This window comes from Eubalaena glacialis, chromosome 5 (genome assembly GCF_028564815.1).
Source record: "Eubalaena glacialis isolate mEubGla1 chromosome 5, mEubGla1.1.hap2.+ XY, whole genome shotgun sequence".
In the NCBI taxonomy this organism is placed as follows: domain Eukaryota; kingdom Metazoa; phylum Chordata; class Mammalia; order Artiodactyla; family Balaenidae; genus Eubalaena; species Eubalaena glacialis.
In genome coordinates, this window is record NC_083720.1 from 54,518,036 (window position 1) to 54,590,124 (window position 72,089).

A 72,089-nucleotide genomic window follows, 5' to 3' on the forward strand; every position below is an offset into this window, starting at 1 on the left:
TTAGCACCATGAATAGACTAAATCTTACATGGTATATGACTGTTAATCAACAGCAAGGAAATTTGGAAAAGAGCTAAAGAGTAAAAGATTCAATTTATTTTGACTCTAATATATGCATACCCAGAGTCAGAGAATAGAATAGTTTGTTATAAAAGAAAAACACAGTCAAAAGCCTTCAATCCTGCTCTACTGAACTCCTCACAAACTACAAATCCATTTGCTTCTGGAGATCCCATCTAAAATATTTGTCATTTTCTTTCTTGTATGCCTTAGGTTTGCAAGCTAATACCTTACATGAGGAATAGGTAGAATTAAAGCAAGCTATTACACTCGTGACTGTTGCTTTACTTTTTATCATCCTGGAATATAATTAGTTAGGAAAAAAGCAAAATGGTTTCACTCTCAAATTAATTTTTTTTGTCTCTTAAGTCTGTGGAATAGAATTAGACTTCAAACTTACTTATATTTTTAGGGCTACAACTGTAAATTGTACATATCTGAAAATGTACATATCACCAAGAGTACAGTGAGAAAGTTCAAAGAGATGATTTGATTATTACCTTTCCCCCTGAGTGGATTACTTGTTTTGACATAACATATAAAATGTTACTCTTTTAAAGTGCAAGCATCAGTTTGACTACTGTCAGGAAACATAGACTGGAAAATACAATGAAATAATTACCTTTCAAGAATTTATATACCATAATAATGTTATTTGAGCAATCCAACATATATTTTTAGATCTCTTATGGTTCAGGCTCTCTGTTAATTCCTAGGATTATAAAATACTAATAAGAGTGACTATAGCTTAAAAAGACCTTATGATATAATACCACTTTATCTTTTGCATTCATTGTTTACAGGTTCCCAAAGACTGCATGGTCAGGCTTGCCCTTAATATTTGAGGAGTAGGAGTAGGGCAAATATAAATAAAATAAAATATTTAAAATTATGTCATGTTTAAAAAGTGTTTGGACATATTTACTTCTTTCCTCTTATCTTAAAAAAAATCTTTATAATAACCTACAGTTTAAGTGTGAATTTAGACTTCTCTGACTTTATGGAGTTTTGTGTTAAGAAATATGGCCTAGAGAGAGCTGGCCCTTGGGTTCTGGGGCATACTCACCAACTTCCCATCTCTGAATTCAATCTCTACTACAAGAGTGGATACCCAAGACCTTATGTCCAACTTAATAACAGCTGCCCCTCAGCTACTCTAGGTCCTACAACTTCAGACATTGACAAAAGAGCTACCCATGAGCCTTGGGAAATAGTGTGTGTGTGTGTGTCTGTGTGTGATGTTAAATTAACATAAAAAAGATAAAGAAGAACAGAAACCAAGTTCTTAATTTTGGTTTACTATCCAATAAGAAAGTTGAGGTAATAAAGAATGTCACTACAAATGAGTGATTAAATATAAGGTGCCTGTGACAGAAAATCAAAAAGCATGATATAATTGATTTATTTAAAACTATTTAGAGGAAATTCCCAAGACGGAGTAGAAAGACCCTGAGCTCATCTCCTCTCACGGGCACACCAAAATTACAACTATTTACAGAACAGCTATCAGTGAAAAAGACAGGAGCCTACCAGAAAAGATCTTCTACAACTAAAGGTATAAAGAAGGAACCACTACGAGATGGGTAGGAGGGGAAGAGTAGCAGTATAGTCAAGACCCATACCCTCAAGTGGGTGATCCACAAATGGGGGAATAATTATAATTGCAGAGATTCTCCCCAAGGAGCAAGGGGTCTGGGTCCCATATCAAGCTCTCCAACCTGGACATCCTGCACCAGGAAGACAAGCCCCCAGAATGTTTGGCTTTGAGGGCCAGTGGGTATTACTTTGGGGAGACCCAGAAGGCTGTGGGAAATGCACTCTTCAAGGATGCACAAAAAATTTCACAAACTTCAGGATCCAGGGCAGAAGCAGTAATTTGCAAGGAGCCTGGGTGAGACCTACCTGCTGATCTTGGAATCTCCCAGAGAGGCAGAAGGCAACTAGAGCAACTAGAGCTCACCCAGGGGATATAGACAGCGGCAGCAGCCATTTTGGGGAGCTCACTCTACCACCTGGACACTGGTGCTGACAAGTGCCATTTTTGAATCTTCCATCTAGCTTATGAGCCTCAGGACCCAGCCCCACCCCTGCCTACCAGCCTGTAGGCAAAAGTACCAGGACACCTCAAACTAAGGAGGTGAAACTGAGGAGAAACACAGCTTCACCCACGAACAGACAGGCTGCCTTATGACTCCCTGAACCCACAGCCACCTCTGGACACAGCCCTGCCCCCCAGAGGGCCTAAGATCTGTCCCGTACACTGGGCACAGGCACTAGGCCCAGGACCCCCAGAGTCCTGCAGCCTGAGACCCTGGGCCCAATTCCACCCACCAGTGGGCAGGCACCAGCCCCAGAATCACCTGGGCCCAGGATCTGCCCACCAACAAGCCTGATCTAGCCTTGAGACCAGCTTCTCCACCAGAAGGCAGACACCACCCCCAGGACAACTACATCCCTGGAGTCTGCTGTGGCAGGACCCGGCCCACCCACCAGTAGGCCAGCACCAGCGCTGGGACCAGCTGGGTCTTAGCCCCTTCCACCAGCAGGCCAACAAACTTTGGGAAACCCTGAACCCCACAGCCAGCTGTGTCAGGAATAGGCTCCACCCACCAGTGGTCTGACAGCAGTTCTAGGACCTCTGGGCCCTGTAGCCAGACCCCAAAATCTGGCTTTGCCCACCAGTGAGCTAGCACTAGCCCTAGGACCTGGCTTTACCCACCATGAAGTTGCAGGATACAAAATTCATATACAGAAATCTGTTGTATTTCTATACACTAACAATGAACTAGCAGAAAGAGAAATTAAGGAAACCCATCTGCAACTGCATCAAAAAGAATAAAATACCTAGGAATAAACCTTTCTAAGGAGGTAAAAGACCTGTACTCTGAAAACTATAAGACACTGATGAAAGAAATTGAAGACCGCACAAACAGATAGAAAGATATGTTTTCTGTGCTTGCGGATTAGAAGAATTAATATTTTTAAAATTATCATAGTATCCAAGGCAATCTGCAGAATCAGTGAAATCCCTATCAAAATACCAATGGCATTTTTCACAGAACTAGAACAAATAATTTTAAAATTTGTATGGAAACACAAAAGACCTGGAATAGCCAAAGCAATTTTGAGAAAGAAGAATAGAGCTGGAGATACTGTGTTCCCTGACTTCAGAGTATACTACAAAGCTACAATATTCAAACCAGTATGGTACTAGCTCAAAACCACACATAGATCCATGGAACAGAATGGGGAGCCTAGAAATAAACCCATGCACTTATGGTCAATTAATCTATGATGAAGGAGGCAAGAACATAAAATGGAGAAAAAATAGTGTCTTTAATAAGTGGTTCTTGGAAAATTGGACAGCTACATGTGAAATAATGAAACTAGAACATTTTTTAACACCACATACAAAAATAAACTCAAAATGGATGAAATAAATAAATGTAAGATTGGATACCATAAAACTCCTAGAAGAAAACAGAATGTTCTTTTACATAAATTATAAAAATACATTTTTTTGGATCTGTCTCCTAAGGCAAAAGGAGTAGAAGCAAAAATACACAAGTGAGACCTAATTAAACTTAAAAGCTTTGGCACAGCAAAGGAAATCTTAGACAAAATGAAAAGACAACCTATTGAATGGGAGAAAATATTTGCAAATGATGTGACTGATAAGGGTTTAATATCCAAAATATATAAACAGCTCATACAATTCAATATAAAAAAAAAAAACCTGATTAAAAACTGGGCAGAAGACCTGAGAATACATTTTTCCAAAGAAGATATACAGATGGTCAACAGGCACATGAAAAGATTCTCAACATTGCTAATCATTAGAAAAATGCAAATCAAAATTACAATGAGATATCACTTCACACCTGTCAGAACTGCTATCATCAAAAAGACCACAAATAACAAATATTGGTGAGGATGTGAAGAAAAGGGAAACCTTGTACACTGTTGGTGGGAATGTAAATTGGTACAGCCACTGTGGAAAACATTATGGAGGTTCCTCAAAAAACTAAAAATAGAGCTACCAATTATCCAACAATTCCACTCCTGGGTATATATCTGAGGAAAAAGAAAACATTAATTCAAAAAAATACATGAACTGCAATGTTCATAGCAGCATTATTTACAATAGCCAAGATATGGAAGCAACATGGGTGTTCATCAATAGATTAACGGGTAAAGAAGATGTGGTATATATATGTATATATACAAAATGTAATATTACTCAGCCATAAAAAAAGAATGTAATGCTGCCATTTGCAACAACGTGCATAGACCTGGAGGGTATTATACTTAGTGAAATAAGTCAGACAGAGAAAGACAAATACTGTATGATATCACTTATATGTGGAACCTAAAAAATAAACCAAATGAATGAATATAACAAAACAGAAACAGGATCTCAGACATAGAAAATGAACTAGTGATTACCAGTGGGGAGTGGGAAGGAGGGAAGGACATGATAAGGGTAGGGGATTAAGAGATAAATCTACTGTGTATAAAATAAGCTACAAGGATATATTGTACAGCATAGGGAATATAGCCAATATTTTATAATAACTACAAATGGAGTATAATCTATACAAACTTTGAATCACTATGTTTACACCTGAAAATAATATGATTGTAAATCAACTATACTTCAATAAAATAATAATCTAAAAAACTATTTAAATTCATTTAAATACATAAGGAAAAGCATAAAAGGAAGTTATCAAAATATTTTGGGGGACTCGGGTTAAGATTTTTAGTTGATTTTTCTTAACTTCCTTCCATATACAAATATATTTTTGATTTTTTAATGTTATGGGCATAAGTAATATATTTTCATTGTTGGAAACCAGAGTATATTCTTTAGAATATATATGGGTCCTATGCTTACTAATGCTAGACTTAGGTCAATTATTAAACCTCTCTTAGCCTTTCTTATCTCTTGTGTAGCATGGGTGTACTATTTCTATCTTTCTCACAGAATTGTTGTGTAAGTTACCTAAGCAAGCACCTATCGTAGAATCTGGCATATGATAACCAACAATTAAAAGTGTGCTGTTATCATCATCAATATCATTGTCAGCATCATCATCATCATCATCATCACATCAATTAAATGATGATAATTTTAATTCTACCTCTTATGTCAATATATCTTAGAAATATTAGTGATTGCAGACCAGCCAGTTTTCCTGTTTGAATCTATTTTCCTGAAGTTAAGCCTGAACCGGCAATCTGCTGAGCAGAGCCATAGTTCTGCCATGAACTTGCTTTGTGATCTTGGCCATGACGTCCCCTCTCTAGGCTTCCATTTCCACATAGATAAAATGCAAGAATTTGAATATTAATCCCAGGCCTTTATCAATTACGATGCCAATTTAAGTTGTTCTATGTATGTTCTAAATGTGACATCTATAGCCACACCCTGATCAACACATCCAGGTCAGTATCATTCCTTCCCTGAAGTCTTACAGACGCTTCCTGCCTCATGTCCCTGCTTCCCTCTTGGTCTCTTATTAATTCACCATCTATACAGCAGCCCAACTGGTAATTTGAAAGTGGGAATCTTAATATGCTATTCTACTGCTTACACCCACCCATGCAGTTGTAATAAAATTTAAATGTCTTATCACTTCCTACATGTTCTGACAAACCTAACCTCTAAATTTCACTACCATCTTGTCCAGAATCACTGTCCCATTGTTATCCATGGTCCAATTACATGGGTGTTCTCCCCCTTACCCAAATAGTCCAGGTTATTTTCCAGCTTAAGATCTTTGAATAACCAAATTCTTTTAACAAAAAGGCACTTTTACTGATTCATGTTTGACTGGTTCTTTTTCACTCATCCAGATCTCATCTTAAATGCTATCTCCTTAAAGGGGCATCTCCAACTACTTTATCTAAAGAACTGCCCTCTGCTGTTGCTGGCTGCACAGTTTGAATTTTAGTCCCCTAATAGGTAGAGTAAAACTAATTTTAAAACTTTGAAAAAAAAACTTTAACCAATTTTAGATATTTTATTGGTTTGTTTGTTGATTTTAATTTCTCTGAACCCAGAATTTTAGTATCAAGAGAGGAGGGATCATTTTAGTCCAGATATCTTTTCTGTTCCTAGTATCTAGAATGGTGACTGGTGATAGAAGATGTTGAGTAAATACTTGCTGATTATGTGACTGCAAATAAAATATGGATGAATGCATGGGTAAACAAGTGAGCAGTGAATAAATTAGTGCATGTGTGTGTATACATGCATACTTTGAAATTTAATAATGCCCATCACTATCATTTAATTTGGTTCTGGCAGGCTTTTTCCTTCAACATAAACACAAATTTCTAAGGTACCCAAAGGCTGGGGATAGGAAAGAGGCTACAACTGCACTGCGTTTTCCAGAGAGTGGATGTCAATAGTGTCATAATTGTTTATTACTCAAACGGGAATTTTCAAATAAATACCACCATCATAGGGGAAGAAAAGACTGGTGACCTTACCAGTTTTTGGATTCATCAAGCATATCAAACAATCTCAGAAGTCTGGGATTTGATGTAACACCAGATGTATTTTGCCAGCTATTGTCAACTTTCATTTAAAAATCCATCTCAGGTCAGAAACTTTATTGTGTCCTTTCCTTTCGGGTCAACTGGACACACAGGCCCAATTTTATGTGTGTAATTGTAGCTGGCATTCCCTGACTGCCCTGTTGCCCACTGCTGCCTCTGTTGTTTATAGTTTTACTGGTAGAGTTAAATCTTTACTTAATTGTGTAGATGAGACAGAAGTTCCAAACTATGATTGATCTCATGTACCTTTTGCTCATGAAGAGAGCATTATTTTTGCTCTTCAAAAAAAATGTCCTGTCAGGTGGTAAAGGACTGTTGGCTGTATTAAGACTTCATAATGTCCTGTTTCCTAACAATGTCTTTCATGTTACTAAAGAGAAGAATGTATATCCATTTATTCCTCTTAAATTTTAAAACTGAAAATGAAAGCATGCCTTAATTACTGAATCACTTGTTAACTGTGAAATCACCTACCAGTTTTGCTTAAAAGAAACAGTATTTAGAGAAAATGGTGACTAATATCTCATCTGGCCTCTGTCTCTGCCTCTCTCTCCCTCTCTCTCTCATATATATTTATGCGTATATAGATATGTATATCTGTATACGCATAAATATGCAAAGTATGTAAAGTTTTTTCTCCTTGCCAGTTGGAGCTGTGATACACTATTTTTATTTTGAGGGATAGAAACTTTGCTTTTTTTTAATTGTCACCATACAAATTTCAGTAAAAATTAAATTAATTATACAGATGCTGGGAACTAAAATATCTTAAAGTTTTGGATTAATTACGTTAAGATTCTCTATAAACATGTTAGACATAAAAAAAAGAAAAGGAAAGGAGAATTGGGAGTTCCATGAGGATAGAGACACTATATAATTTAGTTCTATACTTGTAAAGAACAGTATGTCTGACACATCCCAAGGGCTAATAACTAATCAGTGAATTATTGACATATAAGAAACAAGATTGTGATATTTCTGCATAAAATTATCAGCTGTAGATACTACTCAGGATGGTTTTACAGGCTACCTAATGTCTAGTCAGCAGTGATTTTTATTTTACATTCCATAAATATTCTCAAACAAAAAGATCTTCCAGGTTTTGCCATCAGGTTACGTAATGAAAGAAGAGTGAACTTCTGATTCAACCAGACCCACATTCCAGGATCTTGACCTTGAGCACATTATTAAACTTGTAAAACTCAGTTTTCCCATCAGTAAAATGACATTAACACATCCACACTCCATAATTTTTTCAGACACCTTATCAGGTACTAGAAATATACTTCACTCATAGATATATGGGACTCAAAGTCTAATAAGATTTAATATTACCATTTAGTAGACAGATGGCCCACGTAGTACTTCTTTGTCCTTAACCCAAAGCATATATAAGTCTTACTTGTTTACACCCCTATTACATCACTTACTAGCTATGTCATCTTGGGTTGTTCAGTCAACATCTCTGAGCATACGTTTCTTGTGTGTTCTGATTATTATCTGCCGTAATAACCTCAGAGGGTTACTTTGAGAACTGAAGGAGATTATTCTTGTAAAAGTGTTTTATAAGTGCTAACATTACATATAAATAAGAGACTATTGATTTGCCTGTAACTCTGAGAAGAAAGCATGATGTACTATGAAGATCACAAGTCTAGGAGGCTTCTTATTTACTATGAAACCATCAACAAGTTATTAAACTCTTGATCTTTACTTCCCATGCTCTGGGTACTTCAGTCATAGCCTGTGCCATTCTACCTCATGGAGATTTAGCTGCTCTGTCCTTGGTTCAGTTCTTCCAAGCTACTGAGCTACTACTTGCCTTTGCACATACTTTTCATTGACCCGGAAGGCTCTTTTCCTACTATTCTCATCTTTGGGTCTTAGCTTAAATGTCATTTCAACAAAGTGATGTTCATTGGCCATCCAATCCAAAGTGGATTCCCCCAGTTGCTCACGACTGTTTACTCTTCCTACCTTGCTCTAGGGCTTATCATTCCAAAGTACCTACATCTTCAAAATAATGAAAAAAAGTTTAAGCATAATAATAACTGCCAATTATTTAGCTCTTATTATGTGACAGCCACTGGAATAATCTCTTTTGAGCAATATCTTGCCTGACCCTCAAGACATTCCAAAGAAGCAACAATGATTATCTCCATTTCATAGTTGAGAAACCTGAAACTTGGGGATGATTTGTAATTGATCAAGATCTTACAGTCTGTGTATGGTAGAGCTAGAGGTCAAACCCAGTGTGTTTTACTCTTATAGCAAAACAATTAGTTCCCGAAATAACCCAGAATTTCCCTACATTTCCCAATCTTCTTTATTCTCATGACTAAGTTATGGCAAATTAGAATATGAGAGAGTGTTATCACTTCCAACCAGGCACATTTATTAGATAGAGGAGAGTTCCCACTAGACTGTGTGGAATTTTCATGATTGAGAAATAAAATTGTATGTGTCAATCCACTGAGATCTTTTCTGTTGTGGTCACTAGTACTTACTCACCCTGACTAATACAACTACTGAAGTCATGTTTATAACTACTCAGTTATACTGCCTCCTCCAAGAAATGAGATGGTGGGAAGTGGTCTTCAGTTCATTGGAGGTGCTTTCTACTGTAGAAATATTGGGCTGGCCAAAAAGTTTGTTTGGGTTTTTCCATAAGATGTGACGGAAAAACCTGAATGAACTTTTTGGCCAACCCAATATTTGTGATGCCATCTTATTTTTGAACATTTTATTAGGTCTCAAAAAATATTTGCTTTTGTGAACAGGCAAATTTTGTTTGGGTAAAATGGTACACTTTATAATTCCAGGTTTTTCAACAGTGCTTAAAAGTCTTATGACATTAGGTTTGTCCCTTTATTCAAGAATATTGGAGGAAAAAACACGTACAAATTACACTTTAGTAATCTAGATGAAAGTAATGAAAGAAAAAGACATCTTTACATGTTACATATTTTTCTTCGGCTTCTGCCTTGATCAATGGCTATCTATACATGGGCCATATTCCATTTCCATTCTTCTCCTTTTTTTGAATAAGGAGGGAGATCATTGCCTAACGAAAAAAGATTCTAGCTCACACATTTGCTGTTTCACAGTGCATCTTTGTGCCTTAAGAGACCAGATCAAATTCCTTCTGCAAATATATCGCTACTTATAAAGGGACAGGAAAATAGGAAACACAAATTCATGCTTAGGTTTTTGTTATACATTAAGTAAAATCAGAAGGGTATCTAACTTATTCAGAATTAACTCTGCACCATATACTAGCACACATGCTACTTTTAATTCTACAATTCTTGTAGAATATAATTTGTATCATTTTTACCCAAAAGAAAGACCAGAGAGGTTGACTCACTTTCTAAGGAGAGAAGAGCCAGTTAGTGACAGAAGTGTGATGTAAGCTCGAGGAAATGAGAAATGATGCTGGAAAATTCCAAGACTTCTGCTGTCTTATAGACTGACCCCCAAGTGATCCATGTGCCTGTAAAGTAAAATGTGCTGTTCAGAATTTTGTTAGTGCTATACTTCAATAAATGTTCATTTCTTCCCTTTCTTCTTTTTTGAAAAATGTGGGAATTAAATAACACACACTGTCTAGCACAGTGTCTGGCTCTATGAGATAGACAAACAATGATAGTCCTTCCTCATCACACTCCCTCACCTTTTTTATTTCTTTTTTAGAAAGAACTGTAATTCTCTTCTATCTTGATTTTCCAGTAACAGCAAGCCCAATTTCTTCTATACTTTAGGTATTCAGGACTACTTAATCCTTTATACAGAGCAGTTAGAATATATATTTTCCCCTTTCACCTACATTGTTTTATTTTCTCCTCACAACCAACTTATGACTAGGTATTTTACCAATCCATTTAGAGGAAAGGAAAAAGATCTCAAGAGGTAAAATTACTTGTTCCAGGTCATAAAATAAGTGGCTAATCTGGGAATAGAATCAGACATTAAGATTTTAATTCTTCTGAATTCTAATGAACTAACTATATTAAAAAGTTCCTCAGCTTACATTGTCCCCCAAAAACACACAAAGGTACCTTCTACACTCAAACACACAAGTACACAAGTGGAGTCTTGAAATGTGCTTGTGTGATTAGTCTTGCTCTCTTTTAGTTCTTCACTGCCAGACTTTGTTTTGGGAAACTATTGCCCCTTCAGCTTGGGACCTAGAAAGACGTGCATGGAACAGACCTGAGCCCCACCCTTAGCGAGAAACCAAGCCCAGCTCAAGTGTCCCCATCTTGAAGACCTGCCCAGCTGAGCACAGGCCAGATCACCCAACCTGCTGAGTCACATGTAGGTGAACAAGAATACATGATTATTGTTTTAAGCCACTGAGTTTTGGGTCATTTATAACCAAACTCTTGAACACACACACACACACACACACACACACACACACACCAGTCTCTGTCCTGGCAAGTCTTAACCGTGACTAAGCTTTGACTAATTAGAGGGAAAGGCTGCAATGCTACTGGACCAGAAATGCTAGATTCAGGACCTTCAATGCGATCTAAAATACAAAAGATTTTAAGGGCCACTTTATTTCAGGATTATTTCAGTTTTAAGATACGGAAAGCCTAAAACTATCTGGTTTAGCAAATAGTGGTACACAGGACAGAACAGCTCAAAGGGGTCTCTAGTTCTTAAGAGAACTTGATCAATGTCTCAAAGATGCCAACCAATATCATTTTGCATTTATCGTTCCTCTGATAACACCTAATCCTCAGGCTGCACATAATGATCCCTTGGGATTTCCAAGCTCTTGCTACTGGAATGCAGCAGTTTTAAGTCTCACAAACTTGAATCACCAACTCCAGTGGAGTTCTGACAGTCTTATCCCAGTGTTCTCAGTAAAAGTTCAAAGATTCAGTCTGATTACATAGACCTGCATCACATGCTCACATCTCTAAAACTTTAAACTGTGCTAATTGGCTTTATCCTGAAGCTTCCCATTAATCCTGTTAATCCTATTCATATCACTTGGGCAGAAAACAGAAGGTGACCACAATGTGCTTGTTATCCCTATCACTTAAACTCTCTATAACATGAAGAGAAAAACGATCCATCAAAACTGGAGATATGGGGATATATGTATATGTATAGCTGATTCACTTTGTTATAAAGCAGAAACTAACACACCATTGTAAAGCAATTATACTCCAATAAAGATGTTAAAAAACAAACAAACAAACAAACAAAAACTATGACTGTCTTCTGCCGAGGAGTGGCTTGGAGAGGAATCGATTGAGATCACCATTGGCTTGCACAGCATTGAGTGTTTCCCACTTTGGATAAGTTCCACAGCACTCTGCGAACACTCAGATATAATTGAAGACCATAAGGCAGATTTTCAAGGGGTCCAGAATATTGTTTTGACCATCATTCTCATTTGAAAAGATAAAATATCTATGACACCCAGGGGCCTCCAAGCTAAAGCTCAATTGTTTTCTGGGATGATTTACACAGGGAAAAAAAAAATCCATCAGCCTAACACTATGATATACTATTCACTGAAGGCATGCCAAAAACTGTGGCTCTTCCTATGGGTGCTGTGGGAGTTAAAGAAACATGAAAATCAATAATAAATCACATAAGATAAACTGCATTGGGAATAATTATTTTTAAAAAGAAAAACAGGCCCAGATTTATATATTATTCTTCAAAGATTGTATATATAAATTTAAAAACACTAATATTCATTTTAAAACTGAAACTTAGTGACCCCATGCTGTAGTCTAGACTATGTACTAAGTTTTCTACACACTGAATCCTCATAGCAATGTATCATTGTCTTCATTTTCCATGAGCAACTAGTCAATCCATGAGGCTAGTAGGTGGTAAAACCAAGATTGAACCCCTATTGTCACAAATCAGTCCAAATGTCCTCGTGATACTATATTGTCAAGGAAACACAGAACGTTACCACAGAATAAAGTAGTAAACAATATGGAGCGAATTTAATTTCTAAAAGCTTGCAAATAATATATTTTGATCTGAGTTCTGAAAACAGAAATTGATACAGGTTTAGGTGGGGAGGAGAGGGGCCGTCTTAATTACCTGAAAGTATTGATTTCTCTAAATTCTCTAATATCTTTATTAAAAAACCATCCACTTGGGTGTATGTTTACCACAGCAAGACCTTATGCACTAGTGCTTAATACATATTTGTTGAATAATAGTAATATTTAAAATGGGACTAGCCATTCACTAGAAATTCATTTTTATTGTAGTTCACCTGGTACGGGATTAGCTAAACATTTAGAATTAATTTAAAGTAACTCTCTGGATTCTTTGGTAAACTTTAAAGTTTGTTGAGTTCATAAGTTACTTGAAATAATTAGGAAACTAAAAATAACTTCACAAACTTTTGTTGAATCTATTTTATTGTTGAAATCCCAAAACCATATATTTATAATTTTTCATACAAAAATGACCTTTATTAATGATAGGATTACAATATAAATATAATTTTAGTTGGAAAATAATTTTAAAAGAATCATTTTACATACTTGTACATTTAAACTAGAAAAAAATTTAATATTGTTTTTCAACGATATTGTATTGTATTTTCTCTTTCTACTGATCAAAACGTCCAAAGCACATTAAGACCACTCTATGAAAATCAGTGGGTATGTGTATTTTTATTGGTCATTTTTGCTATTGTAGGCTTTTTGCTGTTGCTCTTATTTTGTATTTTACATATTATTGATTAACAGACAAATCTATTGTGTGTTTGCAGCATCTGACTTTTCAGTAAAGATAATTTCTTAATGTTTTGCCACCTCCTCTTTCTCTCTTTTACTTCTATCAGAATAATTTGGGAACCCTAATTTTCCTCCTGGCTTCAAGTTCAATCTCTTTGTTGTTGTTCATAATCCCAGCATTTTATACATCACTTCCAGAGGAAGATCTCTGATACCAATGCATGACAGGTTTCTTAAAGTAATTCTGATGGACAGACTTAGTGCTATTTTTTTTCTCGCAAACTCAGTTCTTGTCTTACCCATGAAATTGCTTTGCTATGCATTTTATTAGGCTCAAAGTCTTAATACTCTTTCTCCTGCTATGAAACGAAGAGGATATAGGTGCCTGGATAAACTTATCTGCTGGGAAAGGAACATAGAAATGTAATCTCCTAACTGACCTCATATTTTGGCCATGCTCTGCACAAATGCATCTGAAAACATTTATCTGACTCTAAAGCTGAGACCTTCATGAAAGCAGGTTAGCTCTCCTAGATTCAAATAACAGTTTATATCCTGTGGCCTAAGGGTGACTTTTGAGTATTAAACCAGACCTGTGGGTGAAAAGAGAAGTGGCCTAAAAATAATTTAGATTTACTGTGAATGGCAAAGAAGTAAGCAGTGCAGAGGAAGAGAAATGGCTATACAACATTTCCTGCTGTAAAAGAGCCTGCCTTGAACTTGCTGATTGAGAAGAAATAATACAGTGCCTTGCAAATAAACCATGCTGATGGATGTCTTCTGCTAGAACGGAGCTCACAGTATTTACTCTCTTTCTGTTTGATGTCAGCAGCTTAGCACTCAGCGTGAACTCTACTACAGCTAACTGTTGGAATAAGTTATTTCTAGTTGATAATGAATGCTTCCCTAACATGTTATTATTGAAAATAACAGGTTCCAAATGTGTGACCGTATGGTATACAATTCAATTTCTTCCTCTGAAAGAATTGGATTTTCTTGTCATTAGAACTGAATCATGTGTCGACACTACACTAAGTTAGAACATCCAGAATCCAGACCAAAGGCAAAAATTTACGATGAAAGATTATAATAACAATTGCACTTGAACAGTGGCTTACAGTCTGCAAAGAGCTTTGAGAGTATTTTCTTTGGAATGTCTTGTCACTCTCTAAGGAAGATAATACATGTATTTTTACTCCCATTTTAGTAAAATTTAGATTTAAGCATGGGGAATTTAATTGACTTACCCAACATCATTGCAAAACTAGTAATTGAGAGCACTGAGGCTCAAACTCTGAGTATCTGCTTCCAAATCTAATGTTCTTTCTCTTTCTTTCCTCTAAAAGTAAATACAATTATCTGAATGTACTTGGCTATTTTTAACAACAGAAAAAGAGAAGCACAAAGGCCCATGATGTGAGAGTAACTGAAAGCAGCTGAGAGAATGTCGTCTACTATTGGGTGGGCCAAAAGGTTTGGTCAGGTTTTTTTGTAGGATGGCTCTAGTAGCACTTAGTTGTCTTTAACTTCATTCGAAACAATTTTGTTAGATTGTATGTGACAGCTGTCACATCAGCGTGCATTTTAAAAAAAGACATCAGTATTGGTGAATTTTTTTGTAGCCACTTTAATATTGAAGATGGAAGAAAAAAGCAACATTTTTGTCATACTATGCTTTATTATTTCAAGAAAGGTAACAACGCAACTGAAATGCACAGAAAGATTTGTGCAGTGTATGGAGAAGGTGCTGTGACTGATCGAACGTGTCAAAAGAGGTTTGCGAAGTTTCATATTGGAGATTTCTTGCTGGACAATGCTCCACGGTTGGGTAGACCAGTTGAAGTTGATAGAGATCAAATCGAAACAATAATTGAGAACAATCAACGTTATACCACACGAGAGATAGCCGACATCTCAAAATATCCAAATCAAGCATTAAAAATCCTTTGCACCAGCTAGGTTATGTTCATTGCTTTGATATTTGGGTTCCACATAAGTTAAGCAAAGAAAACCTTCTTGACCATATTTTTTGCATGTGATTCTCTACTGAAACGTAATGAAAACATTCCGATTTTAAAACAAATTGTGACGGGGTATGAAAAGTGGATACTGTACAATAATGTGGGACAGAAGACATCGTGGGGCAAGCGAAATGAACCACCACCAACCACACCAAAGGCCGGTCTTCATCCAAAGAAGGTGATGTTGTGTACATGGTGGGATTGGAAGGGAGTCCTCTATTATGAGCTCCTTCCAGAAAACCAAATGATTAATTCCAACAAGAACTGTTCCCAATTAGATCAACTGAAGGCAGCACTCAACGAAAAGCACCCAGAATTAGTCAACAGAAAATGCATAATCTTCCATCAAGATATATTTCAAGACTGCATGTTTCTCGGATGACCAGGCAAAAACTGTTACAGCTTGGCTGGGAAGTTCTGATTCATCCGCCGTATTCACCAGACATTGCACCTTCAGATTTCCATTTATTTTGGTCTTTACGAAATTCTCTTAATGGAAAAAATGTCAATTCCCTATAAGACTGTAAAAGGCACCTGGAATAGTTCTTTGCTCAAAAAGATTAAAAGTTTTGGGAAGATGGAATTATGAAGTTGCCTGGAAAATGGCAGAAGGTAGTGGAACAAAAGGGTAAATACGTTGTTCAATAAAGTTCTTGGTGAAAATGAAAAATGTAGCTTTTATTTTTACTTAAAAAACCGAAGGCACTTTTTAGCACACCCAATACATGCTGATTGTTACATTAGGTCACACAGATAGTTATGGAGTGACACAGATAGGGTTTAAACAAATTTCTGACATGTTCAAAATCACATTTCAAGGTATATACATTTAAGAATCAAACAATTTTTAAGACCTCTTTTTCATCTTTCCTTGTTTTCTTCTTTATCCTTAAATATATTAAATGATTATTAGAACTAAGCATGCTTAGTAGAATCTTGTAGGCACACACACAAGGTTTATTGTTTTAGGAACTCAGATGCATATTAAGAAATGTATAATTCTTCCCTCCCTCCCTCCCTCTTTTCCTTCCTTCCTTCCTTCTTTCCTTCCATCATTATTTATTGAGTACCTGATATGCACCTAGGTATGATAAACAGTAGTCACTGTTTTGACTCTTAGTTGCCTATTTGAGATTATTCCACCATATCACCTAAGGAATTCCTTCGTCTGCTTCAGTTTAATAGGATATTGAAGAAACTGTTTTTCCTGAACTGTTGTTATGCCTGCAATCCAGCTAGGAATGAGTGATAGCAATAACCACTCATTCTTACATACAGCAGACTCACCTTCTATAAGAGTGTCTGAATTTGGCATAACACTGGGTTTCAGTTAGACTCTGAATATCAAAATAGCATCACACGATGGGTAAGGTATGGTGATGAAAAATGACAGGATCATTACAGTGAATCTGCAGTTCCATCCCACTAACTGGTTGCACTCAATTTAGCAAGGAAATTATAGGTTAACTTTTGCAGAATAGATGCTCTTGGAATAGAAAGATGTTTGTAAATAGAATACTCTTATCTCCAAAGTAAGGGAGTTTGCTCTTTTAGGCAATGCTTTGCTTCAAAAAAATCTAGAAAGTGTAGAACTATCTCTAATAATTAATATTTTATAAAAATACCTTTATTTTAAACACCTTGATATTTTATGGAAGAAAGTAAGTTACATTTATCCAGTATCATCTCATTTAATCTTCACCATGCAGCAGGAATCGCGTCTATTATCATTGCCATGTATTCATGGTGCCCTTTTAGGATATTCTCATCCCTAAAGAATTCTGTACCTTCTGGCTTTGGCGATTCCATCACTGGCACTTAGTGTTAGACAAGATCATTGTTCACTAGTCTTCCCTCTCTATTATAGAAACAATGCATCTGTTCACTTTACTATGTGACTCAACTGTGCCTCCCTATGTGGTAAGCTGAGTACCTTTTCCTACCCCAGTGATATTGGGTTTGGCCAGTGATTTGATTTGGACACAAAATGTTAGCAAATATAATTCCAGCAGAAGCTTTAAATATGTTTGAGTGTTTCAACTTGGCCTCTCATCCTCCTGGCATCCATGGTGAGAAGAGCACACTCTGCATTGCTATTGGTCTCAGGATGGAAAGACATGTGGGAAGACTTGAATTAAATCTGTGACCAAAAGCAAAGCCTAGCTGAGGCCAGTCAAGCCCAGCAGAGCCAACATTTAACTTAGATTTGAGAGTGAGGGGAAAAAAATGATATTTACTCCTTTAAGCCATTAAGGCATCGTGGTATCTTGTTATGCAGCATTACTATAGCAAATCTAATTAATAAATTCTCTGATGAGTTTCCTTCCATGTTCTATTGGAAATATCATTTTATTTTATTTTCGTAGGTCTTTCTATGCCATTTAAAATTAAAACAGCTCCACATACCATGTGTTCATTACCAAGGACAGTCTGCCCATCCTCTATCTAAGTTAGACTCCCCTACAGGTATTTTCAGCCATTGTTGTACTGGTGAGTATTCAGAAACCATATAACTATTTGGAAAATAGACATAAAAATAAATGTTTATTTTGAAGAAAAGATGAGCAGTGACTAGGTTGAAGCTGGCTATAGGGACCTTCCACAGATCACTGATCAATGCTTGGGCAGAAGTGCTGGAATTGAAGATTTATCTGTAGAAATATTTATAAAGAAATAAATCTCATATATTCTTTTTCCCAATACCAGTAAATGTTAGTTTAGCCTCTGAGAGTATTCACATCTTTTCTACCTACTTACCCTCAAATATATGACACAGTGTCTTATTCATTTTACTTCCTAGTAAAACAGTTTTATCTTCTGAATAAAATATATTGAATATCAATTATTTCCCTGTAATGATCCCACATGTCTTAAAAATGCAAGGAACACTTTGCTTTCTGTCTGTCAGCACCAATGCCTTGTAGGCTATTTTCTGGATGCTCTGGAATTCTCTGCCTTTTTGGTTTACTGGCCGTCCTATTGAATGTAGGGTTAGCACATTGACTTTTACAGAAGAATTAATATTCATGTAATCAATTCTGGTGAATTTTGTTTTCTTAGTTTCTATCTCTTATGAAATGTTTTAAAACCACCTAAGTTAATAATAACACTTTAAACATTTTTATTTTTTACAAGTTCCTTTGATCTCCAAGTAAGATAGTAAATTGGTTTTACTTCTTCTTTTTTACTAAAATGTGTAAATAGTACTCAAACAGTTTTCAGTTGTGTATCCAAGAGAGAAGGGAAATAGAAATGGAACAGAGACACCTTATATTTTATGACTGTACTATTCTATGGCCAACACAATTTGCCATTTAAGTACATGAAGAAAATGTCAAAGAAGTAAATCAGATTACTCTTTCATGTGTATATTCCTTTTTAAAATCTCTGGAAGTCTGCAGACTTCTGAAGTAAGTTGCATATCACACAAATAATAAATGGATATCATAAAGGCATAATGTGCCAAAATTTTGGACATTTGACTCTGTGTGATATTGTTGTAGGAAAATGACTGAACAATATCGGAGTTAAAAGCTGCTGGAGAGGTTTACCCGTTTAAGTACAAATTCAGAATACTATTTGGTTTGGCCTCTTTTAGCTCCAAATGAAAACCTTAAGGGTGGATGTTGAAATCACAAGCCTTGGTGCTTCTTCCTGATAAACAGATCCACTTGAAAGATTTATCCAGCTAAAGTTTAATTACAGGGGAAACCTTTTATACATGACGGAGATGACACAGACATTAACACCAAACGGCTCTATTATGATTACAAATAGATAGATAATGAATAGTTTGGGGAGCTATGATTTTAGTTGCATCAATTATATTACTTTTTACTGGGCTTTTAAAGACTAGTGTCACATAAGAATAGTAATAAAATATTCACAATCTAAGTATTTAAACTTCTCTATAGTTGTCAGTCATTTTCATAGCAAACTTATTGTTGAACGAATTGGAACTGAAAAGGCAGAATTTGCTTTTAATGAGACATCTAGATTTTCCTTTTTGCTATTGTTTTATATTTATTTCAGAAGATAGAAATCATTATTTGAATTTGTAGTTATTTATTGATTACTACTATTTTTTTCAAATATATTACATCAGTCTTGCTTACAAAATAGGTTATTCAAAATAAAAACAAAACTAGAATCATCAATGCAGCTTTTTTTTTTTTTAACATCTTTATTGGAGTATAATTGCTTTACAATGGTGTGTTAGTTTCTGCTTTATAACAAAGTGAATCAGTTATACATATACATATGTTCCCATATCTCTTCCCTCTTGCATCTTCCTCCCTCCCACCCTCCCTATCCCACCCCTCTAGGTGGTCACAAAGCACTGAGCTGATCTCCCTGTGCTATGCGGCTGCTTCCCACTAGCTATCTATTTTACATTTGGTAGTGTATATATGTCCATCAATGCAGCATTTTTTGAGAATCATTTTTTAGGTTAATTCATCATAACAATGCTTTTCAGATCCCTTCCTGAGTAGAATAAGGTTTTCTTACACCTTACCTCTTCCAGTCTCATACGGTAGGTTTGGCACTCTGACGACACTATTAATGTGTCAGTTATAATTAGGTTGAAAATCCTTTGAGGACAAATGGCTTCCACAAAGCAGGTGGGGAGCCCTTATTGTAATATTTCTTGAGGCAGACTTCATGGTAGTCCCTATTTAGGTGCATTGGAAAATTCCATTATCTATGCCTAGGCAAACAGGCAGATCCTTTAGTACCCTCTGGGGTAGTTCTATTTTAAATTGGCAAAAATCAAAAATGTGTAGTAAATGTCTTCCTTTTAGAGTTATATATGTGTATGTGACAATGTGCATGCTCGTTTGTATATGTGACATATGTCAAACAGGAAGAATATATTTACCATATGTGTACCACTTGGAAATAATAATATAAATACCCAAGCCAGTTTAACAAACGGATGAGTACAAATATCACGGCAACCCTCTCTTAATCCCTTCATTCTATAGACTCCTGGAGAACATAATAGGGGTAGCATTTGAATCCAGATTTTAAGGAACAAAACTGCCACTATAACCCAGCCGATTCTTGTAGCTTCTACTTAGAAAAAAAGAGACATAAGATATGTACTGAAAAGACAAGAGGCAGCCACATGAAGAGATTGATAGTCAAGTATCAAAGCTTATAATAAAGAACATTTTCTTCAAATCGGTGTGTATGAGAGAGTAAAATAAAATATTTGAGATATTCTTTTGCTCTAAATGTTAGAAATTTCTCCAAATTTTCATCACTATTAATTCCAAACACTGGCTTATTAAGTTTTCCTTCTGTTATGCAGTTGTCCTTTTTCTTAACCTTCTAAATGTATACTAATCAGTGAAAGAGATAGTATTTTACCATAGCATATTGTTAACCTCCCTACATGCCTTTATTTATTGTGTTGTACCACCTTATTTATTCCTTTTATTGCACTAATGTGCTTTGATGATAAAAGCAAAGAAATACACGCAAAGATAATGAGCTTCTGGCCAAAGGTGAAAAATACACATTGTGTTCTTCTGCCTACCTGACATAGTAATTGTCAGCATTGTAGTAATTAGATCTTATTATAAGATCAGACTGCCTTGTTTACATCAAAACAAGATTATATAAGACATCTAAAAATTTGACACATCTTTGAACTTATTCTGTGCCATAGGGCAATTTTGCTTTAGAAATCCAATTCCTAATACAGTCTGCAAATGCGCAGTTTACTGATTTCAAGGGAGGCTGCAGGTAACTACTTGTTAACTTAAAAGATGACCATTCACTTGGATACGTTCAAAGATATTTTCTTCCTATGCCATGGAGCTTTTAGCGCCAACATTTTATCAATGTGTTTTCAATGGGAAACTTATTTTACACTTTCTCATAACAACACCTCAATAGCCCACACATCTCCAATTTGATAGGTCAGAATGTGCTGCCTGTGTGCTGCTATAAGGGGAAAATTCCAAAATGCCAGTTTGGATTTTTTCATTCTGGTGTACCGAAGATAGCATTTTTCCCTATCATCATTTATTGGATGTTATAAGTTGAATTGTAGAATAAAGGTGAGCAAGGGGATATTTATGTCAATCAGATCCTCAGAGCTATCCTACCCTGGCCATAGCAGTGTTTAATTAACTAAATAATAAAAATTAAGATTATCAAATCCTACAGCAAAAGGCCTTTGGTTTTCAGAAAATATTGAGATTAAAATTAATATGGTTCATTGCTGCTGGGTTAGTGATAAGGAAGCTTGGGCTCTGGTCCAGGGTGCTGCTACTCATTAGCTGTTTGATTTTCATCAAGTCATTTAACTTCCCTAAGCTTCATTTCCTTCATGCAAAATAGTGCTACTAACCCCTGCTTTAGGTAATTCTAGACTTTTGTGATTCAAAGAGGTGATATTTACTTGAAAGTCAGGTAGCATATATTGTTTAACTTCACCACATCCAAAAATCAGGTAAGTCATGTGTTTTATCTCATTTAATCCTTAAACTGGAGCCATAGCTGGTAAATGACAAAGTAAGGATTCAAGTTTGATTGCCTATACTCTTTCCTGTCTTTGTGACTGGAGTTAGAATTTAATGCCAAACACTGAAATGAAGAAAAAGCGTCTCTAAGATCATCAGGAAGAAGAGAATTCTGGGAAAATGTCAACTGACTCTCTTTCATTCTCAATTCCAATTCATCTTTCTCTTCTGAGCCAAAGGGCTAAACAAACATCTAAATCTATCTATCTATCTATCTATCTATCTATCTATCTATCTATCTATCTATCTACAAATGCATATATTTTATAAATAATATATGCATATATAAGTTATTTATGCATATATTTATTATAAAACAAATCCAAAAGTTCATACTGATGCCTACAATTCCAACTCAAAGCCTCAGGTTTCTTTCTAGTCTTCTCCCTTTTCATGCTTCTATAATGCTTCTCTAACATTGAAAAACCTGACTCACATTATAATCAATACTTTTACTTAATATTTGATCTTATTTGTTCCATGTTCCCAGTCTCCCAGTGAAGCCAGCCACCTCGTTCCATGGCCTCTGCACTCATTGTAAGCTGCTTCCTAGGCTGTCAGAGGCCTCCTTCATGGGTACTTCTCTGTATTCACCTCCCACTTGCCTCCTTGGTCACTGGCCACACTGACGAATCCTCATGGCCCACTCTCACTGTCCCAGTCCTTTCCTGCTAGGCACACTGTTGCCTCTTCACCAACTCCTGCCCTTACCACCCTGCTTTCTTGGTCACCAAGGACACTGATGCCTCAGGACGACATCTCCTTCCCCATCTCCTCTTCCTCACCTGTCTGCCACCCTGATCTCCTGCCCTGCCACTCTGCTTTGTAGTCTCTGGCACACAGATCCCTCCAGGAAGGGGAGGACAGCAAAGGATGAAGGAAAGGAAGAGAGAGAGAGCATGCAAGTAAAGAGAGAAGAATAAAGAGGGAAGGAGAGGGAAGAGGGAAGGGAAGAAGAATGGAAGAGAAACTCAGTAAGGAAAGAATTCAAAAGTGGGGAAAACTGTAGGGAAGGGAAAGGAATGGAGAAGAGAAGAAGAAAAAGAAGGTAACAGACTCTTAAAAAAACAACAAATAAAGCCAGAAGAGAAAATTCTAGATGAGGAACATAAATATTCAAGCAAAGGCCCTGCTATAAATGTAGAAATATCTGTTTATTCATGTAAACTTTCCCATGGCTTCTCATCACATTTAGACTGTGAACTAAAGCCCTTATTTGGGCTTATGACAAACTCCAGAGAACTTATAAACTCTAATGTCACTTTAAAGTAATACTTCAATAGCACTTTAAAACTCTAATATCATTTGATTCAACTTTCAAAGAAGAAAATACTTCCAGTGATTACACTTGGAATTGCTTTAAATACACACACCACTTTTTGGAAAATGGACATTTTTCGAAGTATTTAATTTTAAAATAGAAAATAACTATTGATTTTGAATACTTATTATAATTCCAGTCATTTAATAATTAATTAATTAATTTTAGCAGTAGTATTTTAGGACTGTTACCTTTTACTCATCTAATTATACAAACATATCTTCATTTTTTTAAATTAAAAACAACATATTTTAAATTGTCTGTGTTTAATTAGTATTAGTTAAAGACTGGTTGGATTCATCTAGCTTAAATTTTTATGTAAAATTATATAGACTAGAAAAAGGAAAACATAGTAAATTCTGGTTATATAGTATATCATATATTATAAAACATGGTATAGTATAGTATATTATATAGTATATGTTAAAATATCTTTTACATGCTACCTGAGACTTTTTATTACAGAAACTAATTTAGAATCATAAAGGAGATAAGAAAGGCATTAAAGGCTTTTTATGACAATTATGTCATAATGGAGGCCTAGAAAATTTTATCAGGGACTAAGGTGGCCTAGAGTACAAGTCTCCTAATTTGAATTTCGATTCTTAGTTCACTGTGACAGCTCATTCTAACATGTAGTGAGATCACTATATGACCATTTGAAAGACTAAAGTGGAATATATGTACATAATTTACATTCATCTACAGAAATATGACCACTGGGGTCACTCTCACCAGCACCACTCTGATGCGTATGTATAACCATGGGAGCTAAAGCTGAAAAAAATGTAAAACAAGAGACACAAGGTGCCTGAGAGTCAAATGATTCACTGCCTGACTATAGAGTTTTACATGCTACAGCCAATCCGTGAGTACCTTTGGTATGCCTAATGTTTATCACTGTTTGTGTGGGTGCTGAGGAAGCAAGATGAATATGACTTGCCTTCTCTTATTAGTATTTCAATGTATCTGGAAGACTACCAAAAATAATAGAGAAGCAGTTGGTGTATGACTAGATGCTTGGACTTTGTTTCTAAAGACTGCTTTCTGGTTTTGCTTCTGTCACTTCAGGCCAAGTACTAATGGTAAAATCATTTACATTCTCCGAGTCCCAGCTTTGTCATCTTCAAAATGAGAACAATAATATTCATACTGATGACTCACAATAAATTAATGAGAATAAAACAAACAATGTGGATAATTATGAGAGAAAAATAAGATCATTTTACAAGGCGATTTCAGATAGTTTTGGGTTTTAAATTTCGTTTTCAGAAGGTGACCCGTTAGCTTACATAGCACTTGGATTTTGCAAACAACTTCAGCATGGGTCATCTCATTTAATATTCCAAAAACTTTTGTAGCAAAATCGGTCTCATTTTCTGAAATGCTTGCATTTGAACACCCAAAGATTAAATATGTAGTCAACAAAGAAACTGGGCAAGACCTAGGTTTTCTTACACCAAACCAACTTCTCTTTTCTGTGCTTCTATTCAGAGAATCATTGTTTTATAGTGTAGACCTTAATACCACTAGAAATAAAAAGTCACTTAACGTAACTATAGTGATTTTCTTTATTCCTCCAGGGAAAACTGATTACTCTGTAAGTACACAATTATATAATGTTAATAACCCCAAAGTACTTCTAGCAATTTCCAAAGAGTTAATTCATTGGCATTTTCACAATTCAAATACAAAAATGTAATGGCTTAGTAATTCAGAATAATATATCCTACACTGCTCTATTTCTGATAACCCTCTGAATGTGCTTTCTATTTGCAAATTCATGTTCCATTTCATCTCTCTCCAACTCCCTTCTAAAGCTTTGATTTGAGTGTTTATCTGTCTGATTCTGCAATGTTTCTTATTCTTTGAAGAAAGAATACATGTCTTATTCATTAACTGGAGTTGAAGACAGTGAGGTCTCCCTGATCTCTTATTTGTAAACACTCTTTTAGTTTTGCACCTAGGATAATGTTTGCACATAATGAAAAAAAAAAGCTACTATTCATTGAGCAATCATACGTGTAAAGAGATGTTTCATAAATGAACTCAATCCTTATGACAACACTATGAGGGAGATACTGTTGTTATTATTCCTATTGTATAGATAAGAACACTGAGGCTCAGAAAGTTTAAGTAATGTCCCCATGTTCAGAGTGCTTGTAAGCTTAAAACAGGATTTTAGCCCAGGCCATCTAACTCCAAAGTATTTGCTTTTAGTTTCCATGCTACATTACTTCCTATGGTAGGCAATTATTACTTATTTATCGGATATAAGAAATATTGTTTAAAACTGAAACTGCTCAAACCAAAGCCATGCCTGGTTGGTTGGTTTCTGCATTTGTTTGATCTAAAAATTTGATTAAAGAAAAACTGAGAGCTAAAATGAATAGGGGAATTTGGATACTTTGTGTCAGATTCAATAGAGAGTGTACACATTGCATCTGAGGAGTTGATAAAACACATTTCTAGAAAATTTTTAGAAAATTGCCTGAATCACAGTATCGTATTTTGAAGTTCTCCATATTTCTGTATATATTATTTATTACCTTAAATAAAGACTACAACATCAGCACCCCACACCCACATCCCTTGAAAGGAGATTATTATCATTTGCATTTATTTTTGCCCTTTTTGTAACGTGCTTACCCATCCTTCCGAGAAACAGATGTGCAAAAATGATTTTGAGTACCCTTCTTCCAATGATAATGCTGTTGTTCCCCTGAGTTTCCTTTGCCACAGTTCACACCTTGACCTCAGAAGTCACATGAATTTATTTTATTTCTGGCTGTGGGATTCTGAGAAAGTGCTCAGGTAACCAAATGGGAAGTGATGCCCTACCTGAGCGTTTCAATGTAAGAAGTAAAGAGATCTGCCTGTTTCTGCATGGTGTTTCTCACCTCGCATTTTGGGGCCTTTTGGTTTGCTCTGGGTTGTTCTCAACTCTCTTTTTCTTCAGTACAGTTGGGTTTGAAGAATGACTTGGGGCCTTTCCCCTCCTCCAGATCAGGTACACTTCACACAAAAATTCTGATAACGGTTGGAATAAGGAAAGAAAAGGAAGAACACATTTGATGTTCTCCCTCTTTGTATAGTTAGAAAGACCTGGTACTAATGCTACCTGGCTCTCCTTTTTTTCTTGTGCTTGTAGGAAGGTCAAGATTCAGAAAAATCATAGTTCAATCCCAGCTCTAGTACTTGCTATTCTAACACCATGGGAAAGTTACTTTAAAAAGGTGTTCTAAAATCCAAATTCACTGAGATTTCTAAAGGTAGGCAACTGCTGGGAATGGTCCATTCTTGACAGCACACAGTTGATTTTAATAGCCTATGAGGATACCTTGCAAGTTTCCAAGTTGTGATAGGCAGAATCCTGTTGTTAATTTTCTGTCTAAGAATAGATTCACCCACCAGTGACTCTACGTAGCAAAAATTACTCTTTCCATAAGAAAAAAATGACACATGTATAAAGTATGCTGTAGTGAAAGAGCTTGGTGGAACATAGATTAAATGTCAACTTACTGGCCATGTAACTTTTGGGCAAGTGATACCATCTACCTCCTCCTCTTTTTACACAAATAAAATGACACAATTTTTGAGTTCTCTAGCAGTGCTCCTGCTCTTTTTCTAAATTAAGAATTACTTACACTTGCACATTATAGGAAAATGGTGCAATCTGTTTCACACCTGTAATTTATGTCAATGCATTTCCATGAAATGCCTTTATGTGCCGATTTAACAATCATAATTTAAGTTTAGAGCTTGCCTTTTAATGCTTTTTGTTATGGTTTCATACAAAATTTAACTCCATGTTTTTCAGCATTTTGAATTAGTCAGTTCTGCAGTTTGCTCACATGTCACTCCCTCTAGCAGGATTGTTTCCATTATCAATGAGACTTTATGGGCAGCCCACAAATCATTATGTGGTTTGGCACAAACTCTTAGGTTAATGAGATAAATTTGATTTCCCTTGGTCTTTTTATATCTAAAATGTCTTTTCTCAGAGTCATATTTGTGAAAATGATTTGGCTCAGAAAATCTGTTTAAAAACATGAAGGTAACATGCCCCTTAGGTGAGGATGATTAGGAATATAGGGATCATGCAATTAAGTTTAATTGGATTAAGTGGAGCAGACTGACTTTCATAATTAATTTAGTCTCATGACTGGTCTTTGGGGGGACTTTCCCAGATGAAAAAGATGATTGTGGCAAAAGAGCATGAATTACTGCAAGATATAAACCAAACCACAGATGATCCAGGTATCAGAAAGAGTAAGCGATTATAGCAAGGGTGTAGGATATAAGATCAATATACAAATGTGGGTAGTTTTCTTATATACCAGCAATGAACAATTAGAATTTGAAATTTAAAAATCTAGTAACGTTTACATTAGCACCAAAAAATGAAATACTTAGGCATAAATCTAAAAAAAATATTTGCAGTAAATCTATGTAGAAAATTATAAAACTCTGATGAAAGAAATCAAAGAACAAAACTGAGATATTTTGTATTCATGGATTGCAAGACTCGATATTCCTAATGTTCAATTTTTCCCAAGTTGATCTATAGATTCAATGCAATCTCAAAATCAAAATCAATTTGTGGATATCAACAAATTGTTTTTAAAGTTATATAGAGAAGCAAAAAGGACCCAGAATAGCCAACACAATATTGAAGAAGAAGAACCAAGATGGAGGACTGACACTGTCGCACTTCAAGACTTAATATAAAGCTACAGTAACCAGGGCAGTATAGTGTTGGCAAAAGATTAATGACATATAGATCATTGGAACAGAATATACATCCCAGAAATAGACCCTCACAAATACACTCAACTGAGTTTTGGGAAAAGAGTAAGGGAAATTCAGTGGAGAAAGGATTTGGTACCCAAACAACTGGATACTGACATCCTCCCTAAAAAAGAATCTAGACAAAGATGTTACAGTTGTCACAAAAGTTAACTCAAAATGAATCATAGATCTAAATGTAAAATGCAACACTATAAGACTCTGAGAAAAATAGCATGGTAGAAAATCTCAGCGACCTTGGGTTTAGCAATAACTTTTCAGATACAACACCAAAAACACCATCTGTAAAAGAAAAAAGTAATAAGTTGGACATAATTAAAATTAAAGTCTTCTGCTCTCCTGAAGACACTGTAGAGAAAATGAAAAGTTAAGCTACAGACTAGAGAAAATATTTGCAAGACACATATCTGATAAAGGACTTGTATCCAAAATATACCAACGATCCTTAAAACTAAACAATAAGAAAACAAACAACCCACTTGAAAAATGGGCAGAACTCTGAACAGACACCTCCCCAAAGAAGATATATAGATGATAAATAAGCATATAAAAGGATGCTCAACACTTTTTGTCATTATCGACTTATAGGTTAACATAACAATGAGGTACCATTACACAGCTATTGTAATGGCAGAAATTGAGAAAACTGATAATACCAAATGCTGATGAGGATGTGGAGAAACAAGAGCATCCATTCATTGCTGTGGGGATGCAAAATGGTACAGCCACTTTGGAAAATAGTTTGGAAGTTTTATACAAAATGAAATGCAGTCTTACCATACAATTCAGCAATCACCTTTAAGTATTTGGCTAATTGAATTGAAACCTTTTATCCACACAAAAACTGTAGAGCACATCAATGTTTATAGTGGTTTATTGGTATTTCCCCAAACTGGAAGCAACCAAGTTGTCTTTCAATAGGTGAATGGATAAACAAACTGTGCTATATCCAGGCAATAGACTACTATTTAGCAATTTAAAAAAAAAAAAAGAGCTATCAAGCTAAGAAAAAGCACAGAGAAACCTTAAAGGCATGATGGTAGGTGAAGGAAGTCCAGCCTGTCTAAAAAGTCTACATAACTGTATTATTCCAATTATATGACATTCTGGTAAAAGCAAAATTATAGATAGTGAGACTGTCGTGGTTGCTAATTGTTCAAGGGGAAGTGGAAGGGATGAATATGTGAAGCACAGGAAATTTTTAGGACAAACTATTCTGTGTGAAACTGTAATAAGGGATTCATGACATTATGAATTTGTCAAATCCCATAGAACTTTACATCACAAAATCAAGCTTTAATATATGCAAATTAAAAAGAAATCATTTAGGAAGTTGGGCATCCCAGGAAAGAATGAGACTATTACAAGAGAATCTAAAAATATTAAAAACATACAAAAAAGAAAACTCATTGAAGGGGGTAGGGAATAAAGTGTGACATAAATAACTTGGGAAATGAAAGGAGTCTGTAAAATAAGAGGCACAAGGGACTGCACATAACCACTCTAGTCTGGTTGATATAGTTGTTTCCCAGGGAGTATGGGTTAACAATTCTGATACTGCTATATACCGGAAATAAACAATTAAGTAAATGAATGGCAGAAGCCAGGTTTTCTACTTTTGGTGTGGAAGGTTACAGATCAAGGAGAGGTAGGCTAGAATAATCTGTGGTGATAGAAAGCAGTTGGAGACTTCAGTAAGAACTCATGTTTAATATAAATACAAACAGTAATATTTATACATATGAGTATATGCAGAGGTTAGTATACAAACATATATTTCTTTGCTCCGACATCTGAGGGGGACTAAAAAGTGACACCCCAGTAGCAAAGAAGACACCTAGCGCTCAGAACTTGCTTTCTAATACCATTCCCCAATAAAAAGAAACAAGAATTCTTCAAGAAATGGCTGATTCTAGAATTGGGGCAGAAAATATACAAGATAAGCCTGGAGCATCCTGTAGAGTCTGGAGCATCTTATAGTGCCAGAAATAAAGAATTTCTAAACAAATAGGCAAACAAAACATGAGCCAACTGAAAGAGTTCTGTTATGGGTTAAATTGTATCTCCGCAAAATTCATACATTGAATTCCTAACACCCAGTACCTCAAAAAATGTGATCTTACTCAGAAATAGGGTTGTTGCAGATGTAATTAGTTAAGAAGAAGTCTTACTGGAGCAAAATGGGCCCATACTTCAATATGACTGTAGTCCTTATGAAAAGGAGATATTTGGATAGCTATAAGGGAACAAACACATGCTACCTTAAAGAGCAGGGAATTTTGTTCAGTTTTAGTTGGCCTAATGGCAAGACCAAAGAAGATACATATCTTTTTTTTTCACCAACAATTCATACTTCCTCAAAAGAGGATTTAATTTGCTCAAAAAGAGCACTCTTATTGTGTAGAGTTTCAACCAAACCAGGTCAAAGTGGATGTCTTCTCTTATTTCAAATCCATCCTTATTTGCTCTCATCACCTGCATGAATCTTCAGTTGAATAAGCTGTGGCCAAGAATACATGTTTTATTTTGGATAATTAGCAACCTAAAGCCTGGCAGTTTTTGCAGGGAAAAACCACTTTCTTGAGGTTTCTTGAGGATTCAGAGACTCTTCCTGGAGTCCAGTCAGCAGTATTCAAGCCAAGGAAACACCAATACAGTCATTTTCATTCCTATTAAACTCTTATGAATAAAATATTATTGCTCAGTTTGATCACTATCTTTGTCAGTTCAATTCAATAAACATGTTTTATGGACTCCTGTATGTTAATCAATGCTCTGTGTCCTGTGGGAAGTCAGAATCTTGCTTGGGAGGTATAGAGTTTGTAAAAAATACCTATTACACAAAGCAACATATGAAAATTCTCTACAGAGAAGTATAGTCTTACGGAAAATAGGGTGTAAGCTCTCATAGGATCATAGAGATATGAGGTCCTTGTGTAAAATTACTGGAATTTCTTGGAGTATAATTTTCTAATTGAGTATAAAACCTGAACTCATTTTATTGTGACAAGCTTACCAGAAATTAATATTAAATAATTGTCTCTTGAGAATGAGTTTACGCTTCCAAGGGAATCTAGAGCAGCATTTTTTTTCTCAGGAAAATGCAAGAATGTCCTTTTTTCCTGTTGCTTAGACAGAAGCTCTTTCTAGCAAGCAATGTCTACTTATTCCTGATGCTGTCTTCTGTTTTTCTACAATTAACCTTACCTTTGTTTTTCTTATGTGTCTCAGAAAATTCTGGAGAAAACATCTCTCTCCCTCTCTCTCTCTTCTTAACCCTTTTTTAACAGGTGCACTAAAGAGCTATGAAAATAATGTCAGAAAAGTTTCATATAATTGAATTTACCTGCTGGGCATTGAGAGACTATATGAATATCATGATGTGAAATCCAATATCATGTGGCAGTTTAGCTATAAATAGGTATGCTTCACATATATTTGAGAGTGATTATAGGTATACATAGAGAGATTATAGATACACATAGTGATGCAGGATATGTTAGTTTACTCATTCACTAATCCATTTATTCATTTACCAAACCTTTATTAAGCTACTTAGAATGTGTAAGTATCAAGCTAAGTCTAACAAAGATGAATAACAAGATATTGTTCTTATTCAGGATATTCAGTCTAGTTAGAAAAACAAAAAATATCAACCAGTGATTAACGTGTGATAAATGTTTGAGAGAACTTTCTTCATAGGCGGTACTATAGACTGAATGTTTGTTTCCCCTCCAAAATTCATACGTTAAATCCTAACACTCAATGTGATGGTATTTGGAGGTGGGGCCTTTGGGAGGTAATTTAGGTCATGAGGTTGAGCCCTCATGAGTGGGATCAGTAACCTTATGAAAGAGACCCCAGAGAGTCTTTGCGCATTCATGTGAGCAAAGGCAGCTATCTAACCAGACACCAAATCTACCAGGTGCCTTGATCTTGGACTTCCCAGCCTCTGGAACTCAATGAGAAATAAATGTTTGTTGCTTATAAGGCACACAGTATATGGTATTTTGTTATAGCAGTCTGAATGCACTAAGACAGGTGGCTTTAGAAGATGTAGAAGGAGGCTGAGTTGGCAGTTAGAGAGATTCTTCAGAAAGAAATAATGCTTTAGATTGAGTCTTGAAAGAAAAGTGTGAGTTGTCCAGGCTGGAGATGGGATGTGGGTGGTGAGGCTTTTGTGAGGCAAAGGATTAGTGCTGTAAAACAGCCTGATGGAGAAAACTCGCTAGCAATATGGACTGACACTCTGTCAGAGCACTCGTCATAATAAGTTGACATGATTTACATCCCTATCCTGCCTGATACCTGTTTCACCTGACTGGTACTGATTCAAGGGTAGTATAGCAGATGCTGCTGGGGGTGTCTTATTCTATTCCCCTGAAGACCCTTCTACCACCGTGATTGATGTGGTCAGTACACAGCCTCTCCTCCTTGGTTAAAGGCTTACACCTGCAGTCTTCTTCAGACACTTTTTCATGGGCAACTGAAGATTCTAACTGCCTCATAGGGCAAGATACAAGGTCCTAGCACTTTTACCTTAAGGCAGGACCTACTGTGTTGCAATCCATACCTCAGAGATCCCCCTAGGGGTGAGCCTACAGTTAGGCTTTCTCTAACAGTTCTTTTTGCATAGCTTCTTCCCTTTCCTGGCTTATGCCCCTTCTACTCATACAATTTTTCCCCCAAAAGCATTCTTTAATAAATCACTTTCTTAAATCTCCATCTCTGGCTCTGCTTCTATGGGACACAGCCAACACGAGTGGAGTCTGTGTTTCCTTCATCTTTATGTCAAAGTACCAAAAAGTAGAGACATGTTCTAAGCACTGAAAAATGAATTGTAAAGTAAATGGATCTGAAAATTATATTTGGTAGGATGCAAGCATAAATAATAATTTGAAATCAGATAATAGTTAACATTTATTAAATATTTACTATGCTCTAGGCATCTTATTAACTTGTTACGTGTACAATCTCATTTAAGCCTCGAAAGACCCCATGAGGCAGATTGAATATTATCTACATTTTACTGATGAAGAAACCAGGGATTAGAAAAAATGATTCTTTTGCCTAAGACCGCCCAGGAAGAATGACCTATACAATTCCATTTAAGGTTTTTAGTATATGTGTGCTGGTGGAAATCTGATAATCTGAACTTCGTTAATTGAAATTTAACTGATTTTAGAAGCGTTCAAAAGCCCTGGATGTCAAGTGTGTAACATACTTTTTAAGACACTGGCAAAGGAGCTGGATGTACTGTTTGAGTTATTAAAAATATACTTTATTAACCTTATTTACATGGAAATAGTTAACATTTGCTCTAAGATTCATACTAAAAAATTGTCCTCTCCCCACCTCCTCTCCCAAACATGGGGTAACAGCACATTGTTCACAGGCAGGACCCTGAGTGTCAGTTTGGCATCTGGATTATGTAAGGCATAATTGGATTTACTCTATGCAATTAGAATTGAGATTTTTTTGCTGCCGAAGCACTACCTTGCAGTTTTCGCCTGGAAACGAATGTTAAGCATTTTGTTTGGTACTTGGAAAATCTGCCTTGACAGTGCTTCATAATAGAACCAATTATCAGGTGTGCTATTACACATAGCCTTCCAGACCCCAATTTAAATAGAAAGTAGTAACAATTTCTTTTGTAAAATCGTCTCCATAATGTGAAGACCTACATGCTTATCAAGGCGACAACAAGGGACCAAGAATACTTGTTATATAAACATGTATTTCGAGGTTGAGATGATTGAATTGCCAACTAAAGAGAATGACAGATATTAACATCCTCTTCCAAAGCCAGTTCATGCTGAATTTATTTAATAGCTATTACCACAGTTAAACTTATATTCTGCCTGTATTATTTCTCTAAATGAGAAAAATAATTTTATTGACAGAAGGCTATTATACTTTTACATTCTGAAAAAAAACATATTTTGATCTTCTTTTTTTACATTGACTTATGTGAGCGTTTAAAGAAAAACTGCCCATTTCCTACAGAAGCAAGTAGAAATGCATGATAGGTACATGAAATTAAACACAATAATGAAATGTATTATTAATTTCTCTATATCATATGCAAGCAACATTCCCCTGAAAATTACTGGATAATTTGTGCATATGATTACTTATGTGTCACAAGGGACTATAGCATTGAGGAATAGTTCTCAAATGCATATAAGCAAGCCAGCGCTTAAAGAATTATCGGGCTTCACTTTCGGAGATTTTGATTCAGTGGATTTGAAGTGAGAGCCAGAAACATGTATTTTTGTTTTTATTTTTAAACTCTCTAGGTGATTCACATGAATAGCCATGTTAAAAACCAATAGCTTAGTGCTTAATATATGAAGTTATAAATATTTTCAGATATGTTAATAAACATACTACATACTCTGAATACTAAAATATACAATTATCAACATACCTGAAAGTAATTATGAATATATTCATAGAATATACTGTTCAACTTTGAATTGAGGGAAGGCTTTCTTGTTTTTATTTATATATTGAACAGGTTTTCAGTATTGATCTTAGGCATTTTTTAAATAGTATCTTATGGCTGGAAAAGATTCCAAAATCTTGACATGCCAATTCTGATTCTATCACCTCAAGACAAAACTATTTTCAGGCTTCAGATGGATCCAGTAAATCCCCTGCTGACTATAAGATCCTGATTATTTTAGTGAGCTGAAGTGAGCTGGCTAAGGAAAGCAGGAGAAAATGCAGTTTATCTTAGTGCAATGGGCATAAAACTAGCATATGCTTACACCTGGGAGGACATGAAAACATTCCAAGAGTTTCAGGGATACGAATAGTAGTGAGGGATTCAATGCCCAAATTCTCATCTTCTATAAATACTTTTGCCTACAACTTATCTGTCTGTGCCTACATCGTTATGCAGATTCACATTTTCCATCTCCTCTTTAAAAATCACCATTCTCACACTTCACACAACAATGGAAAACCTCTAATCTACTTCTAATTTATTATAGTAGATTGTGCTGGGATGTAAAAATCTCAGAGGCACCAAAGGAACAATTCACAATATTGATGTAGGTGTTGAGAAAATGAATGATTTGAATAACTGTATAACAAATCCTTTTGCAAATCAGTTGTTTTTCAATTTTTTATTTGAACAATATTAATGGAAGATCAAATTGATTTGTCAGTTCAGAGTTCATTAATAATAATTTTTGATGATAGGTGACCATGTAATTTGGGGGGTATAACAGGGGTAGTTCAAACAACTGAACAACAAATTTTTTCCTATCCATCTACTTGTTCATGTGAACAAGGGATATCACCATTTACATCTATTAAAATCTCTTGAGATTTCTTCTTTGATCCATGTGTTATTAAAAGTGTGTTGTTTAATCTCCATGTATTTGGGGATTTTCCAGGTATTTTTTTTATTATTGATTTTATTCCGTTGTGGTCAGAGAGCATACATTGCATGATTTCTATTGCTTTATGGTTGATAAAGTATGCTTTATGGCTAGAATGTGGCCTATCTTGGTGAATGTCCCAAGTGATTTTTAGAAGAATATGTATTCTGCTGTTGTTTCATGAAGTAGTCTTTAGAGAAATTATCATTTTAAAAATTTCAATTAGTGTTGCTGGTATGTAGACATATTTTTTAAGTTGATTTTGTAGGAGTAATATTTTGAAATTCACTAATTAATGCTAATAGGCTTTTTATGTTCCATATGTACAATTATGTCATCTATAAATGATGACAATTTTATTTTACTTTTCAAAACATTATACATTTATTTCCTTTTCTGCCTTATTTTACTTCCCATATTTTCCAGTAATATGTGGAATGCAATGCTTCCAATAAATGGTCAGGGAAAAAGCTTGGAATATTTTACTACATTAGGGATTTTTTTTTTAAATTTTATTTATTAATTAATTTATTTTTGGCTGTGTTGGGTCTTCGTTTCTGTGCGAGGGCTTTCTCTAGTTGCGGCGAGCGGGGGCCACTCTTCATCGCAGTGCACGGGCCTCTCACTGTCGCGGCCTCTCCCGTTGCGGAGCACGGGCTCCAGACGCGCAGGCTCAGTAGCTGTGGCTCACGGGCTTAGCTGCTCCGCGGCATGTGGGATCTTCCCAGACCAGGGCTCGAACCCGTGTCCCCTGCATTAGCAGGCAGATTCTCAACCACTGCGCCACCAGGGAAGCCCGGGATTTATTTTTGCTGTAAGCTTTTTGTAGATATTTTAATCCAGATTAAAGATTTTATCTCATTCCTGATTTTTTCCAGTAGTTGTTCCAGTAGTTCTAACAGTTGTTACTCATTGTGATATCTTTAAGCATATATGGATTCTGCATATTGTCTAATTTTGTCCTGCATCTATCTAATGATCACACATGATTCTTCTTTTTTTTATCTTAATGTGGTAAAATACATTGACTGATACTTTGAACTATAGACAAAACTTCCAGGCAATTAATGAAACTATTTAGTCTTGATGCATTATTCTATTCAACTACATTACTTTTTAATATATTTTGTTATATTTCATGTAACGTCTTGTGGAATATTTGTATTATTTCTTTTTTAAAAGTTTGAAAGAATTCATTGTAGAAGCTATCAGGTCTGAATATGTGATTCCATTTATATGACATTCTGGAAGAGGAAAAACTATGAGAAAATAAATTATATCACTGGTTGACAAAGACCACGGAGTAGGGAATGGAATTAACTATTAAAAAGGATCTTGTTGGAATGATGGGAATATTCTATATTTTGACTGATGTGGTGGTAATATGGCTGTATAGGTTTAGTCAGAACGGTACAGTCTATACTATATACTTAAAAATGAATTTTACTCTGTAAATTATCACTACATGTGATTTGTAAAAAATGTTCTATGCAATTATACTTCAATATCATACTTTAGTTAATTTAAATTTTAAAAAGTACATTCAACTTGAAGAGAAGTCATTTAGAAAGGAATGTTTTGGAAATGTTGAATTTGAATTAAAAAATGAGTTTAATCTCAGCTTTGCTTATCAGCCATGTGAACTTGGGTGAGTCATTTAACCTACCAAAGCAATATAATTTGTTAGAAGAAACATATCTATATCATCTAACTCTCTTAAGAACTGCATTAAATACTATTTTAAAATATCAAGGACAAAGTAGGAATGCAACAAATGTCCATCAGGCTTAAATGTGGCATGTTGCTAAGTATCTTCATTATCTTTTCATTTTATCTTGAATAAAAATGTTAAATTCTTCACTGAGATTACCTTTTCAATTTGTAATACACGCCCATATAAAAGAAGAAACTCTCTTTTTTTTTCTGTTTATTTCAATTATCTGGATTTAAGTAATAAGATGGAATATAGCTTCTTAATTTAAAAAGAATTTCTGAAGAGTAATGAAATAGGACCTTATATTCTTTCATTATTTTTTTATTCAGTACATATAAGCTGTCTACCCAGCACCCAACTTAATTCTATTATGTTAGTAACCTGATCTATGTAAAGTTTGAGTAGGAGGATATTCTTAGCACATTTTGCCCTGAATATTCCTACTTCAGAAGCCAGTCTAGCCAGATCCTTGCTTTTCTGTTTCTCCTACAACTACAGTGATGTTATTTAGACAACCCTGGATATGGACCTACAATCTAGCCTTCAGATTTCCCTTGATTTCTGCTAATTATCCAATCCTTTTATTGATTCTAGTTGCCACAAATATTCTTTTACTAAATTTTCTCTTTTTATTTTATACTGGCAAGTTAGTTTATGTTGCCCACAATAATAACCTTGATATATACCACAGTGAACAAGAAACATCGTTGTCCTCAAAGAGATTACTGTTTGAGTTGGTTAGAAAATAAGACAACCTGCTTCACAAAGTGTAATTGATGATCATCCGTCAAGTAAGCAAATATATTGAAAGAAAGATGAATAAAAAAGGCTTCCACTTGATCATGATGATGTTTCAAGAACCACATTTACCCTCAAGACTTAAAAACAAAATGACAACTCATATGAAATAATAGTTTTCAGACACTGGACAATGGGCAGTGGAAGACAGTGATCCCAGCAAAAGAGAAACAAATGAGGTGGGCTCTACATGTGCCCAATGCTGACATGCAGGAAAGGCATAACTAAGTAGAACCCAGCAGTCTCCCTGCACAAGGGTGTCAGAATTTGTGGAAGTCAAGTTGTCTAGAACTAATGGAGCAGAGTGCCAGAGAGAGAGAGAGCTGCAGACAGAGTGAGCACCATAGAACCAAAGAGAATTACTCTCAAGCCTTAACCTGTGTATTGATAAGTGCATGTGTATGAGGAAACATGAATCCAGGGAAAGACACATAGGAAGAATAAGGCAGAACAATCCCTGGTGTTCATATGGCACCAGGAATAATTTGTGTTCTGTCTAAAGTGGAAAGACCTCCTAAAACAAGGAACATTGCTAAGAGTTCTCAGAAGGAAATTTCATCAGTAGTGGGGCATAATTTGCTCTTAATTAAATTCTTTTTTGGAACTACCTTAAGAAAGTTTAAAAACAAGCTTGGAAATAGCGAATCAAATTGTCCCTGAGAAAACCATAATTCAAAAAGAGTCATGTACCACAATGTTCATTGCAGCTCTATTTACAATAGCCAGGACATGGAAGCAACCTAAGTGTCCATCGAAAGATGAATGGATAAAGAAGATGAGGCACATATATACAATGGAATATTACTCAGCCATAAAAAGAAACGAATTGAGTTATTTCTCAGTGCTTTGTGACCACCTAGAGGGGTGGGATAGGGAGGGTGGGAGGGAGATGCAAGAGGGAGGAGATATGGGAATATATGTGTATGTATAGCTGATTCACTTTGCTATAAAGCAGAAACTAACACACCATTCTAAAGCAATTATACTCCAATAAAGATGTTAAAAAAAAAAAATTGTTCCCAAGTAACTTAACTGCACAACAAAATGAAGCCTCAAAATATTTAGAGAAATAAACACACACACACGCACACACAAACACAGCTCCAACGCTCAAAACAGAATTCTCGGTTTCATTCAATAAAGTTAACAAGCATGAAAAATAAGAAAATATGACCCATGATGAGAAGAAAAATCCGTTAATAGAAGTAGAACTAGATTTGACACAGATAATAGAATTAGAAAATAGGAATGATAAAAAGGCTATTACAAATATATTCCATATGTTCAAGTAAATAGTGGAAAAGCATGTGCATGCTAAGGGGAGAAATGAAAGATATAAAAATATCCAGATCAAATCATAAGAGATGAAAAATAAAATAACCTGAGATGAAAAATATACAAGATCAAGAGACTAGACACTACACAACATTAGTGAATTTAAAGACATGGAAACAAAATATATCCAAAATGACAAACAGAAAAAAAGCTTGAAGAATAAAATAAACAGTGAATCAGTTATCTGTGACAAAATATTAAACAACCTAAGGTACATGCACTTACAATCTCACATAATTGTGACGTCAGCTGGATGGTAAGCTGAAGGTTGGCTGGTGTAGAATTATTTCAGATGAGATGACCCATCTCTGGCCTACATGGGCTTTCATTCTCCAGCAAGATAGCCCAGGCCTGCTCAAATGATGGCTCCAAGAAAGTGAACAGGAATGTGCAACACCTTTTCATGCCTACATTTAGACCAAGTCGCTGTCACTTAGGCCTCACTATTTTTGCCAATACAAGTCCAAGGCCATCCCGGACTGAATGAGGTGGGGAAGTGGACTCCAACTTTTCATGACATCACATTCCAGGAGTTGTTGTTGGTACAACAGCAGATTTGGGACATTTTAAAATAATCTATCATATATGTTTTAATAATAATAATCACCAAATCCATGTTATGATGAGTGGCACTTTGTGGTCTCAATGTTATTCTCCAGCTTCTGTTTGAAACAATAAATAGGTGGTTCAGACATAGAGAAAAGTCCTTGTCTCAGTGATACTTTCATTTTCTGAGAGTTTATCCTGTGGATACATTTCCACTTTGAGTGGGAACTGCGCTCTCCACATTTTCCCTAATATTTCATATCCCTCCCTACTTAGAGTGTTGTTGTACCCTGAGATACTTTCTAATTTTCGTATTATCTAGCTATTTTGTAAACCGAAATTCTGTATTGCTCAAACAAACATGCAGCCAATATTTGATTTGGGAATAATTAGATGGCATTTTAGTTTCTTTCCTAAGCAAAACCACTTTGAGTATAAAATACTACAGAAATGAATTGTCTGAACAATATATAACATTCCAATGGAATGCTACAGTGAGCTGATAGCTCGTGACTCAGATCTCTGAATGCCAAAACCCTCTAAGGCTTGCCTTGAAAAGCTCCGTATATACTATCATTCATGCACTGTAGAAAGATAAAATAGAAGAGCCCAAGAGTTTCCTATAATTATAAAATTTATTCTCTTTTTCTAAAAATAAAACCATTTAGAAAAGGAGTTTGAACATTTGGGAGAAATAACACATTTAAAGACTTAATTGGTTCTTTATTAGGATGTTACTTTCAGAGTGCTCTTATAATATTTCTTCATTGAGTGTTCTAAAATGGAGAGAACTGACAATCCACAAATGCTGAATAATTTGTCAATGTGGGAGAATTAGCAAAGAGATATTTTAATTATTATTTGAATATATATTACTTATTGTTTAACTTTAAAATATTTGAGCTACAAATATTTCACTGTGATTAAATCTAATGTATCTAATGGACTAATGGATCTAAACTCACATTTCCGACACCCAGCTGCAGAGTGTCGTGGACATTCATTTGTTCAGCTACCCATTGCCTTTGAATATCCTATTTTCCTTAATTGCCCAGTTCGTGAATCGTGTCTTCGCAAGAGAGAAAACAGAAAGCTCAAGTAGCCAGGCTCCTATCAAAGTGGGATTCACACACATGACTTAGGTTTTACCATCAGATGAACTGACAAAACAGATTTAACATGAGAGAATAAATGATGAATTGACAAAACAGATTTAAATATGAGAGAATAAATCTTCTAACAAATGTATTGTAAAATCCACCAGATTCTTTAAGGGAGATAAGTCTATTGTCTATCTGAAATGCAGTTTTAGTTGGTGTCCTATATTTTTATTTGCTAATTTGGCAACCCTATTGCTTGGGCATTTCTGACCATTTAGCCTCAGAGTGGTTTATATTCTGACTCTGTGAGCTACCTAAAATAACTTTACAAAATTGCTTTTGGTTAAACTAGCTAGAGTTAATTTCATTACTTACTAAATAAAGTTGTGATAACAAAGACTCTTTGATATAGTATAGAAAGAACCTAAAGAGTTACAGAAATAGGAATACTTGAGTAAACTTTGCAAATGCAACCCACTTATCCTCTCTTCATCAAAGCAACAGGAATTACACTGTTCAGTGATGGCTAGCATCATTGAGAAGGGCTGTAGTTTCTCTCCTTTGTAAGCTAAGAACATAGTCGGAAGGTGGTGCCTTGAAATTGACTTTATGATTTTAATGGAGATCATGAACCTTGAGGCAGCAGAGGCCTCTTTGTCACTGGGGCTCTGAAATCTACTTGAGTAATTATACTCACCTGGCCACTAGCTACTAGCGTTAAGTGCTACAAAGTGGGTGTAGTTATGCATGGAGGTTTCAGAGCCAGGGTGGCAAACAGAAAGACCCAGGCCACAGTGATCTTTGGCTGTGGCTAATTTATCATTGGTCCCTAGCACCAAAGGAAATGGGATATAAGAAAAATAAATTTCTAAAAAATTTCTTTCTGCAAAAAGATCTAACTGGACTCATTATTAAAGAGTCAGAGAATCTTGATAATTTCTAAAAGGCAGTTTGGAAAAGGGCAGTTTGAATAACCTTAAGGAACGAGTCTAGAATAATATTGCACAAACATTTTATAAACCTTCCAGCTAGCTTTGTCCAAGAGGACCTATGCCTATTTCCTAGGGTAATTGTGCTTAGAGTCAAGTCCACAGAATACTCAGTGATTGATACTGATTCTAACTAACACTTTTTTTCAGGTTTAACTGGGTAAAACTGTGGCTTACAGGTTTCTGGGGGTCAGGTGGTAAATGGAGTTAGGCCCAAGTCTCCCTCAAAGTGGCTCAATTCATCTATAAATAAATTCTGTGTTTATATCTCTATTTCTAATGTACGGTTAGAAGAAATGTAATCAGCAACTGATGGTATCTACATTGGCTCTTTGACTTATGGGATGGTATAACTAACCAAGTGGAAACTTCTGGACTATATCTTTTCATATCAAAATAGTAAGCCAAAATCAAGACTGCACCTCTAATAAAATGTAAAAATTGGTGCCAGCATCAAAAACTTGAAAGGTTCAGTGTTCATGATTCTGTTTATTTTCAAGCCTCCATAACTCTGGGATCTGCTAGTTTATAGTACCCAAGGATACAGCACAGTTCCGGTTAATTGACGGCTAAAACTTCTGCCTGGTTATTTCAGACTTCCTGGCACTGGAATAAAAAGGAATAAAAAGATTATTATGTTGGATGGGTAATTGATTTTGATTATCAAAGAGATATAGGCTTTTTGTTAACCCAATCTGGGAAGAAAGACAAGTTAACCCAGAGAATCCTCTGAGGTACCTTCAAGTACTGTCATGTCTTTTGGAAAAGTTAATGGCTAGTAAGAGCTTCATAATAAATGTAAAATAGCTAAGGACTTCCATAGGAAATTCAGTTTTGTGTCACATTTCCAGGTAAATAACATTGACCAGCTGAACCATTAACTGACAGCAAAATGAACATGAAATACGTATTGGAAAAAGTAGTCTCAGTACCAACTATGTTCTTTAAAAAAAATTTATTCAAGTATTGGGTTGGCCAAAAAGTTCATTCGGGTTTTTTGTAAGATGTTATGAAAACCCGAACGAAATTTTTGGCCAACCCAGTATAAATATTACAATATTATATTAGTTTCAGGTGTACAGCATAGTGATTTGATATTTTTATAGTTACACACCAAAGTTATAATTATATATATAAAATTATAATTAAAAATATTGAATATATTTCTTGTGCTCTACATTACATCCCTCCATCCAACTATTTAAACGTTTCAATTTTCACTTTTTCTTTCCCTTCTATTTATATAGTATCTGTTGGGTAGAGGTTAAATTTATTTTGCCTGTAAGTTAAAATATGTCAGGACTCAGTTATGACTGCTCTGTAGGAGGAAAGGATATTACTCAGAAATCTTGGACTTGTACATTCAGTAACTGAATTGACTTTATAAAGGGTGATCACTTTTATCTGTATAAAGAATAGTTATATTTGTTTGGGTGCATGCTATTGTTTGGAAGCTTAAATAGGGAAGAAGTGTATGTATTGTGCATATTAATAATGTGTGGCCAATATTTAGATCTGTGCTCTAATGGACATTCATGATTTGCAGTGATATAACATTTTTATTTGATGTTGTATCTGTCTGTTTTTGAAAATATCCTCATTTTGAACCTTGCCTTGCTAAGTCACAAGTCAGAAGATTTTTTTTTTCAAGAATCCCTTGCAGCTGAGGTGCAGGGTGATGATGCATGTTCTGCTAGTCAGATGTACTTAAATAAGATTTGGAGGTGAGCAAAAGGAAATGATGGTCACATGAGAGGTAATAATTGATCTTTGAAAGACGTGCTGATGGACATATCTGGTTCTTTGTAAAAGGCAGGGACTGTACTTCTGTGTACATTCTTAAGCATTATGGTTACCAAATGAGAATGGTTAACAGGTGTGTATAAAGAAACCCAACAGTGACCTTGGCTATGGAGCCTACCTCTGTAGGCCTTCAGAATCTGGAATTTCCAATAATGCAGGTTCTATGAACAAGTTAGTTTCTTCTAATAAATTTCTTGTGTACTACTGAGGATTCTGTTGTTTTAAATTAAGCCAGTTGGTAATATGGATATCATCCGTTAATACTCAAATTCAGTTTACCCTAAGATGACTACACTCTATTATCTTTGAAACTAACTAACTCATGCTCATGAATTTGCCAGATATAATAATGCCAGCAAAAGTTTAGAGAAAGAGTGTTTTAACTTTCAAATTCAACATCAATTTTGTCTCCTTTTCTGTCCCTCCATACCAATTGATACAACTTGAAGATTTCATATGTTTTTCCCTAAAAATAAGAGAACCATGTCACCATGGTCAACCACGTAGGGAAGTGTTCCAAATTATATATACACAGTGATATTTAAAAATTCTTCCCATATTTGTAAATTAGCACTGGGGTGGGTAAGCATAAGAGTAACATACAACATAGCTTAAAAAAAGTATTAGGTTAAATAATACCATGGTTATAAGTTTTGGATTCCATTTCTAGAATTTGTTTCTAATAGCAATTTTGCCACTTATGTGTATGCTTAAACAAATTCCTTAAAATCTTTGTCAATATCCTTATGTTCAATGATATTAATAATATCAACCTCATATAGTTGTCATAAGAATAATCAAATTTATAATTGTATTAGCCATCTAATGTGTAAAACCTAGAAGGAATTTGATAGACTCCTCTTCCCTTTCTCTCCCTTTGCTTTCCCTCTCCTATTGCCAACATTCTTCTTCAAAATCTTGTTAGCTTTTTCCTAGACTGTTGCAACAGGCTCTTGATTTTTTTTTCTGTTTTGGTTTCTTTTCATTACTCAAACTATTGTGTCTACTTTTGAAAAAAATAAGCAGCTTAAAGTACAGTTGTAATCACATTTCTCCTATTCATTGTTTCCCCATTTTCTCATAAATAATAGTCAAACTTTTCTCTTTATAATTTAATGATTTCCAAAATATGGTCTCATTTCAAATTTCCAGATAAATTTATTTCTACTCCTTATGATTTGTCAAATAGGTCTCCAAACTTCTAAATTTTGTACCCTTCCTTACCTTCCTCCTTTCCTGGTGCTCTTCAGCTTTGTCTGTGATATATTCCACCCACTGTCAAAGGTAGACCTTCAGGAAGCCTTTCTTAAATATCCCAACTCAATGATCTCTTATTCTGTCTTAGTCTAGTATTATGAGTATCTCTGTTTTTGGTTGTCATATCCATTATCTTGCTGTTCTACCTTTGCTTTTCACATACAATTTGATGTTAAATTCTTAAAATTCTTAGACTTTCAGAATTAGAGAAGATTTTGAAATCATCCAGCCCTATTCAAAAGTAAATTCTGATCATTTCAAATACTGCATCTAGACACGAGTGCAGAGCTACTATGTGATTTGAGTATGAAGCCTACCTTTGCAATTATTCCAAAAATCATGCCTTTATAAATTCAACTGAAAATCAACACTCACTTTAACATGTATAACATTAACATCACATTTAAGTCCTGTATTAACTGTACAATTAAAACTAAAACATTTTTTAAAAATACAAAATTCATCACTTTGCTATACACTCGAGCAGTGGTATTGGGCCCAGGTGGAGAAATGCACATTTTTTCTGTTAAATGTTCTCTTTATAAAGGCATAAGAGGTTCTTTAAACTATAAAACATTTTGCAAATTACTTAGAAGATAATAAATAAAACACATACACAGATTAAAACCAAAATAAATATAATTTTAGATGAAAGATTAAATTAATTGTATATACTTAGAAAATTCATTAAACTGTGCTTTGAAATAAGATTAAATTAAAACCAAATAAATACAATTTTTAAAGGTATTTGACTTACTTCTCTCAAAAGGTTAGTTTTGAAATGCTCTACTACCAATGTCAATGTACTGAACGGTATAACGTACATAGATCCCAGGTATTCCTAAAGGTGGTTGTGCTTGTAAATTTTCCCTCCTGCTGTTACAGTGATTCTTCAGTATACTATAGTTACATAACTATTTGAGAAGTTGAGAAGAAATACAATGGTGTGTTGGCCAGTTAGTATTCTAAATTTAATTCTAAAATTTAAGTTTATGGCTATCTGAGATGCTTTGATTTCAAAAGTTTACTGCATTTTTAGGACCCTCAGCCATCCTCTATTTGCGGGATTGACTCACTCTGCCTGGTCAGAAACAATGAACCCCAGAAAGTGCTATTATTTTTGAGGAGGACAATAACACAAATGCTTGCATTTGACTTGGCATCATTTCTGTCCCTGATCAATTCCAAAGGCTCCTGGTTATTAGACTGTTTAGAACTTCCCAGGATCCCATTTCCCAGGCCAAGCTGCAAAGAAAACTCATAAAAATGGAAATTCATAGAAGAATATCATTGTGCTGCCAGTGTTCAGTGGGAAAGAATTGCTTGGCCAGCAGTCCAAACACAGGAATGAGCATTTTACAATATTGTATCTGTACTGTCCCCATCAATTTATATCAAGGACAGCTGGAGGGAAAAAAATCCCAGCCACTACAGCAGAGATGCAGGAATCTAGACATTCAGAACATGTTTAAAGGGCTGAGTTGACTTTAAAAATGTATTTGAAAGACTTTAAATAGTGGCTTATTTAGTTAGCTAATATTTTAGAATTTTAATTAAATCAATGTGGCTCAGGGTTGAAATCTTCCCCAAGGATCCAAATTGGACACAGATAGCTCATCAAATTGACACTCTCTGATTCTTTTTCATTAATGAAAGCCTGTATATATGCTTTAACTGTCATCTGATATTCCTTCTGGGAAAGAGCAATTAGGAGGGCAAAGTAGCATATTCAGCGCTTAAAGGTCTGCCATGTAAAAGAGTGTCTTAATATTTCCTGCATGACTCTAGAGAACAGATCTAGGACCAACGAATTACACTGAGAGAGCAATCGTGTTTGGCTTAATATAGAAGATACCCTTGTAATTGCTCATTACCTGGAATAATATGTCTTTCAAGGTCATAAGCTCCCTGTCAAAGAGTTGCTTAATATGTGTAAGATTTTTATATTTTTGAATTATGTGGGGACACTATAAAATTATAAGTCAAAATTTCAAAGATCTACTTTATTTTTAGCATGATTAAGCTAAATATGTACAATTCTGATGAATGCCACATAACATTCTGATTTCATAAGCATCAAATACTCTTTTATTTGTAATATTAAACAGATTAGTTTTAATGCAATGCCCTTGAATTTATACTGAATGGGGATAAAACTTTGGATAACATTAAGTTATTTTCATGTATTGACCCAATTTATAATTAGGGCAAGATGGAAACCAATATGTTAAATAAATTTGTTTTTATATGCTTAATTATTTGTGGTATTATATGTATTCCCAGTTGTCTTATGATGCAGTCACACTTATACACGTATAGAGCTTCCACATTAGTAAAATAATTTGTCATGAAGACCTTTAAGAAGAGAGGCTGGGGTAAGCTAAAAGGAATAAATTGAATGATAACAAGGCAATTATTAAAGGTTATTTTTTTCCCTTGGACTTCAGATTTTTTTTCAATAAGAAGTTATTCCCTTAGAGCTCAATTTCTCCTTTAACTTGGTGATCCTTTGATATCTTAGAACTGGATTCCATTTCTATGTGACTTTTCAGAGTTGCATAAGATGAGAGAAAGATGCATTTGATTTGTCCGTGAACTGGTTTTCATCAAAGGAGAATGACCGATGCATTTACTAAAAAAGTCAGAACAAACTTTGATCAGAGGACCAAAGAAATAGGAAAGATTACGTGTAGACAGATTTGCCTCTGGAGGCAAAATTCTGACGGAAACAGCAGAATCCTCACACTGTTGTACATACTTCGCCCTGATAAAGTTATTCGTTTTTTGTGTTAAAATCAGTAAATACTCGATATGGTTAGATGTCTTTTTGGTGAATCAAAGTGAAGTCAAAGGCAGTGATACTGGCCTGTTCATCAGGGAATACAATTTAAGAATGAGAGGAATTCAGTCTCTTTGTGACTTCTCCATATTTCCATCATTTGCAATCATTACTAACTTCAAAACAAATTATCAGTGATTCTATAAAATGTAAAATTTGACTTTGTAATTTCATAGTGACACACGTTCCACATTAACAAATGTGATATTGGCTCATTTGCACAAGATAAAACTCAAGGAAATACAGAAAGAATTACTTTTTGGGGTGATAAAATTGTTGCAGATAATATTTATTTGTTTACTAGTTTAACAAACACTTCTACAGAATATACTCTGTGTCATACATTTTCAGCATACCTTCACAAAGATAGTGCATCTAATACTCCTAACATCCTTATGAGGTAAGTATGATTTTTTGTTTTTTTGCTGGGGTTTCTTCTGAGGTCGTTCTCCTTACCTTGCAGATAACCGCCTTCTGGCTGTGTCCTCACATGGTCTTTCCTCTGTGTTTAAACATCCCTGGTATTTCTTTCTGTATCCAAATGTCCTCTTGTCATTGAGACATCAGTCAGATTTGATTAGGACCCCCCGACCCCGAAAAAAACTCATTTTAACTTAATCACACCTTTAAAGGCCCTATCTGCAAATACAGTCACATTCTGAGGTGTTGGGGGTTGGGGCTTCAACATGTGAATTTAGTGGATAACACAGCTTATTTATACTCAAGTCTGTATTAGACTCTGCTTGTCAATAACACAAATGAGAAAGAGACATGAATCACGGTTTTAAGATGCATATAACGTAAAATAAACACATATTAAGCATGAATCACATATCGGTAATGACTGAAAGGATTTGTAGGACATGTTAGCGCATTGTGGATTTGGGCCATCATTTCAGCCATGGAGTATAGTTGCATTGGGTTTATGGGAAGTTATGTGCCGTTTTGTCACATGGCCATAGAAACCTAAAGAAAAGAAAGGAATCTTAATTACAGCAGGAGAGGTTTTAGCTATGTATAAAGAGAATGACGTAGGTGACAAAATACTGAAAGAATTACTAGAGAAGTTGTGGAATTTTCATCTTAGATTTTCAAGATCACAGCAAAATATCTACCCGGGAGGCTTTATATGTTTATGAAGTCTACAGATTATCACTATTACACACTCTTTTGGACACTCTGAACATTTGATTATATGAATATTACTGTCCACTGGAAGCACTGTAGATTTGGGCATTATCAAGTCAAAGTTTTGATTAATGCAAAAATATGCCAACTAATATGTTATTCGCGTTTCTTCTGATCCATTCTGTTCTCCATATTGTCACTAAAATAAATGTTCACTAAACTGCTTGGGAAATTACAAAGACTCTCACATGTTCCGTGACTGGGACTAAGCTTTACCAGGCACTCAGTTGTCTCTGTAACATGTTTCTACTTTATTTTATCTACCATTAACTCCAAAATCTAATGCCAGCTTCTATCAAACCAGCAACTACACTGTTCCTGAAGCAAATCACATTTAGTTTGTCTTTTGTGTTTCTTTTCTGGCCGCTCCTTCACATTTTCATGTACTCTTTATTGCCTAAACTGATTCTACTGCATTTTATGATATAGTGCAAACCGTATATCTTTTATAACATTTTTCCTGAATTGTATTGCTATATGGGCATATCTTCCTCATTTTATAATATATTATTTTGCTGCACAAATTAGCACTTATACTATTTTGTATTACTTAATAGTTCATTAAGTATTATTAAAAGAGTTTGAAAGCTTAAAAGACATAATTTAAAATCATACAGACATAATTTTAATACTATCCCTGTCAATGATGAGTAATTTTGGGATATTCATTTAGTATCTCCAAAGCACAGTGTCCTCATAGCTAAAATTTAGAGAATGATATCTGCTTCATATTGTTGATTGGCTATATATGATCACACAATGCCTGACATCATGTAGTAGTGTTCATCCCTGTTCTATTTCTCCATCTCTATAACTTCCTTCCCATTCCTAAGTTTTTTTTTAACCCACATGTAGCAGACACTCTAAAATTTTTTTCTTCGATATCCTGTTTGCATCAGTCAGATGCAATCTGGGAAATAGTGTAAATGTTTTAATCCAAAAGGGATTTAATATAGGAAATTTGTTATAGAAGTGTTAGAAATTAAAATGACTGGAGGAACAAAAATAAATAAGCAGAAAGTGATGTTACCCAGAGTATACTAAGAGAAAGAGTTGTTACTATCGCCTAGGCATGCAAGAAAAAATGAGAAAAAGGCAGTGCTATCTGTGGATCACTAACTGTAGGAACCACGGTGCTAAAGGTTTAGATGAGAGAAAGTGGTATTCCTGGGAAACTTAGAACCCACATTTCTTATGACAATGAAGGAATCTAGGAGCCACAAATGCCGATGCTGTTTCCAGATACAGTAGAAAACTGTATTTTTGTCTTTAAATTTTCTAATTTCATGCAAGCACCTCCAACTGGCAGTAATCAATCAGAACCCAGCTGAAGGGTATTAGGTGAAATGTAATTTTTAGAATCTTAGTCTTGCAGGCATAGAACTATGTTTGTCATTTTTAAAGGTTATACTATAGTAACAAATACCCCCAGGATATCAGTGGTTTACAACAGCTATGGTATATTCCTATCTCTGTTACATAGTGGCAGCTTTGGGGTGGTTGAAGCTGTCTTCCATGTGTCTTCTTTCTCGGGCTGCAGGAGTAGCGTATATTTGTGGTATGCCATTCTCAGTACAGGGTGGAAGGGCAAGATTGCTGGTGGGACCACACAATGGCTTTAAAAATTTCTGCTTTGAACTGGCCGCTGTCATTTAAGCTCACTGGTCAACCATGTCATATGGTCAAGTTTCACAACATGATTGGTGGCTTTATCCTCCCCAAAGAAAGACACTGAAATTTACATGGTATGGGAAAGAATGTATGCTCCTTTCATAGGTAAACAGAAGAGAGCATATTTGGAAATAATAAGTCCATGTCCTGCTGTCAACCTTCATGGTCACTAATATTCACTTTCATTCTTTCTCCCTCTTCATGTAAAGTGAATGCAAGACTATTCCACAGGAGACAGTGTAAAAGCCTCATTCGACCACAACAATGGGCTAAAGATCAAAGGTGTTGTAATGGTCTCCACATCAGCTGCATCTTGATTAAGAAACCTAAAATTTTTAAAGGAAAAAAAAAAAATTCTGTCCCAAAACATCTGGGATACTTTGATAAAGCAGAGGTAAAATGGTAATAATGATTTCATTCAGCAACAGGAAGAACTAGAGATACATAGCATTTATATTGTCTATAGAAATTACTAAATCTTGCTCTTGAAAAGCCCACAATCTTGGGAGTAGGGAATGTTTCTCGATTAGGTCTTATTTCTAGTCCATGAGAACCACTTCCCCCTTGGTTCTTAGCACTTGACTTCATTCTCAGAGAAGCGCTTTCTTTAAGACTAAAGGTTATTTAGTACTAAACTGTAGGTTATTATTTAGGACCTGAGAGATTTTCTTCAGCTTTCATTCTGCCATGGAAACTTGGCAGCCCAAAGGTTATTTTCCATCTTGAACAGGATCTTTGTATTCAGGTTGGTAGCTTTTTTGGAAGTACAACTCACTCAAAAACTTTATCAACTACAAATGTATCTGATTCCTATCAGGCTAATTGTCCTAATACCTTAGGCTACAATTCTTTTTGAGACATACTTCTCTCTAAACTTAAGATCTGGGTAATTGGAGTTTATCAGTCTTCAGGGGAAGCACCACCACACTGTCTCTTCTCCCTGAGGCATTTTGCTATCTAAAAGGATTTTAAAGGTGAATTAAGGATGCCATGTCTTTTCCTTCCTCCCTTCCTTCCTTCCTTCCTTCCTTTTCTTTCTCTTTCTTTCTTTCTCCCTCTTTCTTTCTTTTTCTTTCTTTCTTTCCTTCCTTCCTTCCACCTTTCCTTTCTTTTCTTTTCATTCTTTTTTTTTTTTCTAAACAAAGTCCTAGATTTGGTTTTTGCCCTGTGACTGAAACTTAATTTATCTTTTACCTATTTCATCTCTCACTTTGCAAGCCCTGAAATTTCTGGATCCTCCATGTTGCCCCTTCTTATATACCAGTCAGCTCTCTTCTAAGCCAATCTGTTTCTTGTAGTAGCTTGTCAAACCTAACTAAAAACAACAAAGTCTCATCTGTAACATTACTTACACCAACCTCTTTAACAAAAACTCATTCAGAACATTACCTGCCTTAATTGTCACAGGTGAGAGTTTCACATATTATTTTACAATCTTTGTAACAAGGTAGGACTGTTTTTTAAACATTCGATAACAGTTTTGGCCTTATCTTCCCCTTAATACTACAAGCCAGTGCCACATGGTTTAGGCTTATCTTATGAAAGCATCCCATTTCCAGTACCAGCTTTATTAGGTTATGGTTCATTGACAAATTCCCATGGCTTAAAAATATACTGGTATATTTCTCATTCATCTTGCATGTTATTAGGTGTGAGTTTCATGTGTTTTGGTTTCATATATCTTTCCTCACTCTGGAACTTGATATGAAAGAACAGGCCCTATTTGAGACATGTTGTCCCTGTGGCAGAGGGAGAGAGCAAGAGGGTTAGCAGAAATACAAGATGGCTAGTTGAACTTCTGCTTGGAATGGATTTGCATCACTTCTGCCTGCATTTTATTGGCCAAAGAAGGTCAAAGGACCACACCTGACAATGGAGTCATAAATGACGTTCTTCCACACGAAGACCTCATAAGTCACATGGCCAAGAGATGGATGCATATTTCTCTTACAAAGGAGGAGAAATAAAATTTTCAGGGCAAAAATGCAAACTTTTATTAGAGCACACTGTAGGAAGGGGCTTGAGGGCCTGAGAACCTACAAGCAATAACCAGCATTTGATTTTTAAAATTTTGTGTCAAAATTAAAAGTCTTACCAATACTGATTGTTTTGCAGAATGTTTCCTCAAAACTCCATGTGATTTTTGTAATTGGAAAACATTTGGGAAATCAATTTTTCAGTGAGTAGTTTAATGTGTAAGTTCATTTGAGTAAGGTCTTGGTCAAGTGGCAGTCGGTTGAATGAACTGGAAAAGATCACAGAATAGTGTTTGGCTAAAGCCAATTTATTTTATTTTACTGCTTCCATCTCTGGGTTCATAAATATTCATGACATCTGAACATGGAAAGGAAATAGGTTCTGCAGAGCTAGTGTTATAAAGTAAGTACTTCCTGCCATATTTATTCAAATAAAAACAGACAAAAGACATGATTGTGTTTAGATTCAATTCTGTTATTCTAACAGAAAAAAAAGTGAAAGGTAAAATTATGCTGCCCTTAAGGGTAAAAAATAAAGGGAAAATTACTTCTCTGTGGTGCCAATTCCAAGTTACTTTCACTCAAATTTCAATATCAAAATTGGGTTAAGCATCTCCACTGGTTTAGTGGAGTTGTGGCAGATTCTATTTGATGGTGAGGTGTTTTCCAAGTTTCAAGGATAAGGGGCTCACTCTTCATTATGTAGCTAGAGCTACATAATATTTTTTTCCAATAAATACATCTACAGTACTACATGATCCATGGTTGGCTGAATCTGCAAATGTGGAGCTGCAGATACAGAGGGAGGGCTGACTGTAAAGTTATATGTGGATTTTCCACTAGCAGAGTTGATGCCCCTAACCTTCAAGTTGTTCAAGAGTCAATTGAATATCAATTTTAGTTAGTACAGATTCAATGAAATGCAAAGTACATGTATGCAAATGACGCATTGAGGTGGTAAATACACCTAAACTTTCAGCCTTAAATAACATAAGCAACTACTAAAATGCTATTCACATTTTGGGGTCCATCTTAGCATAGCAGGACACATATTTAGCCTATTTCCATCCATATAGGGTATGGATGGTTTTTAAAGTATGAACATGTTTTTAAAGTATCAAAATGTTGTTATACTAGCTGGTAGTCATTATCCTGAGTTCCTTGAGTATCCCTGTTCTGGACTGAATGTTTGTGTCCCCCCCCAAAATTTACATGTTGAAGCCCTAACCCATAATGTGATGGTATTTGATGGTGGGGTCTTTGGGAGGTAATTAAGTTTAGGTGAGGTCATGAGGGTGGGGTCCTTATGGTAGGATCAGTGCCCTTATAAGAAGACCCTAAAGAGCTTGCACTCATTCTCTTTCCACCATGTGAGGATATATCCCAGAAGGCAGCCATCTGCAAATCAGGAAGAGAATCCTTACCAAGAACCGAACCTGCCAGCACCTTGATGTTGGACTTCTTAGCCTCCAGAATGTTGAAAAATAAATGTTTGTTGTTTAAGCCACCACTCTATGGTATTTTGTTACAGCAGCCCAAGCTGACTAAAACAGTCTCTTACTTTCAGACTTCTGAACCCATTCCCTTAGGTTTCCTAGTCATTAGCATGATAAAGTATGTAAAGAATGAATGCTTATCCTGGGGCAGGAGGTGGTGGCATCCAAGCTTCAGCTACAGAGCTATGACCAATTGTTATTATTATATTATCAACCTCTTCTGTTGATGTCTGTGATGTACTACATTGATACTAAGTGAAGTCCCTTCAAATCATGAGTCAGATTATTCTATCTGTCATGCTCAAAAATCACATTTATTAAAAATGTGTTTAAAGCACTGTTAGAGTTTCCCTCATATTTATATACATTTTATAAATGTCTCACCCTTCTAAGACTGTCAGTTTCTTGAGGGCAGGGTCCATTATTTAGTTGCCTTTTAGTTCTCTCATGGTTAATACAGTATTTTTCACTTACTTGCTTACTACATCTTTTCTGATTGAGGAAATCCACAATATTGATAATCAATGACATCGTTGCTTTGGCTGCTGAGCTGAAAGGTTGCTCACAATATAATGAATGTAAGTGGGGCAATGCAAATCATCCAAAAAAATGAGAGAATCATCACAAATATGAAAAACAAACAAAACCCATTGTTTCTACTTGCATCTTTCTCCAATTAGACCAGGAAGTTCTGTGATAAGTTGGTCACAGTTCTTTGGAGAAGACAAGTGGCAGTGACTTGGTTAAAAAAGGAAAATTGTGTATGTGGAGAACGGCTGAATCAAATATTCTATTATTTGAAAAATATAGAGGAGCTTCAAGATGGCGGAAGAGTAAGACGTGGAGATCACCTTCCTCCCCACAAATACATCATAAATACATCTACATGTGGAACAACTCCTACAGAACACCTACTGAACGCTGGCAGAAGACCTCAGACCTCCCAAAAGGCAAGAAACTCCTCACATACCTGGGTAGGGCAAAAGAAAAAAGAAAAAACAGAGACAAAAGAATAGGGACGGGATCTGCACCAGTGGGAGGGAGCTGTGAAGGAGGAAAGGTTTCCACACACTAGGAAGCCCCTTCACGGGCGGAGACTGCAGGTGGCGGAGGGGGGAAGCTTCGGAGCCACAGAGGAGAGTGCAGCAACAGGGGTGCAGAGGGCAAAGTGGAGAGATTCCCGCACAGAGGATCGGTGCCGACCAGCACTCGCCAGCCCGAGAGGCTTGTCTGCTCACCCGCCGGGGCGGGCGGGGGCTGGGAGCTGAGGCTCGGGCTTCGGTCGGATCCCAGGGAGAGGACTGGGGTTGGCGGAGTGAGCACAGCCTGAAGGGGCCAGTGCGCCACAGCTAGCCGGGAGGGAGTCCAGGAAAAAGTGTGGACCTGCGGAAGAGGCAAGAGACTTTTTCTTCCCTCTTTGTTTCCTGGTGCGCGAGGGGAGGGTATTAAGAGTGCTGCTTAAAGGAGCTCCAGAGACAGGCACGAGCCGCGGCTATCAGCGCGGACCCCAGAGATGGGCATGAGACGCTAAGGCTGCTGCTGCCGCCACCAAGAAGCCTGTGAGCAAACACAGGTCACTATCCACACCTTCCCTCCCGGGAGCCTGTGCAGTCCGCCACTGCCAGGGTCCCGTGATCCAGGGACAACTTCCCCGGGAGAACGCACGGCGCGCCTCAGGCTGGTGCTACGTCACGCCGGTCTCTGCCGCCGCAGACTCGCCCGCCTCCGTACCCCTCCCTCCCCCTGGCCTGAGTGAGCCAGAGCCCCCGAATCAGCTGCTCCTTTAACCCCGTCCTGTCTGAGCGGGAACAGATGCCCTCAGGCAACCTACACGCAGAGGCGGGGCCAAATCCAAAGCCAAACCCCAGGAGCTGGGCGAACAAAGAAGAGAAAGGTAAATCTCTCCCAGCAGCCTCAGGAGCAGCAGATTAAATCTCCACGATCAACCTGATGTACCCTGCATCTATGGAATACCCGAATAGACAATGAATCATCCCAAATTGAGGAGGTGGACTTTGGGAGCAATGATATATATATATTTTTTTCCTTTTCCTCTTTTTGTGAGTGTGTATGTGTATGCTTCTGTGTGTGATTTTGTCTGTACAGCTTTGGTTTTCCCATTTGTCCTAGCGTTCTGTCTTTTTTTTTTTTTTTTTTTCTTTTTCTTTTTTTTAGTATAGTTTTTAGCGCTTGTTATCATTGGTGAATATGTTTTTTGGTTTGGTTGTTCTCTTCTTTCTTTTTATTACTTTTTAATTTTTTTAATATTTATTTTTTATTTAATAACTATTAAATTATATTTTATTTTATTTTATCTTTTTCTTTCTTTCTTTCTTTTTTTCTCCCTTTTATTCTGACCCATGTGGATGACAGGTTCTTGGTGCTCTGGCCAGGCATCAGGGCTGTGCCTCTGAGGTGGGAGAGCCAAGCTCAGGACATTGATCAACCAGAGACCTGACAGCTCCACGTAATATCAAATGGTGAAAATCTCCCCGAGATCTCCATCTCTACGCCAAAACCCAGCTCCACTCAACGACCAGCAAGCTACAGTGCTGGACACCCTATGCCAAACAACTAGCAAGACAGAAACACAACCCCACCCATTAGCAGAGAGGCTGCCAAAAATCATAATAAGGTCACAGACACCCCAAAACACACCACCAAACGTGGACGTGCCCACCAGAAAGACAAAATCCAGCCTCATCCACCAGAACACAGGCACCAGTCCCCTCCACCAGGAAGCCTACACAACCCACTGAACCAACCTGAGCCACTGGGGGCAGACACCAAAAACAACGGGAACTACGAACCTGCAGCCTGTGAAAAGGAGACCCCAAACACAGTAAGTTAAGCAAAATGAGAAGACAGAGAAAAACACAGCAGATGAAGGAGCAAGGTAAAAACTCACCAGACCTAACAAATGAAGAGGAAATAGGCAGTCTACCTGAAAAAGAATTCGGAATAATGAGAGTAAAGATGATCCAAAATCTTATAAATAGAATGGAGAAAATACAAGAAACGTTTAACAAGGACCTAGAAGAACTAAAGAGCAAATAAACAATGATGAACAACACAATAAATGAAATTAAAAATCCTCTAGAAGGGATCAGTAGCAGAATAACTGAGGCAGAAGAACGGATAAGTGACCTGGAAGATAAAATAGTGGAAATAACTACTGCAGAGCAGAATAAAGAAAGAAGAATGAAAAGAATTGAGGACAGTCTCAGAGACCTCTGGGACAACATTAAATGCACCAACATTCGAATTATAGGGGTCCGAGAAGAAGAAGAGAAAAAGAAAGGGACTGAGAAAATATTTGAAGAGATTATAGTTGAAAACTTCCCTAATATGGGAAAGGAAATAGTTAATCAAGTCCAGGAAACACAGAGTCCCATACATGATAATTCCAAGGAGAAACATGCCAAGACACATATTAATCAAACTATCAAAAATTAAATACAGAAAAAAAAAATATTAAAAGCAGCAAGGGAAAAAAACAAATAACATAAAAGGGAATCCCCATAAGCTTAACAGCTGATCTTTTAGCAGAAACTCTGCAAGCCAGAAGGGAATGGCAGGACATATTTAAAGTGAGGAAAGGGAAAAACCTACAACCAAGATTACTCTACCCAGCAAGGATCTCATTCAGATTTGATGGAGAAATTAAAACATTTACAGACAAGCAAAAGCTAAGAGAATTCACCACCAAACCAGCTTTACAACAAATACTAAAGGAACTTCTCTAGGTAGGAAAAACAAGAGAAGGAAAAGACCTACAATAACAAACCCCAAACAATTAAGAAAATGGTAATAGGAACATACATATCGATAATTACCTTAAATGTAAATAGATTAAATGCTCCAACCAAAAGACATAGACTGGCTGAATGGATACAAAACCAGGACCCGTATATATGCTGTCTACAAGAGACCCACGTCAGACCTAGGGACACATACAGACTGAAAGTGAGGGGATGGAAAAAGATATTCCATGCAAATGGAAATCAAAAGAAAGCTGAAGTAGTAATTCTCATATCAGACAAACTACACTTTAAAACAAAGACTATTACAAGAGACAAAGAAGGACACTACATAATGATCAAGGGATCAATCCAAGAAGATATAACAATTGTAAATATTTGTCCATCCAACATAGGAGCACCTCAATACATAAGGCAAATACTAACAGCCATAAAAGGGGAAATCAACAGTAACACAATCATAGTAGGGGACTTTTAACACCCCACTTTCACCAAAGGACAGATCATCCAAAATGAAAATAAATAAGGAAACACAAGCTTTAAATGATACATTAAACAAGATGGACTTAATTGATATTTATAGGACATTCCATCCAAAAACAATGGAATACACTTTCTTCTCAAGTGCTCATGGAACATTCTCCAGGATAGATCCTATCTTGGGTCACAAATCAAGCCTTGGTAAATTTAAGAAAATTGAAATCATATCAAGTATCTTTTCTGAACACAATGCTATGAGACTAGATATCAATTACAGGAAAAAAATCTGTAAAAAATACAAACACATGGAGACTAAACAATACAATGCTAAATAACGAAGAAATCACTGAAGAAATCAAAGAGGAAATCAAAAAATACCTAGAAACAAATGAAAATGAGAACACAACGACAAAACCTGGGGGATGCAGCAAAAGCAGTTCTAAGAGGGAAGTTTATAGTAATAAAATCCTACCTCAAGAAACAAGAAACATCTCAAATAAACAATCTAACCTTACACCTAAAGCAATTAGAGAAAGAAGAACAAAAAAAAAACCCCCAAAGTTAGCAGAAGGAAAGAAATCATAAAGATCAGATTAGAAATAAATGAAAAAGAAATGAAGGAAACAATAAAAAAGATCAATAAAAGTAAAAGCCAGTTCTTTGAGAAGATAAACAAAATTGATAATTCACTAGGCAGACTCATCAAGAAAAAAAGGGAGAAGACTCAAATCAATAGAATTAGAAATGAAAAAGGAGAAGTAACTACTGACACTGCAGAAATACAAAGGATCATGAGAGATTACTACAAGCAACTATATGCCAATAAGATGGACAACCTGGAAGAAATGGACAAACTCTTAGAAATGCACAACCTTCCGAGACTGAACCAGGAAGAAATAGAAAATATGAAGAGATCAATCACAAGCACTGAAATTGAAACTGTGATTTTAAATCTTCCAACAAACAAAAGCCCAGGACCAGATGGCTTCACAGACGAATTCTATCAAACATTTACAGAAGAGCGAACACCTATCCTTCTCAAACTTCCTGAATATAACAGAGGGAGGAACACTCCCAAACTCATTCTATGAGGCCACCATCACCCTGATACCAAAACCAGACAAAGATGTCACAAAGAAAGAAAACTATAGGCCAATATCACTGATGAACATAGATGCAAAAATCCTCAACAAAATACTAGCAAACAGAATCCAACAGCACATTAAAAGGATCATACACCATGATCAAGTGGGGTTTACCCTAGGAATGCAAGGATTCTTCAATATATGCAAATCAATCAATGTGATACACCATATTAACAAACTGAAGGAGAAAAACCATATGATCATCTCAAGTGATGCAGAGAAAGCTATCGACAAAATTCAACTCCCACTGAGTGTTGCCCACTCTCACCACTATTATTCAATATAGTTTTGGAAGTTTTAGCCACAGCAATCAGAGAAGAAAAAGAAATAAAAGGAATCCAAATCAGAAAAGAAGAAGTAAAGCTGTCACTGTTTGCAGATGACATGATACTATACATAGAGAATCCTAAAGATGCTACCAGAAAACTACTAGAGCTAATCAATGAATTTGGTAAAGTAGCAGGATACAAAATTAATGCACAGAAATCCTTTGCATTCCTATCCACTAGTGATGAAAAATCTGAAAGTGAAATTAAGAAAACACTCCCATTTACCGTTGCAACAAAAAGAATAAAATATGTAGGAATTAACCTACGTAAGGAGACAGAAGATCTGTATGCAGAAAATTATTACACTGATGAAAGAAATTAAAGATGATACAAATAGATGGAGAGATATACCATGTTCTTGGATTGGAAGAATCAACATTCTGAAAATGACTCTACTCCCCAAAGCAATCTACAGATTCAATGCAATCCCTATCAAACTACCAATGGCATTTTTCAAAGAACTAGAACAAAAAATTTCACAACTTTTATGGAAACACAAGAGACCCCGAATAGCCAAAGCAATCTTGAGAAAGAAAAACAGAGCTGGAGGAATCAGGCTCCCTGACTTCAGACTATACTACAAAGCTACAGTAATCAAGACAGTATGGTACTGGCACAAAAACAGAAATATACATCAATGGAACAGGATAGAAAGCCCAGAGATAAACCCATGCACATATGGTCACCTTATCTTTGGTAAAGGAGGCAAGAATATACAATGGAGAAAAGACAGCCTCTTCAATAAATGGTGCTGGGAAAAGTGGGCAGCTACATGTAAAAGCATGAAATTAAAACACTTCCTAACACCATACTCAAAAATAAACTCAAAATGAATTAAAAAGCTAAATGTAAGGCCAGACACTATCAAACTCTTAGAGGAAAACATAGGGAGAACACTCTATGACATAAATCACAGCAAGATCCTTTTTGACCCACCTCCTAGAGAAATGGAAATAAAAGCAAAAATAAACAAATGGGACCTAATGAAACTTAAAAGCTTTTGCACAGCAAAGGAAACCATAAACAAGACCAAAAGACAACCCTCAGAATGGGAGAAAATATTTGCGAAGGAAGCAGCTGACAAAGGATTAATCTTCAAAATTTACAAGCAGCTCATGCAGCTCAATATAAAAAAAAAACCCAATCCAAAAAAGGGCAGAAGACCTAAATAGACATTTCTCCAAAGAAGATATACAGATTGCCAACAAACACATGAAAGAATGCTCAACATCATTAATCATTAGAGTAATGCAAATCAAAACTACAATGAGGTATCATCTCACACCGGTCAGAATGGCCATCATCAAAAAATCTACAAACAATAAATGCTGGAAAGGGTGTGGAGAAAAGGGAGCCCTCTTGCACTGTTGGTGGGAGTGTAAATTGATACAGCCACTGTGAAGAACAGTATGGAGGTTCCTTAAAAAACTAAAAATAGAACTATCATATGACCCAGCAATCCCACTACTGGGCATATACCCTGAGAAAACCATAATTCAAAATAGTCATGTACCATAATGTTCATTGCAGCTCTATTTACAATAGCCAGGACATGGAAGCAACCTAGGTGTCCATCAACAGATGAATGGATAAAGAAGATGTGGCATATATATACAATGGAATATTACTCAGCCATAAAAAGAAATGAAATTGAGTTATTTGTAGTGAGGTGGATGGACCTAGAGTCTGTCATACAGAGTGAAGTAAGTCAGAAAGAGAAAAACAAATACCGTATGCTAACACACATATATGGAATCTAAAAAAAAAAAAAAAAAATGGTCATGAAGAACCTAGGGGCAAGACGGGAATAAAGACACAGACCTATTAGAGAATGGACTTGAGGACACAGGGAGGGGGAAGCGTAAGCTGGGACAAAGTGAGAGAGTGGCATGGACATATATACACTACCAAATGTAAAATAGAAGGCTAGTGGGAAGCAGCTGCATAGCACAGGGAGATCAGCTCGGTGCTTTGTGACCACCTAGAGGGGTGGGATAGGGAGGGTGGGAGGGAGGGAGATGCAAGAAGGAAGAGATATGGGGATATATGTATATGTATAGCTGATTCACTTTGTTATAAAGCAGAAACTAACACACCATATGAAACATGTATAACTGTAAAAAAAAATAAAGAAAAGAAAAATGGATTTCTGTGATTTCAGAAGCTCATGAAAAAAATAGATAAATAAAAAGAAAAATGTAAAGGTTTTTTACTACTTATTGAGAGGATTTTAATATTTTTTATAAACAAAGACAAAATTCTTGTATTATTTCATGAGATATATTTATCATTCTCTATAAGCTTTAAAATTCTAACCACATACTGTTATTATATTAGTATTACTCATTATAATGATAGTAGGACTATTTCTGTAAAGCATATAGCTGTAGATATGCTATATGCATATTCTGCAGGTGGTAAAATTAAGTATTTTAATACAAAAGTCATATTTTGCCTCTTGTAAATAAGCTCTATCAAATAATATTTACATTTGTTAATATTAGAATTGCAAAGTCAGCTTTCCCTTTAGTGAAGAACTATCCTAGAAGGAATTGTTAGGCATTACTAGTTGGTGACAGTTAGGAAATAATTCTTGGCAGAGAGGGTAGAGTCCAGTACAAGATCAGTATGTTTGACTATCTTAACATGACCCAAACCTACTTTGCTCTCTCTCTCTCGTGTTCTCTGTTCTCTCCTTCTCTCTCTCTCCTCCTCCCCTCTCTTCCTTCCCTCACTCTTACATATATATGTTGTAAAATATTAATTAAAAACAAAACAAAAACCTTGTTTGCACACACCTGGGAACAATAAAGAAGACTTGGATATCAGAGGAATTCTCAGCCACAATGGTTTATGTTTGAGTGCTGGCCAATGATTTCATCTCAATTTTCTTCCTTCCAAAATATTTGGGATTTAAGCTATTTGTTCATTTTGTATCAGGTGCAGTTGGGAGCACAATAGAGCTATTGTGTTCTAGTTTATTTTTTGTTTAATTTTGTCTTGTTCTTACTTCCTTTAGCCTACAGACACAGAGGGAATTTAAATTTCCTGGACTCATACAAATGCACCTATAGCTTAAAGCAGATTAGTATCCTTACAGTTTATTAACAATGAGCATGTTAGAAATTATAAAAGAAACATTTATCTAGAGCTTACTAAACACCCAGCACTATTCTGAGGGTGGATAAATATCGATACATTTTATTCTCACAATAATCCTATCACAGAGTGAGCTATAATCATTCTTAGTTTACAGATGAGAACACTAAAGGAGAAAGTTTGAGTAATTTGCCCAAGTTCACATGGCTGATAAGTGGCAGAGCTGTGATTTGAACCCAGGCATTTTTGCTCTAGGGTTCAGGTTCTTAGTAGCTGTAATATACTGTTTTTGTTTTTGTTTTGGTTTGGTTTGTTTGTTTTTGTCATGAATGAGCTATGTGTATTCTGGACTCCTAATGTCCTGCTTGCCCAGAAAGCTCTCTTCACGTTGCCTTGGTATCTGAGCAGCAGCCAGAGTTGAGCTCTGGGTCTCCCTGCCTTCTTCAGTCTTATTTGCTCTACGTCTGCTGCTACCAGCTGAAACTGAACTCTGTACCACCAGAGACAGACAGCACTGCACAGTTTCTTATGCCATATTATAATTTGATTGTTGATTGGTGAGAATCGGTCTTTTCTTCCCTCCACTTAATTGCTAGCTCTTTGAAGCAAAGAAAAAAAAAAACCCTTCTTTTCTCACCATGACTTCTGTTAAAGTGCTAACAGTATGTTTAATGCTGAATGTATACTTATTTACTACATGATTGGGGAAGCATGGATTCCTACACATAATTATAGCATCCAGGCCACAAAGCCTAAAATATTTACTATCTGATCCTTTACAGAAAAAATGCTGACCTGATGCTAAAATGTAGGCTGAGTCCTGTGCATTAGTTGAATTTTGTGAAATTATCAGCTAACACATGCTCTCCTTCTCTTCGTTCAAGACTAAATCTAGACGTCTGCCTTTCTATTTACTGCCTTTTCTCCCATTATCCACTTGTTTGTTTTATCCTGAGGTACCATTAGCTCAAAAAATAAGCCTATCTAATAAAATTCAGCTTTACTTGGGGAAGGGGATGGATGCATTAGAACCATTAGAGAAGAGCTGGAACATGTGGGAAATACTAAGTGAAAGATTCAGGCTGTGTTTTCCGGGAAAAAGAGTTTCAGGGTCTATGCTTGCCTTCTAAGGAGAAAAGTAGATATATTGTAAAATGTGCAAAACTGAAATATATATTTCTATTGTCTGGTAGTGAATCCAGAAAGTACTAAAAGAAGAGAAATGTCTATTTTCCCATTAAATTTCAGTGTACTCTACTAAAAAGCAAATAGGCTATCAAATGATTATTTCAAATATTTCAATAATCCTGAATAAACTTGTACTGACTGAATATCAAAAGAACTTTGAGCTTTGACATGTATCTATTACTTTACCTAATACTTTAGATGGAACTTAACACTGATCTTTAATTGAACATTTTCCCTAAATATAACTATAGAAGATGACATTTAGTAATTGGGGTTTAGAGGCAATTATTATTGTAAAAGTACATTGTGACCTAAAAAAGAAACTCTGGACAAAGGAAATAATGTCACCTTTAAAGAGTTTGCATCCAAACCTTCACAATATATATTGGGGACTCAATTTAATGTCAAAATTATACCTTTATTTATATCAGTGTGAATTGTTATCATATAAGTTCTAAATAAAATAGGTAGGTAAAACTAGAACCTTCCAAAATCTTGGTCATCTTTAGATACATACAGAGTTGAAAATCTACTTTTTAAATCATATTAAATGTTTGTAGATTTAAAATGGTTTAATCAGAGAGCCATGGCCTTTTTGTTTTGATTCTTTTTTTTCAATATGTTATCAAAATGTATAAATATATATATTTTTCAAAATTCTTTAACATGTAACATTATTATACATTATTTTTATTATTGTGTTTTTCATTGGTGGGATGGCCAGTTCTTCTATTTTTCTGGGATGAAGTTCATTTTTCAAATTAATATCTCATGACTTCTTTTTCATTACACTTGGCTCATTTGCTTTTGTCCTTCCATTTCTATGCCTACATATGAGATAACTCAGGACAGAGGAAAAAAGAATAATGAGTCTTTAAATGGCACACTTGACCTAAATGTTAATGTCCAAATGTTAATGATAGAAACAAAAAATATATACTCTCTGTCTTCCACCAGTGGTACACAAAATTTTATATCAAGTATGTTATAAACTATTTTGCTATAAGATAAACTTACATTAATATATTATTCCATGAAAATTACTCTCATCCCCTCAAAATGAATTTGCATATAATTCTTATTCATTAGAATGTAAAATATGTTATACTTGTTCAAGGGCATTATATTTTTCTCTTTCTTGGAATTGGTAATAATTTGAGTAACTTATCTGCTATTGATCAAGTTGTTAATTATTATGCTACCCTTATAGATATATATTTTACCTATAGCTCTTGTATATTTTGTAATATTTGACCAAGGGAAAATAAAGGTGGAAAGGGTTTATCATTCTGAAAGATGACCATATAATAAAAGGATTCATATATTATTATTTTAATGAATATTTTAATTAAATCATGAAATTACAGAAACATTGTCTGCTCTAAGTCCTCCATGAGTTCTATATGTGGAATCCTGCATTTACCATTTTGATTATTGTATAAAACAAATTGGAAAAATTATAACTATTAAAAGATTATCTAGCATACTTTGTTGCCAGGATACTCCATGAGCCATGGGTTCATTAATGATAATGCATTATTGTCAGCAAAGGTTTGGGATGGCTTCTAGGAATTTCATCTACTGATCCATGCTCAAAAAAAACAAAAATTTGTCCCTGTATTAGGAAGGCATAGGATATTGATGAAAACATTAAAAGTTATTTAACTTCATGTCTCTCATTTTAAAATTCATTTTAACAAGTCGTCACTAGAGTTTTAACTGTAATTTATACAAATCGATTTATGATTTGTATGAAAATGAAAAAATTTTATTAAACACCTAAAAATTGAAAATAAAATGAAAAATTTTATTAAACACTAAACATTGGGCAAGAAACTGATTATGTCAATACAAGTTGAACCATGTAGGCCCCAAACTTTGGGTTCCTCATGATCTGGTCTCCACCTACATGGGCATTTTCAGTGCCCTCGTCCACTGCTCCCCACCAGATACACATATAGTAACACTAGAAACTCCATGAGTTTCTTGAAATCACAGGCTGTTTGTTACCTGATTCCATCTATACATGATTTGATGCATTTTTTTCTTCCTCTTTGGGTGAACTTGTTTCCATGTACAGCCACCATCAGCTTTCCTATTCTGCCTTACATGTCAGCACATTCACAGACTTTCAGATTTGCCCCATCCCTGTTCTAGAAAGCCATCACTAGAAGCCATCACTCCCCTTCCTGAGCCACTCGATTCTGCCTTCTGACTAATTATATGTGTGTAATCTGTTTGAATGTGTTTACCCTATTAGATTTTGAACTCCTTAGGGCATCGTTGAGTCACATTCTTCCAGCCAGCTAGACCACACAAAGAGTGGGATAATTTGTTTTCATTGAATTTCATAAAGAGCTGAGGTAAAAGTGATTTAAAAAATAATGAGTGAGAAAAAAATAAGTGAAAGCAACAGATTGATATTGATATGAAATTTTATTCTAAGGAATAGAAAATAAACTAAAACAATTTCTAAAGCAACATCTAAGTCATTGTTGCGACGACACTGCAAAGTAAACCCTACCTCATATGCTTTTCCTTCTATTTTTAACATGTAATATTTAATGTCAGAAACATATAGTGTCAAATATTAAATTAGTCAATCCTACAATTATATCTGAACACTTACAGTGTTGTTAATCCCATGGAATTATGTGTACTGGATGTGAAAATATGTAAGTCTTGAAGGAAATTAATGTATAGTGGGAAGAGATGAATGTGTAGCACAAGTGTAATGAGAGACATATGGACACAGCCATTAGGCAGGAGTAACAAGTTCCTTAGGCAAGGCACAGAGAGGAGGAATGACTCGTGTCCCACTAAGAGACCGGGGAAAGGCTCTGCAGTGGGGTGGTTATTACTAAATCTCTCTGTGCCTCAGTTCCTCATCTGTAAAATGAGAATAGTAATAGTACCTTCCTCAAACAGTGTTGTGAGTGTTAAATGAACTGATAAGTGTGGAGCTTTCAGAAGAGTGCTTGGTACATAGTACGTCCTCAGCCAAAGTTAACTGACATCATCATTACTACTGCTAAAACTATCATTCAAGCGGGAACTTGACAGGTAGAGTCCAGATTTAGAGAGAAACTGGAAAATTTTAAAAATGCAAAAAATCAAGTGTATTTCAAGAAATGGTGAAGAGTATAGTTGATAGAAACATAAACTGGGGGAATGGAAAAAAAAGTCTGAATTGGGAAATCTGGTTTGACAAGAATGCAGGTTTTTAAAAAAATGTATTTATTTTAGGTAGCAGAGACCTATGAATGTTTATAAACTTTGGTTGAGGCCCTTAATTTCCTCTATTATAGTACTTCTCAAGGTTCTATGTGCACACACATCACTGGGGGATCTGATCAGATTCTGATTCAGGAAATCTATGGTAGGGCCAGAGATTCTGCATTTCTAGCATCCTCCATGCTGATGTCAGTGCTGCCATCCCAAACCCCACGCTTTGAACCTGCTTATTTACTTGATTGTAGACTGCCCCCACCTACTAGAATGTAAAGTTGGTATATGCAGAGACTGTATCCATCCTGTTTATCATTGTATCTCTAGTGTCTGACACTGTGCTCAGCATGTAATAAGTGGTCAGAAAATATGCAATGAATGGGTGAATAAATGGCTGGAAAAATAAATATAAAAATATGAAGACATGAAAATTTTAGATATAAGCGAGAGAGGATTGATAAATGGAATATCTTTCCAGGGGATGAGGAAGTGGAGCAGAATTAAGAATACAGAAGGTGCAGACTTAGTTTTGGTCAGAAAAAGAAAATTCTAACTTTTGTATAGAAAAAGGGAGAAAAAAATAAAAGGGAACTCTTTTGAAGTAGAAAGGAGGGAAGAGAGTGGAAGTCTCATTGAACATTAGCATAGAAAATAAGATTCAAGGTTCTCACCACCTAAGCCCACTCACAATGCACAAAAGGCAAAATCGTGCTGAGTTTTGTGGTTTGAGCCCAGGAAGCTGATCTCAGCCCAGTCAATAACTAGTTGGGTTTCTTTGGTGTTTAAGTGCATATTCTCAAGCCTACTTAGAATCTATGGAATCAACTGACAGCTTTAGATGGAAGCCTCTGGAATATTTATTTACATAACTTTACAGTGATAGTATTAGCTAGTTTTTAGCTGAGCAGAAACTCAAAGTTATTTAAATGAATCTTTTAATTCTTTTACATTTTGCCTCATTGCCTTAGGAAGTGTTTATAATTTAACTAGTACTACTGCTAATACACTATTGATATCGCTCCAAAAATTCAGTGTTCAAACCTAATAACATTAATCCAGGAAAAAAATTTAATGAGGGAGAAAAGTTGCATTTTACAAAAAATGCATTTTACAAAATCCACTCTAAAGCAGAGATGCCTTCTGTTTGTTTATGAATATTATAAAGCTTTAAGGACACCGTAAGCCATTTGATAAGGGAAAGGATGCCACATTGAAACAAATAATGTGTCTTGATAGAATAATATCTAGACAATAGATATTATAGAATAATATCTCTATTGCATAAAATTAGCCTGATATTTGAGCTTAAATTCTTCTAAATTTAGAAAAAATAACCTAATCAGTGGAAATTTAAATATCTGAGAATGACTGTGATGTAATATTGAGTGCTGGATTGACATATTCCTATTTCTGAAGGTATTTTATGGCATTCATCTAGTACTGCTTGAAATGAACTTGGAGGAAAATAAAGAAGTTGTAAAATTGGTATATTTCTTGTCATTTTAGCTGAATTAACAAATTCTTGTTCTCAAGGAAATGCCATGATAATACGTAGATATTGGTTCAATTAAAATGCTTTAAAGAAAAGGAATTGAGGAATAATGCAGGCAGTGAAATTAAAAGTTGTGATGTTTGAAATAATTGATTTAATGTTTTATCTTTTTAGCTTTGTCCTAAAAAGAAAAGGTTATTTCATAAAACACAGGTGCTGTATTAGATTACATGTGTTTTACTGACTTTCCTGGGATAATTAAATTCATACTAAAATTTAGGATCCTTGCTCCGTTTGTAACGTAAGGACACTGAATTAAGAAAATCTAATTAATAAAAACCCTGGCCTTGCCAATGGAGTCATCAGTGTAGATAACTTTCTTTTCCACAGTTTTCTATCCATTTTTTCATATCTAAAATATACCAGTTTTTCACTAATAATTACTCAATGAGAAAATTTTGAACAGTGAATAATGCTATTTCTGATACTTCATTGATTAAGTTCTCACGTACTGCATCAGTAAAAATAAAATTTTGTATTAGAGACCTTTTTCAAATGTCCTTTGTTTAGAGAGAGTGCTTTATCAAATTTAACTCCAGAGAGTTAAATTCAGAAAACAAATTTAAAAGTTCCTTAATCACTACGAGTATGAAGAATATTTTTTTAAATCATTAGATTAAATTGATGTTGAATTATTTAAATACATCCAACAACTTATTCAGTTTTATCCTTGTTTTTTATCATTAAATGTTTCATAAAACTACATGATTCCAGTAACTTACACTGTTGATTTTATTCAGGCAAATTTTTTCTCGCCAAAATTCCTATTCACATTATTTACATATGTTGTTTAAATTTGTTGAGTGCTATTTTGGATTTAATATTTTTCCAATGAGAATTACTTGAACAATTAGTGAAGTGATTCATGTTGACAATGCACCTTAAAATATATTTCATGTTTTAAAGAACATTTTGCATTTAATTAACATTTAGTATTTACTTCTCACTATTTCCTCTGTGCATTTAGTAGCTTTGATTGATGATGCACAAAACCAGGTTTTAAGTCATTGTCCATGTTTTCCTAATACAGATGGTACCCAACTTAGTGATGGTTTGACTTAAGATTATTCAACTTTACGATGGTGCAAAAGCAATAAGCATTCAGTAGAAACCGTACATGTACACTAAATTTTAAATATTTCTGGGCTAGTGACACACAGTACCATACTCTCTTCTAATGCTGGGTAGTGGCAGCAAGCCTGAGCTCCCAGTCAACCGTGTCATCATGAGGGTAAACCACTGATACACCTACAACCATTCTGTTTTTCACTTTCAGTACAGTATTCAATAAATTACGTGAGATATTCAACACTTTATTCTAAAATAGGCTTTGTGTTAGATGATTTTCCTCTACTGTAGGCTAATGTAAGTGTTCTGAGCACATTTAAGGTAAGCTAGACTAAGCTATGATGTTCAGTAGGGTAGGTGTAATAAATGCATATTTGACTTAGGATGTTTTCAACTTATGACGGGTTTATTGGGATGTAACCCTATTGTAAGCTGAGGAAAATCTATATAAAGGGACTAGTAACTTGACTGATATTTTTTCTTTATCGTTTGCTAAAAAATTTTAAATCATTGTATTGGTTTGCTAGGGCTGCCACGACAGAATACCGTAGCCTGTGTGGCTTAAAAAACAGAAATGTATTTTCTCACAGTTCTGGAGGCTAAAAGTTCAAGATCGTGAAGATCGTGATGTTGAAAAGCTTGGTTTTTCCTAAGGCCTCTCTCCTTGGCTTGCAGATGGCCTCCTTGCCACTGTGTCCTCGAATGTCTTTCCTCTCTCTACACATGTTTGGGTCCTACTCTCTTCTTATAAGAACACTAGTCATATTGCCTCAGGGCCCACCCACTTGACCTCATTTTACCTTTCTTACCTCTTTAAACACCCTGTCTCTAAATACAGTCACATCTGAGGCACAGGGGCTTAGGACTTTAACATATGAATTTCGGGGGACACAGTTCAGTCCATGATGATCATCTATAAGAGAATCTAGTCTTCTATTTGTTTTTAATATTCACAAAATCAAATTACCTTTATATGCCCAAGTAATATTGATTTAATGATTTTGACAGTGCCAGTAGATGCTTCTGCGGGAACAATCTGAATGTTATATGAAGCTTCACATTGACTGTTATCTGGTATTAATGGCTGTGTTCCTTTAATGACAGTAAAATTAATGGGTACATAGTGAATCTCTAAGAGAAAGGAACATTGAGACTACAGCTAAATGAGGCTTAATGTTGTTAAGTAGAATAACATGATGTAAAAGCAAAGCATTTAAAATGTAATTAAAAATTAGCATCACTTCCCCAGTTATAGGTAATTGTTTCTCCTCTGGAAGAACTGTTCAGAGCTGTTCCATTTTTAGAGCAAATTGTGTTCCACAACTCCCCTTTTTCTGTCTTTTAACACTCTGTACTTCCAGAAAAGGAGCCATTCTTTTGAAAATTGTACATTTTAGATCTAACAGTAATGTCTATTTTGATACCCACATAAATCTTATTTTTTCCTGTTATTTTGTTTTCTTGGAGAAAACTAGTTTTTTTGAGTGAATTGAAGAATACTGCTTGAAAATAAAACTGAGGTTTCATTAGTAAAAAAATTGTAATTGATCTAATAATCTTTAAATTTTGTTCTTAATTAAAGAAGTAGTATAATTTCCGGTATGCTTTATTTGCAATGCCACTCAAATGTTGGTATGAAGCTTGTCCTATCCCTGAAATTTGTACAGATCAGCAACAAAAGAAGTACAGAAATTGTGAGTAAAGAGTAGACATTGAGAAACCTTTATAGCCTTTGGACAGGTTAGCATTGTCGTTTCCACTAATAAAAATGGGGGATACATGTTGAATTCTTTTATTTTTATTTTATTTTGCTATCAATTATTATTATTATGGGTTGTTTTTTTTTTTTATTTCACAAGAGTATAATTTTGTGAAGGACTGAAAATTACAAGCAAAGCAAAAGAAAACAAAGAACGTAACTTTAACAATGGGAGAATGAGCAGCTCTGTTCTATGGAGTAAAAGTAAGAGCTCTTGATACGATTCTGGCAGACCTGAATTTGACCTTACCTCTGCCACTTAAAAGCTATTGGGATTTTGGTCAAATAACTTACCATCTCTGAACATAAGGTCTAAACCAAGGTATTTCAGACTCAGC